At 51.7% G+C, this 69,600-nt stretch overlaps 3 protein-coding genes across 4 annotated transcripts; 2 read left to right on the top strand and 1 right to left on the bottom strand.

The window, feature by feature from the left end:
• The first annotated feature begins 6,681 nt into the window (after nt 1–6,681).
• On the top strand, nt 6,682–34,420 carry UPB1 (beta-ureidopropionase 1). Of its 2 annotated transcripts, XR_004345533.1 has the most exons (11): nt 6,682–6,817; nt 12,453–12,624; nt 14,014–14,101; nt 20,264–20,358; nt 23,530–23,691; nt 25,290–25,459; nt 29,739–29,820; nt 30,735–30,777; nt 31,907–32,061; nt 33,693–33,853; nt 34,019–34,105. XR_004345533.1 is itself a non-coding variant. In XM_032603655.1 (10 exons), exons 1-10 carry the CDS (start codon nt 6,714–6,716, stop codon nt 34,100–34,102), a joined length of 1,155 nt encoding a protein of 384 aa, XP_032459546.1. In that variant the 5' UTR covers nt 6,682–6,713; the 3' UTR covers nt 34,103–34,420. The 2 variants fall into 2 exon arrangements, 1 of the variants encoding a protein (XP_032459546.1); XM_032603655.1 differs by lacking the exon at nt 33,693–33,853 and having other exon boundaries at nt 34,019–34,420.
• Nucleotides 34,421–44,068: 9,648 nt separating this feature from the next.
• On the bottom strand, nt 44,069–56,771 carry GUCD1 (guanylyl cyclase domain containing 1). Its single transcript, XM_032602452.1, is given in 7 exon segments — nt 44,069–46,471; nt 47,145–47,386; nt 49,266–49,357; nt 50,536–50,701; nt 51,552–51,636; nt 56,583–56,723; nt 56,726–56,771. Coding segments are annotated over 7 exon segments (867 nt in total). The 3' UTR covers nt 44,069–46,376.
• SNRPD3 (small nuclear ribonucleoprotein D3 polypeptide) lies at nt 56,426–67,796 on the top strand. Its single transcript, XM_032602453.1, has 4 exons — nt 56,426–57,014; nt 58,407–58,550; nt 65,603–65,795; nt 67,544–67,796. The coding sequence occupies exons 2-4, from the start codon at nt 58,425–58,427 to the stop codon at nt 67,603–67,605; spliced, it is 381 nt and encodes a 126-aa protein (XP_032458344.1). The 5' UTR covers nt 56,426–57,014; nt 58,407–58,424; the 3' UTR covers nt 67,606–67,796.
• The last annotated feature ends 1,804 nt before the right edge of the window (nt 67,797–69,600 follow it).

Genomic DNA, 69,600 nt, shown 5'->3' with positions numbered 1-69,600 from the left:
CCTTACTACGATACTGCACACCCTCCACAATGGATAATTAACACACAGTACAGTCTCTCAGAGCACAAATTCTACTTGGCTTCAGTGCTAAGGATTTTGAGACACCAGTTACCTATAGATGGTAGAGTACCACAAATCTGTTTGGTCTGGCTTAACAAATATCTAATTCTTTCTATACACTTGTTTCACCCCTGGGCTGTACCTGCCTAGTCTCTTAATTCCACTACAGTGTTTCTCCCCTAACTGATCCCCAGATACAACCACTTCCAAGTTGAAATTACTCTTTCCTACCACAAGATAGTTGTTTCATCCTCTGATTCTGGGACCAAAACTCCTGTCACTATTAGGTCCCAGAATCTAGGTCCACACTACTAGCAATAAAAGTGGTCCTTGGACTTCCCTGGTGGCACAGTGGTTAAGAATCTGCCTGCCAATGCAGGGGACATGGGTTCAAGCCCTGGTCCGGGAAGATCCCACATGCCACAGAGCAACTAAGCCCATGCGCCACAACTACTGAGCCTGCGCTCTAGAGCCTGCAAGCCACAACTACTAAAGCCCGCGCACCTAGAGCCCGTGCTCTGCAACAAGAGAAGCCACCACAATGAGAAGCCTGCGCACCACAATGAAGAGTAGCCCCTGCTCACCACAACTAGAGAAAGCCCACACACGGCAACAAAGACCCAATGCAGCCAAAAATAAATAAATTTTTAAAAAATTGGTCCTTTTCCATTAAAACCAACCAAACCAAACAAATACACTACAACAAATACTACTAGTACTACTAGTACTAGTACTACTACTACTACTACTACTACTAATCTTCCCATCACCTGGTTCTTCAGTAAGAGCACTCTTCTTGACTTTCACTTCTTCAGATACCAAACTATCTTGTATTGGTCTATGGTCTGTTTGTGGCTCTTTGGATTTAATATCCCTAAGTTTTTTTTGGTTCATGTTAAAGCAATACATACAAATCATGGACTATCTGGTTCAACTACCCATCTGATGACTGACTTTCTTCTACAACACTCCCACCAAGTGGTCATCAGGACCATACTTGAATACTGAGAACGACTGAGAACTTACTGTCTGCAGAGGCAGCCAATTTCACCTTTGAATCACCTGCTGGAAATAACTGGGGCTGAAATATGCCTCCCTGAGTTTCTATCCATTGACTCCCGCTCCTCTCCTTAGGGCCATATGGAACAAATATAAACCTCTTATACATGGCCCCCTTCAGATATCTGAATAAAGTGACAATATCCTTCCTGAGTTTGTCTGCTTTGTTTTGCTAGTGCCTTCAACAATTTGTTGCTGTTAGATGTTCTCACCAACATCATCTCTTTCTTTTCTGGATGTATTCAAGATCATCTACATGCCTCGTATCTAGCCCAGAGCAAGAAAGATTACAGGTGTGTTCCGGACACTATACCTCTCATAATGCAACCTAAGACTATATCATCTTTTTTGCAGCTACAACACACTGCTGACTCACACTGAGCTTATAATCCGCCAAATACCCCTAAATGCCACACATATTGCTACTAACCCCACTGCATATGTATACAATTGTTTTAGGGAGAGCAGGAAGTGGAGAGGAAGGTTCATTTAAGAAGGTTCATTTACCACATTGAAACTTCATGAAATCTGGGTCCCAAAAACTCAACCTGGGATTTTGCATTCCTAATGATACACCAGCCTGTGCTTACTTAGTTTGCTAGCCCAAATGATTAGACAAACTAGTGATGGGTCATGGACTAGATTTCAGCTTAGGCGAGTCAGCTTTGATTTATTTCATGGCTTCCCTCAGAATGCAGCCTTCTTTAAAATTACTCGTCTTTCAAATGTATGCTATTTATTACCAGAAGAACTGGCGGAAAGAGTATAAATGATTCAATGCAAAGGCATTACCACCACTGGAAAAAATACCCCAAAGATAAGCATCCAGTACATTAAGGATGGTATATTTATGATTTTCCATGGGAATATTATATCTAAATACCTTTTCCCTGATTAAAAATACCTTGTAGAAATAAAGATTTTCAAAGATAATTCCACTTAGCTTATTGGATTAGTTCAAAGAAAGTAGAGTGAGTATTATCCTCATTTATAGATGGAGAAACAGACCCAGAAAGGTCATGACTTGTCCTGGCATAGAACCAGAAGTGAACCCCAAGTCCTTGGATTTCTAGTCCAGTGCAATTCCCACTGTACCCATGGCACTCGATAACACAAGGGTCACCCAGTCCTGGCCTTAAGGCACTAATATCCAAGGAGTTCTCCATTAGCTGTTAGCCACATGTGCTCTACTTGCCCTTGCCATACAGATAAAAAGAGGTCTCAGTGAAAAGATAAAAAGTTGTTACAACACTTAAGAGATGCCAAACTCTAGCAATCATAAAATCATAAAATTTATGAGAATTAGTCCAATACCTTTAACTTTATAGATTAGGAAGAAGAGATATCAAGTAATTTATCTAAAGCTGCAGTTACCTAATACCAAAACCAGGATTAGAACTTATTTATATACCCAATTCAATGTTCTTTGTTATACTATATTGTTTCTCAAAATACATGTAGGCAGCTCTCTGTTACCTATAGCTAGGACATTTCTGAAAATGAAGTCTGATGTATGTTATCTACAACTCAAGAATGTGATGGCTAAAGATCCTGCCAAACTCCCAATCCAAGTGACTATGGGCCAGGAGATAATCAGAGAGGGATGAATCATGACATACTGAACTGGCAACTTCCGAGTAAACAGAGATATGCTATATGAAGTAGCCCCTAAGGGTGGACGTCTTTCCCCCAACAGCAATACTGGTATTGGAACCACTCAAGGACTTGGACTACTTGTGTCCTAGATGACCAGGGTTTAAAGACAGCTGAGAGTCTTACTGAAAGGAAAGGATTATGAATCTGCCACAGCTAAGGGTGGTCTTTTTAAAAAGCAGGCTAAGGGACTTCCCTGGTGGTCCAGTGGGTAAGACTCCATGCTCCCAATGCAGGGGGCGTGGGTTCGATCACAGGTCGGGGAACTAGATCCTGCATGCATGCCGCAACTAAAGAGTTCGCATGCCGCAACTAAAAGGTCCCACATGCCACATCAAGACCTGGCACAGCCAAAATAATTAATTAAAAAAAAAAAGCAGGCTAAATATACAGCTACAAAAGGACCTGGTAAATGACTATATAAACATTTATAAATATTGATGTGGTGTTCAATTTGCTTCAACAATCATTTGTCCAAAGACATGTCATACTTCTATCCTCAAGAAACTTAACAGATTCGATATTATGGAAACACAGAGGTGGGAACTCAAGCAAGCCTGAGGAGCCAGGAAAGGATTTATTGAAGAGGAGACACCTGATGAATCTTAAGGTTTGGGTGAGAATTTTCTAGGTGAAGAAGCCAAGCAAAGAAAGACATAGGCATGAAAAGGTATGGAGGGTTTGTGCAACTAGAAACAGTCTGACAGTGCTGGAGCCCGAAGTATGGGCAGGGAAGAGTTATAGCATGAGATGAGGCCAAATCAGAGGGCCTGATGCCATGCCCTCTAGGACTTCGGCCTACACTAATGAAGTGCCACTGAAGAACAGATCACCCTGAGAACCAAGGCTGAGGAGGAGTTTGAAGTTGGGAGGCAGGAAGACTGATCATGTTGGTTGAAGTAATTTAAATGGTGAGAGCCTGTACACAGATGTATAAGTAGCAATAGGAATGTATACGATGTATCAGATAGGTCATATTCCAGAAAAAATGAGGCCATTGAATGTTTTCTGAGGGGTGGGGTCTCCTGACTTAAATATTTCTCTCAGGGCTTTTTCTCATGTCTGACACTTTCATCATCAGAGGCTCCTTCTGTAGGATCTCCCCCACTAAAATGGAGGTGATCACTGCATTTTATTGTTGCTCAGCTAACATTAAGATGGATTATGAGGGACTTCCCTGGCAGTCCAGTGGTTAAGACTCCACGCTTCCAATGCAGGGGCGCGCGAGTTCAATCTCTGGTCGGGGAACTAAGATCCCACATTGCCACACAGCCAAAAAAAACCAAAAAGAGATGGGCTATGAAAGTTTACTGGGAGTAAAGAAGGCCTTGCAGGGATGGGCAGGATTAGTGATGAGGGGAGAAGCAAGGGACTCAAAGCAAAAACAAGGGACAAAAGTTCAGACTGCTCAAAAGGAGACAATGAAATTCCATGTCACCATTTTGGCTGGGCTGGCCCTGTCCTGCTACAAAATCCATTTTCAGGCAGCTTGAGTGTGTTATTCCAAAACTCTTTCATGTGAGCCACTTAAAGTCTACACAAGGATAATAATATTAACAATAAAATACACTCTAGCAAAGAAAGAAGAACTATGACTTCTGAGCTAAGGAACACCATATAGGGACAAGTTAACCCAGACATTGGACCTTTAGAAAGTTTCCTAGAAATCGGGTCACTTAAGATCTTTTCGCCCTTGACTATAAGTGAAATATTGGCGCCTGTATTTTCATTTCCAGTTAAGTATCATGTTTAACTTGGAAATCTGACAAATACCAAGAACTCCTGCCCCATAGTTCACAGTATTACTGCGAGGATCAAATGGGACAAAAAGAGGCAAAAGCTTTTGTGTGCTGTAAAGCTAAATGAGGTCATAAGCAGTCCCTCTGGTTCATAGGAGAAAAGAGGAAGATGGGGTCTCCATGTCATGGCCCTTGCAAGGACTGCTCACAAACAACGATCATAAAATCGTTCAAATCTTCCAAATGTTGATGAGCGGAGTCCACAGCACCTTAAGTACCTTCCCTAAGGATTAAAATTAACATACATTGTGAATTTAAAAGTAACACCTCGGCCTTCCCTGGTGGCGCAATGGTTAAGAATCCGCCTGCCAATGCAGGGAACATGGGTTCGAGCCCTGGTCTGGGAAGATACCACATGCTGCGGAGCGGCTGGGCCCATGAGCCATGGCCCCTGAGCCTGCGGTCTGGAGCCTGTGCTCCGCAACAGGAGAGGCCACAACAGGGAGAGGCCCGCGTACCGCCAAAAAAAAAAAACAAAAGATGTTAGTTTTAGAGGGACAACTAAGGATAGACATCAGAGGTAAGGAGTAAAGTTAGAAGACTGGCAGCAATTCAAGCAAAAGATGACATACTGCAGGCATGAGGTGGGAGAAGGAAGGATTTTAGCAAAAGTCAGGAGATAAATTTAGCAGAAGTTGATTGCATGGGGGAAAAAAAGAACATGGAGGAGTTGGGGATGACTCCCAAAGGCTTAGCAAATGAGTGGGCAACAAGGCCATTAACTAAACTAGGAAATACCAAACAGAAGACAAGAGCAGGGCGGAAGAAGGGGGGTTCAAATTTCCTCTGAGGCATTTTGAGTCGGCAATGAATCCTCTCCTTTGAGGCCTTAAACGATATCCCCTTCTAAGCCAGAAATCACCCCTTCCTCTGAGCTCCACTGCACCTAGTATACCGTTTCCACACCGAATTATTTAAATCTGCAGTAATTACAAAGTTTGTTCCTACCTTAAATCACAGAGGAAAGGTACTAGGTCTTGCTGCTCTGTGCAATGCCCTTATCTCGGAGCCTCAGACACAGCAAGCCTTCAAAGTCTGCATTCTTGAAATGCGGCTCCATCAGATACTGGAAACTGCCCGTGAACATGCATTAAATCAATGACCCAAACCTGTGCGTGAGACGCTTCTGTAACGTCTCTAAAGCCTTGGGCCCCACAGCACCGACCCTGAGCTCCCTGTGTGTTCATCTTATCTGATGTTTAAACAACCCCGCTCGGCAGCGGGTTTCCGGTCCACAGAGAAGCAACAGAAGCCCCGCGTCTGGGGTATCAAGGCCTGCAGGTGGCTGACCAGGTTGTCCCTGGCAGCGCCTGCCCCGTCGGGCCGGGTGGGCCAGGCTTGGGGGCTCCTCGGGTTCTGGGGGGGCGCCCACCGTGGCCTCTGGGCGGCGGCCCCAACCACCCCCCAGGGGGCCATGAGGACACCTAGCCACCCGCCCGCCCGCCCCGCGCTTGGTGGTATCGGCCCCATGACGGCGTGAGGGTCCCTGGGTGGGGGCACGCGGCCCGACCCCTCAACTCTAGAAACCAGGCCCCGGAAGGCAGTAGTGAGGCCTCCGGCCCGGGGCTCAGCTCGTCCTGTACCTCCGTCTGCGTCCCGGGCGCTGCGCTGGAGCCTGAGGGCTTGACGGGAAGGCCCCGCAACGGTCCGTTCACCTCAGGCCCGCCGCACTCCTGCAGGCCGCATCCTGGCCACTCTCGCCGCCTCTCTGCGTCCTCCGTCCCGACTCTCGGGGCGGGAACCTGAGGTGAGGAGAGCGAGAGACAAGCACGCGGCCCGGGCACCTGAGCGAGGGCCTCCGAGGGCGGCTGGCGGACGGTCAGTCAGGCAGCCAGGCCAGCGGGAGCCACAGCGCTGACGCGCGAGACTCCTGCGTCCCTTGTGGACGGGGCGTGGCCGGCGCGTGCCGAAGGAGGCGGGAAGGGCAAGGGGCGGTGCCACCCGCGACGTCCTGGGGCGCTGATTGGAGGCGCGCTGCTGCTGTGTGAGGAGGGGGCGTGTCCCCACGTGAGCTCTCGGGTGCCGAGGACGCTGGAGTAGAGGGGATGGCGCGTGTGCGCTCCTGGCTGTCCGCCTGCTCCTCTTCCTGGGGGCAAAGGCCGTCGGGCAGTTTGCGTCTAAAGAAACGTGCAGAGTTCAGCCATGGCCGGGGCTGGATTTGAGTCGCTGGAGCGGTGCTTGGAGAAGCATCTACCACTCGCAGACCTGCAGGAGGTCAAACGCATTCTCTATGGCAAAGAGACCAGGTGTGCGGCCTAGACTGGGAAGGTGGGGGATCTTGGGGCCAGCGGGTGTGGGTCTGGGGGACCAGGCAGAGTGCTTCAGAATCGGAAGGGCTCTACAAGGGCGGTGGTGAAGTACTGAATTGGTGAGCTGAGACCCTAGGAGGTCTAGATGTGACAGCTCTGGGAGCTCAGAGTTGCACAACCGAGAGTGAACTTTACAAGCCTAGAGGGAAAGGATGGTTTTTACTCTTTGTGCTTTCTCTGTGGCCACCCAGCTCTCTTTCCCAGCTTCCAGTGACCAGCTTCTTCCCCAGAGCCAGGCCTGTCCTCTAGGTGTCTGTCTAGGTCATTACCTCCTGTCAGAGCCCCCACCTCCTCCTTCCTGCAGTGACCCAGCCTCTGGCGGACCCTTGGAGGGAGAGGCCTCTGAATCTGGTTGGCGAAGGAACTTTTCCCACTGGCAAGCCACAGGAGTTAGTTCCCATGCTCAGAGCAAATTTTTTCCACTCCCAGCCAGCTATGTGCATCACTAGGACTTTCTGAGGGCAGTGCACTGCTGGACGCTGGGCATACAGAGCTGGAAGACACTTCCCCTTCCACTCTTGTTTCTCTTCAGTCCACTTTTCTCAAAGCAACCAGAAGATGTAAATCATATCCTGCTTAAAACTCTATCAAGGATTCCCACGGCCCTTAGAATGTAATGCAACTCCTGACTAAACGTCCTTCCACTTTCTTGCCCATTTGTGGGCTCCCCCAATCCAGCCAGACTGCGCACTCCCTGCCCTTATGGCAGTGACCTTGAGGCAGGAACCTGATCAGCTCCCCTGAAACTGGAGGGTGTTGATTGGATCAGAGATTCCCAGCCACCAGCTGATGAGGAGTTCCTGCAGGGAGGCCAGACCTCAGAGTCTCAGGTGTTTTCATAGCTAGTGGATGGTAAAGGTAGAACAGCTGCCTTTCGGGGTGGGCATGGTACAGAACTTTGTCCAAAAGGGCTCTTAGTACCCAAAGAGGGGTGCCCGGGACTTCAAGGCCCCTCCAGTGTGCTCATGCTGGATTACTGCTTCCCACCGCATGTGTAAAGGCTTGTCATGGGGGAAGCCTCTTAGAATTGAGGCTCCTAAAGAAGGTGTCCTGAAGCAGGGGGTGTCTCAGGGTGTTTAAGGGTGAGGTGGGCATGTTCCCCTGGGAAAAGACAGAGCTCGTGGGTGTCAGGGAGAGTCTTAGGAAAATAGAAATAAGTTTCCCATGTAGGGGACTGGCTGGGACCCATTCTAGAGCTCAGAGTAAGGACTGCCTTGTAAAAGGGACTTTGTATGCACATTTGGATCGCTCCAGGGTGGGGAGGGATTGGAATGGGAGGTAAAATGGGAGCCAAATTCCATTAGTCTGTGACCACCAGGCCTCTTCCTGGGGCTTGGCTCACAATAACTGAGTAAGTGGTTCCCCTTTTCCATTCTTTCTCCTTTTCCCTTTTCTTGGTTCTGTTCCACCCAGAACTGAGCCCCTTCCAAGCTTCACCTCTAGGGTATAAACCTTTGTACTTGTGATTGAGTGGAATTTGGCTATGAACAGGCTGCAAAGTGAAGATAGAAAATTAGTCATTTAGGGACTTCCCTGGTGGTGCAGTGGTTAAGAATCTGCCTGCCAATGCAGGGGACATGGGTTCGAGCCCTGGTCTGGGAAGATCCCACATGCCGCAGAGCAACTAAGCCTGTGTGCCACAACTACTGAGCCTGCACTCTAGAGCCCATGAGCCACAACTACTGAGCCTGCACTCTAGAGCCCATGAGCCACAACTACTGAGCCCACATGCCTAGATCCAGTGCTCCGCAACAAGAGAAGCCACCACAATGAGAAGCGCATGCAATGCAACGAAGAGCAGCCCCCACTCACAGCAACTAGAGCAGGCCCGTGCGTAGCAACAGACCCAACGCAGCCACAAATAAATAAATAAATTTATTAAAAAGAAAAGAAAAGAAAATTAGTCATTTAAAAATTCTTCTGTTCACTTCTTATGGCCTGTCTCGGGCATGGCTGCCTCTATGAATGCCTGGTGGACCTGAATCCTCAGCCCCTCCCCTGGACTCCCCCTTTGCTCCACACAAGCAGCTTCCCACCCCAATAATTGCTGCGCCCAGCACAAAGATGATGCTTAGTAAATGTTTGCTAAGTGAATGAGCTAAATGGGCCTTTGCCTGTGCTAGACAGATGAAATCCCCAGAGAACATCAACTCTCAGTTTTAAGACAGCCAGAACCAAGAAACATTTATTCATTCAACAAACATTTATTGTTTATTTTTGTCTTGGGCACTAGAGGTACAAGGATGGGTTAGCCACAGTTCCTACTCTCGAGGGACTTTCTGTCTTTTGATGGTTGTCCTACATCATGGTTCTGAAGACCAGAAGTACAAAATCAAGGTGTTGGCAGGAATAGTCTTCCAAAGGTTCTGGGGGAGAATCCTTCCATGCCTTTTCTAGTTTCTGTGGCTTCTGGCGTTCCTTGGCTTGTGGCAGCATCACTCCAGTCTCTGCTTCTGTCTTCACTTGGTCTTTTCTCCCTGTGTCTCTTCTCTGGGCGTTTCTCAGCCCATCACTGGATTTAGGGCTCACCCGGGTAATACAGGATGATCTTATCTTGAGATCCTTAACTACATCCACAAAGACTCTTTTTCCAAATAAGGTCCCATTCACAGGTTCTGAGCATTAGGACGTTGGACATATCTTTTGGAGGGGCCACAGGTCAGCCCACTACAGAGATTCTGCAGAGGTGGGCATCAGGGTGGAGGGAGGCTGGGTTTGGGATTGTCCTAGAGATGGTCATTCCAGGTGGAGGAGTGGGTGCAGAGTAGGAATCTGGGGGTCCCAGTGTTAAAGGGGCAGAGGAGGTGGAGATTTTGTGGTAGACTCTAGAGGTAAGGATGCGGGGGGGACCCTAGGGCCAGTATCAAGGATGCTGATTGGGACAGGGCCAGAGTGTCAGATGGCTCAAGGAGGTCTGTAAGGATGGGGACAGCAGGGAGTCCACTGGCTTTAGCAACCAGTAGGCTGGTGGTTCCAGAACAAGAGAAGCCTGTGTAGAGCACGCTTTCCCTTTTTTCTTTTTTTCTGGTTTTTTAATGGGAGAGACTCAAACAGCTGTCATGGTGAATGTGGCAGGTTTGCAGGAGACAGGGAGAGATGTCCAAAGTGGGTATATCGTTAAGTGGAAAAGGCATGAAGGGACTTCCCTGGTGATCCAGTGGTTAAGACTCTGTGCTTTCAATGCAGTGGGGCACAGATTCGATCCCTGGTCAGGGACCTAAGATCCCACATGCTGCTTGGCGCGGCCAAAAAAAAAAAATAAAGGCAGAGTAGAACATACAGAAGGACACCTTTGTATGTGTAACACACGCGCATATCAAAAATATTGGAAAGATACATAAGACATTGTTAAGGGGGTTGTCTCTAGGTTCTGAGATGGAGGGGAACTCATTTTACATTTTCTACTGTTTGATTTTTTTTCCCCCCATGAGCATGTGTTTCTTTTGTAACAAAACTCTGGTTTAATTATTTAAAACGCTGATGGTAAAGAGCCATTAGAGGGGAAAGAGAAGTTCCAGAAGCGAGAGCTTGCCAAGGAAGCTGGGGCTGGGCTCCCTTGGGCAAGGTCTGCCTTGACCTCGCTGGAAAAGGGGGTGCCCCGGGGAAAGGCCAGGGGATGTGTGGAGCCAGGACAGGAAGTGATGGGCTTTCCTCCTTGAAGTTGTAGGTGAGGCCCCCAGGGTGGGGGCCTTAGTATCAGGATGAGGGGCAGAGGGGCAAGAGCCAACTATGGGGACCAAGGGAGGGTTGGGGGCAGCACTGAGCCCCCTTTGCGAGGTTGTGGCCCATTTGCTGGTCTCCACCACGGCTGGTCGGTGCCATGCCACATCCTTGAGCCAAGCCTTTGGTGGACACAGCACATGGTTAGAGAATGGGGCTCGAGGGCCAGTTGGGTTCTCCAGGATGAAGCAGGCAGGATTGGGTGAAGGAATGCCAGGGTAACTGGAGGGCGGGGAAACCTTCAGGTAGTGGCCAGACAGTGGGGGGTGCTGGGGAGAGGTAGAGCCCAGAAGGTAGTGGAGGCCTGGCCTGCATGGCCTAGGGGACGGGTGTCTGCAGGGAGCTATGGGCAGGGATGGGAATGGAGGCAGGGAGGTCGAGCATCGTGGAATGACGGGGCTGAGTGTTGAAGGTAGAAACGTGGGGAGAGCTGACAGCTGCAGTCAGTGGGTGGGGAGAGTTAGCCAGAGGATGAAGGACCCCTTCCAGGTGATGGTTACAGCTGGGCTTGCAAACCTGAAGCGAGCTTTTCCACCTGATGTCTTCCTGGTTGACAGTGCAGGCTGAGGACGGCCTACCAGGACCACTCCCAAGGGCAGCCGGCCCCCAGGCCCTCCTTCTTGTCCTGGCCACCATGGTGACTTGTCCGGGGGAGTGGGGGCGTCCGCCTGCAGGTGGGGGACTGTCTCTGAGGCAGTCATGGCAACAGGAGGCGCAGTGTGGGCACTGCTGCTATTTCTAACCTGCTGAAGCACACGGAACCCTGACTAGTTGAAAAGCAGGCTGATTGTCAGGGGTGGAACCCAACTCGGAGCTGTCAAGGCCATCACAGGGAAACTGCCTGGCAGGGGGCGGTGGCAGGGGGCTCAGGCTGACAGGGCTGTGATTTTGAAAGGAATGTCTTTAAGAAAGTGGTTTAAAGTAGGAGAGAAATATTATTAGATAATGGTTGTCAGGTTATTTTTTGATGCATTCTCTGGGTATTTCATAACCACCGTGCCCCTAGGTGGTAAGGCCTTCCTGGCTGGGGGTCCTGTCCCATGCCCCTGCGGGTTTCACCCCTGGGCCAGGCACAAAACGGGCCATGTGGCCCATGGTCACTTTGGTGGGAGGTTTTATAAATAATCCACTTGCTTCTGTTAATAAATCACAAACAGGGATGAGCCCTTCAGCCTTTGGTCTGGACATCTGGGCCCCGCCACGCTCACCCAGCATCGGGCAAGGAGCTGTTCTCTCCCCTGGCGGGAAGCAGGACAGGATGGGGTGGGGGTGTCACCAAAGACTTGTAATCCTTAGTGGCAAATGGCCACGGGACCCTCCGTCCTGCTGTCGTCCTGGCCTCTCTTCCTAACCGGCTCCCAGCCTCCTTCTCGACAGCTCCTTTGTTTCATCACGACCTGCCGCAGCCCCCAGGCTCAGCACGGTCCTCTGACTCTAGTCCACAGACATTTTTGGGAATCTGTTCCCTCTCTCCTGTGCTGCCTGCTGAGATTTCAATTGCCGCCACCACCACCACCACCACCACCACCACCACCCCCGATTTCAGCAGCTCCAGCATCAACCTCGTGACTAGTTTCCCTGCTGCCCCCTCCCCACTGCCCTCCTCCGCCCAGCCTGACCATGCTGTTCCCAGCTCCAGTCTCCCCAGGGAAGCCCGTTCTCCACCCACCGGGCCCAATTCTCCAGCCCCGCCTCAGCTTCCCACATGTGGCCGAGGCCCTGGCCCTGGCCGGCTGCTGGGCCTTCTTGCCGGGACGCTCCCACCTCTTCTGTGTCTGAGGAGTGACTCTGGAGGGTCATTAAATGCAGCAGACCTCAGGCAGATCATGTCCCCTCTTTCCTGCCTGTTTAGGAAGCTCGACCTGCCCAGCAGGGCTTTTGAAGCCGCCTCCAAAAGGGACTTTGAGCTGCAGGGCTATGCCTTTCAGGCTCTGACGGAGCAGCAGAGGAGGCCCCGGACCCTGCGCATGGGGCTTGTTCAGAACAGAACCCCCCTCCCCGCGGACACCCCTGTGGTGAAACAGGTTTGGCCTCTTTTGACTGTAAATACATAAACGGGCAGCGGGCCGCTCTGTGTTTTGAACTTGATCTTGTCCCCGGATGGTTGCCCAGCGGCTCTGCCCTGGCCCCCACTTCCTTCCAGCCGTGTCTCTTGCTTTTCTTTCTCTTCTGGCTCCTACCCTTTCTCTGCCTTCCTCTCACTCCTCACTGTTCTGTCCGCCTTCCTCTCACTCCTCACTATTCTGTCCACCTTCCTTTCCACTTCCTCTCCTGTGATCGAGCTGAAGTTCCGTTTACCAGTTGGGAGGGTGCCCCTGTGACTCACGCGCTCTCCGTGGAACTGCCTCTCGGGCTCCTGCCGGCACACGCCAGTCAGGACCCATCTGTCCACCGTGTGTCCCTCTGCCTGGATCCTAAGATCCCCAGACATTGGTCAGATTGTGAATATGTCTCCTCAGCCCAGGTTGTCAGGTCATCGGGGGGCAGGGATGCTGTCATCACCACCCCCCAGAGCCTAGAAGCACGCTTGGCACCCAGCAGTCATCCGCGGGGCCCCGTGCACGCAGTCCCTCGAGGGAGACCGAGCGTCCATCAGGAAGCATTTGTGGTCTCTGGGTTTTCAGCCTGGTTCCTCTGGTCTGTCTTTGAACAAACACTTCTGAATGTCTCCTGGGAGCCAGACGTCATGCTGAGCACGGAGGACTTGAGGACACTGCTCCCAAGGAGCTCGTGGGGTCATGGGAGTGTCAGTGGAGGAATGTGACAGCACAGTGGGAACAGCGCCACCATAGGGACACACGCAGGCTGGGGAGAATGCAGGTACCCCAATTCTCGGCCCCTTGCTGGAAGAGCTACCCCTCTGTGGGCAACACGTGATGTGGATAACACATCCAGGGAATTTTGGGTGGGGAAAGGGAGCACATTCTGGCAGAGGGCACAGCTGGGAAAGGCGAGTCATTGGAAGACACCATACATATGGGAGAACAGAAGTGGCAGGACAAAGCGTCCCCGAAGCTGTGGATGCAGGAAGTCATAAGTGGACTGGGTCCTGGGGGGTAGGGGGCAAGGGAGCAGTTAACCCAGGGGATGGTTGTGGTGTGTGGTGGGCCCACGGAGTGTGGCCCCTCTCGCATTGAGCACTCACATCCTCACGTCCTCCTCTTAGCAACCCCCGAGGTGGGTAGCGTTCTCCCCATTCTCCAGTCAAGGAAACCGAGGCTTAGCGAGGCAGCATTGAGTGTGTGTGGGACCCCAGAGCCTCTGCACCGCCACCTTTGACTGCAGAATTGGACCCAAGGACAGTCCAACATACCAGAACCTCCCACCTTCCTCGTCCTCTTGCAGCCGGCCACGTGGGTGTTGAGTTCTAAAGATGGTCTCAACCAACTAATCCTCGCTGTTTAAATTGCCAGGTCACTGCCCTGCACAGACGCATCGAGGCCATCGTAGAGGTGGCTGCCATGTGTGGAGTCAACATCATCTGTTTCCAGGAAGCATGGAGTAAGTCTCTCTCGGGGTGCTTTCTCTGCTGCCTTCAGTGCTGTCTTATCTCCACGTCGCCAAGAGTGTCTGCTGCTTGATTTCTTAAAATCTCCTTTCTTTTCTCATCCATAGAAAGGTTCTTTGTCAACAACACCAGCAGCCCCAGAACCCCAGCCTTCCTCCTCCTCGCGTGCCTCAGTCTCTCGTCTGAGCCTCAGCCTGCCTCCCAAACTTGAATCCGTTTACTCCTTCCTCTCACCTCCTTACCTCTGCCCTGATCCAAGGCATGTCAGCATCTCCTCAGCTTCTGTAATCGCCTCCAGCTGGTCTTCTCCACTCTGGCCCCTTCTAACTGGCTGCCCACACCTTCTAGGAAAGATCTGTATGAAAACTCTGCACTGCATCATCTGTTCCTCCCCATCTCTGCCGGGCTCTGCCCTGACCTTCTGATACTTTACTCCCCTCCCCCGAGGCCACTGCGCCCACTGTTCCCTCCACCCAGAGCCAGAGCTGGAGCTGGAGCATTCCTCTCCCCTGGCCTGTAACCCTGCTCGACCTTTGGATCTCAGCTTAGAGCCTGCCTCCCTGTGTAAAGCTGCATCCCTATTAAATACTCCTGCTACCTTGTACCTCTTTATTTTATTTTTAGTCATAGTTATACACATTCATGGTTTAGATTCAAATGGGTCTACAAGGTCTGTTACCAAAAAATAGCTATCCTTTTCCCCAGAGGCAGCTACTTCTTCTCTGAGCTGGTTCTTTTGGAATTTACCTTTGCTTGTGTTGCTGCTTCCTAATTTTTCAGTTTTGCATCAGTTATTGACTTCCCATGATGGAAGGAGACAGTGTAGTCCTTTGCCCTCTCCTGCCCCCTCTACACACATGTACCCTTCCTGGTCTGTCCCCAGTCCATTTGCTACCAAGATTCAAAGGAAATCGCTTTGATTTCTTTCCCTGAATAGCTTTCTGTTTTCCCTGCAGTTTGCTTTGTTTTCTACATGCTTACCACAAAGTCTACCCCAAACTTTCTGCTGGTTTCCTAAATCCCCCTAAGAGGTTTAGACACATGAAGTAGTCTATCGGTTTCATCTCCTCACAGGAATCTGTCACAGAGCCTTCTGGCTGCTCTGCTCTGAATTGGTTTCCCCCTCTCTGCCATCCCAGGACTCCCTTAACCATCATCCAGGGGGGGTCCCTCTGCCTTGCTCTTGTGTTTCTCCTATCTCACAGCTTCCTCTTTCTTGCTTTTCCCCCTCATTTTTGTTGAGTAGACCGTTTGAGACCTTGCACATCTGAAAATATTGCTGGATAGTATGGTTGGGTATAGAATTCTGGGTTAGAAACAATTTTCCTTCAAAAGTTTGAACACTTTGCTCCATGTCTTCTGGCTTTGGGTGTTGTTGACTAGTCTAAGACTATTTTGATTTATGCCCCATTGTATATGGACTGTTTTTCTCTAGAAGGTTGTAGGATCTCTTCTTCTCCAGTACTTTGAAATTTCATAATGATGTGCCATGGAGTGTATCTATTTTAATCCATCCTTCTAGACACTTCAGTGAGTTCTAACAGTCTAGAAACTTGAGTCTTTCGGATCTAGGAGATGTTCTTAGATTGTTTCATTCGTGATTTTCTCCCCTTTCTTCTCTCCTCTTTTTTTGATACTCCTTGCTGTTAGGATGTTGGAACTCGACTGGATCCCTCATTTTCTTTTGTATTTGTGCCTATTTTTCATCTCTTTGTCTTTTTGTTCAATTTTCTGGTAGATTTTATCTAATTTGTCATTCAGCCTTCTAGTTTTTTGTTTTTGCTGTCATATTTTGAATTTATGAGAGTTCTTTTGGTCTGAAATTTTCTATTTTATCACATTCTGTTCTCGTTTTATAGTTACAATATCTTCTCTTATCTCTAAGGATATTAAGTAATATTTTTTTTTCTCCCTGCGTGGTTCCTAGTTACTCCAAGTTGGTCTCCCCGCTGCTGCCCCAATTACTTATATTTTAAGAATTGGAGATTAAAAAGCTGATTGCAAGCTCTGAGTTTGTGGGAGGGGCTTCTCCACTGAGTTTCATTATAGGATGACCGGATTTAGCTGTTTGTTAGGAAATCGCCTATGGTAGTATCTTTGGGTCATTCTTTTCAGGCTGGTCAGATTCCCCAGAGAAAATTCATCTAATCTCCTGCCAAGAGGAAAGGACAGGAGTCCAGTATGCTTATGTTTAGTTAATCCCTTTGTTTTTATCACTCCACTCACCTTTGTCCTGGGTTCCCCAAGGCCAGAGACCCTCTGTTTAACTGTCTCTAGAGAGTGAGCCTCTAGCTGGGGTGGGAGAGGCTCAACCCAGCCTCTTGGAGTGGAGAAGGGATCTAACTGCTTCTTAAGTAGACTTTTGACCATCCTACTTATTTGTTGCCCTCCCTGCGTCCCCACCTTCAGAGCTGCATGGTGCCTCTGGCTCCTGAGCTTTCAAGGGGTCTATGATGGAGAGTGGGGTGCTTCCTGGCCTCCTCCACTGTGGAGGGGACTCGGTGTTCTCAGATTCACTAAGATATCTCCCACCTCCCTCGGCTCTCCAGCCTCCCATGTTTTGTTGGTTTTGTCCCTGGCTCATGCCCCATCCCTGTGGGTTTATACCTGTACACAAAAAACCCTTTACTCTCATTTGGTGGGGTTTCAGGAAAGAGCAAAGGAGTGTGTCCCATCTGCCACCTGTACCCAGAAGTTCATCACGTTCTTCACATTTCTCGTTACATGTATACTCTTGTGTGATGCTTTTGATTTGTCTGCCTCTTCCATTAGACTGTAAGCTCCATGTGATCAGTGCCTCGGTGGTGTTTATTTTTCCCACCCCAATCCCCACCTCTATTTTTTTAACATTAAAAAACTTTAATTGTAAAATATGCATACTATTACTATTGGTAAGTGTACAATTCAGCGACATTAAATACATTTGCAAAATTATGTAACTGTCATCGCCATCTATACCCAGACCTTTTCATCATCTCCAGCCAAAACTCTGTACTCCCCTTCCTCTTCCATCCCTGATAACCTCTGTTCTACTTTCTGTCTCTATGAATTTGACTACTCTAGGGGCCTCATGTAAGTGGAATCCTACAGTATTTGGCCTTTTGTGTCTGGCGTATTTCACTGAGCATCATGGTTTCAAGGTCCGTCTGTGTTGTTGCATGTGTCAGAGTGTCCTTCCTTTTTATGGCTGAATAATATTCCATTGTTTGGATGGACCACATTCTGTTTATTCTTTCCCCTACCCAGATTTTATCTTTAGTGGCTTGAATAATCCTTGGTACATGACAGACACTAAAAAATATTAGATGGTTTAACCAACTTCTCTTTCTTGGATCTGGAAAACTCCTGCACATCCATCAAGGCCTAGCGTGGACACTCCCTCCTTTGGGGGGGCCCTGGGGACTCCCCTACACAGGTTCCCTTTCAGCTCCCGTCTTGGCTGGCAGCTCCTGAGGGCAGGGCCCGGTCCAAGTCTGAGCCTGCCTCATGGAGTGTTGGTTCAGTGAATGTGGAACCCCCTTCCCCTCTAATTTGGAAACTGTAGTAGGAACTTCACAGCCGACCTCCCCCAACCTCCCTTCCACATGCTTCTTTTGAAAGTTTGTTTACGTTACAGCAGTTGTGAAAACAGGAAAAGAAGCCATTAAAATGGAAATGGAGAAATTTGGAGAGCTTAGCAAGCTGAAATGAAATCGGAAAGGGAGGTTTTATTCTCTTGGGGCATTTGAGTCTCTCCTAATGCTCTGAAAGCTGAGAGTAAACAACGGTCATTAAGGATTGTTCTTTGTTATCAACAGCTTTCTTGTTGGCTTCCTTAAAATAGCTCATCCATCTTCACCCATGGCGCCTGGGGAATCTTGATCCTGGTGCCAGGGCCCCCTGGGCTGGTGCTGGCAGAGCCTGCTGCCCACTTAGCTGCCTCCATGGGCTACCGCCCTGGCAGCTGAGATGGTGGTGGTGCCATCATAGCACCAGGCTTCCAGGGACTGGAAGGAATCTGGAGGCTGATGCTTCTCTTCTCTGTGAAATGAGGAGTCACACCAACTTCGCAGGGGTATTGGGGACATGCTGCCTATTACCAGGCCTGGCACTGTGCTGGGCACATGGCCCATGTTTGGAAAAGGTTGGTTGCAATTATTACCCCCAAACAGGCCACACAACCCATGCAGCGGCCAGGTAGTCCTCGCCAGCCACATCACACAGCTTCCTACAAACCTTCCCTGCATTCTGAGTTTCAGAGTGACCGGAACTCTGGAAACATCCGTTAGGCTAATCCTCCTAAAAGAAATGGACTTGGGTTATTGGGAGGAGGAAGATCTAAAGAGTACAGTCATCCCTCGGTAACTACAGAGATTGGTTCCAGGACCCCAAACCCTGCAGAGACCAAAATCCAGGGATGCTCAGGTCCTTTATATAAAATAGTGTAGTATTTGCATGTTACTTACGCACATCCTCCCATATACTTTAAATCTTTAAATCATCTGGAGGTTACTTGTAATACATGATACAGTGTAAATGCCAATTAAATAGTTGCCCGTGTGTGGCAAATTCAAGTTCTGCTTTTCGGAACTTTGTGGAATTTTTTTTTTCAAATATTTTCCGCCTGCTGTTGGGGGAACCCGCAGATGCAGAGGGCCAACTCTATGTGGAATTGGTCCAAACAAGGAACTCAGTACTCCAGATCAAGAAGAAAAAGACAAACAGCTCAGCAGGAAGTGGACAAAGGGTACGGACAAGATCATCTGGAGGATGAATCCAGAAAGGCCAGCAGCCATGTGGCCAGGTGCTCCACCTCACTGGTGACATGGGAAACGCATATCTAATCCCAATGAGATCCCAGCTCACAGCATTAGACTGGCGGGTGTGGATGCACGTGGCCGAGGCTGTGGAGCAGTGGGACACACTCAGCCAGAGGTCCCTGGTGCCTACCCCCATCGCAGCCCCCTCCACCCCACAAAGGAAACTGCCCTTGAGAATCTGGTGTGCATGGCGTTCTTTGAATTGTTACTGCGTGTATATGTACCTGCTTTTTTTTTTAAGCAAACAAAAATCAGTGAGTTAATGAAATTTCCTATTGAATTAGCCCCCTAGATGGTGGCATCTAGCCAGAGGTCACAGAAATAATGCTTTTATCCTTGGGGAGTGCTCAGCCTACCCAGTGGTTCCCAAACTTCTGATGGTGTCATTAAATGAATGGCTTTTCTTGTTCCTGAGCAAGCCTCAGTCCCTGGGAGGATGAACATTCCTATGGTGATGCGTGAGGGTCCCAGTGCCATCCTCAGTGGCCCTCTGACGCTGTCCCCAAGGAGCCTTGGTTGTGCTCTTAACCAACCAGCATATTGGCCAGCAGCTCGGGATCTGCTGGTTGGGAACAGTTTCTGGCTGTACCTTTGGCAAAAAAATTTTAACATATATATGTACTGTTAAAATTGTGGTAAAATAGGCATAACGTAAAATTTACCGTTTTAACCGCTTTCAAATGCACAGTTCTGTAGCATTAAGTACATTCACATTATTGTGTAACCATCACCACCATCCATCTCCAGAACCTTTGCATCTTCCCAAACTGACACTCTGTCCCCCTTAAACATCTCCCCATTCTCCCCTCCCCCAGCCCCTGGCACCGACCATCTACTTTCTGTCTCTGTGAACATGCCTATACTAGGTCCCCCATGTAAGTGGAACCATATAGCACTTGTCCTTCTGTGTCTGGCTTATTTCAGTGTGCATAATGTCTTCAAGGTTCACCCATGTTGTAGCAAGTGTCAAACTTTCCTTCCTTTTTAAGGCTGAATAATATTCCATCTAACGGATGAACTACATTTTGTTAATCCATTTGTCCACTGATGGACATTTAGGTCATTTCCATCTTTTGGCTGTTGTGAATCATGCTGCTGTGAACGTGGGTGTGCGAGTATCTGTTCAGATTTCTGTTGCAAGTGTTTTTAAGACCATAGGAAGGACATTTGTCCTTGCCTCTTATTCTGCCATGAAGCCTAAAGGGGAGGCGTCCCCACAGCCAGAGATGGGCTTCAGAAGGCAGGCCAAGGCTCTTGGGGCTGGGGTCTCCTGTGGAAACCCTCCCCCACCAGGCCAAGGACCCCCCTCAGAGGCCATGAGCTTGGATGTGATTCTGACCTTTCTCCTCTCCACAGCTATGCCCTTTGCTTTTTGTACGAGAGAGAAGCTTCCATGGACGGAATTTGCCGAGTCAGCAGAGGACGGGCCCACCACCAAGTTCTGTCAAGAGGTAGGATGTTAACCTACCTTTAACTGTCAACTAACCTCTGGCAGCAGCCAAACACGGGCAGGTCACAAAGAGAGGCCGCAGCTGCCAGGGGTGGCCCTTCTCCGTGGAAAACGCACCCATTTGGCTCTTGCTTTGCCAGGTGAGAATAGATAAGACTATTTACTGCCCCTGCCCCCCTTTTTTTAGTGTACTTTCTTTTTTTTTTTAATAAATTTATTTATTTATGTATTTATTTATTTATTTTTGGCACTGTTGGGTCTTTGTTGCTGCGCGCAGAATTTTTCTAGTTGTGGCGAGCAGGGGCGACTCTTCGTTGCGGTGCATGGGCTTCTCATTGTGGTGGCTTCTCTTGTTGCAGAGAACAGGCTCTAGGAACCTGGGCTTCAGTAGTTGTGGCTCGTGGGCTCTAGAGCGCAGGCTCAGTAGTTGTGGCACACGGGCTTAGTTGCTCTGCGGCATGTGGGATCTTCCCAGACCAGGGCTTGAACCCATGTCCCCTGCACTGGCAAGCGGACTCTTAACCACTGCATCACCAGGGAAGTCCCTAGTGTACTTTCACTTAAAATCAGAGTTTCAGAGCCAGAAGGGCCCTTAATGGCTTTTTAAGTGAGGGGGCTGCAGCCCACGGAGGGGGTCCTGGAGATGACTCCCGTAGTCGGGTCTGCAGCTGGCAAGTGTGGCACTGGCACTCGGGGACTGAGGTTAAGGTCGAGTCTGTGTCCACAGCTCTGCTACCCCACTTGCTGTTCGCCTGAGTTATGGAAGCATCTCTGCATGGCCCATCTCATCAGTGTAAAAACTGGGCTTCCTTTTTCTTTATTAAAACCTCATAATACATGTTCTGTGATCCCATTTATATGAAATGTCCCGGGTAGGCAAATGCTTGGAGGCAGAAAGCAGATTAGTGGTTGCCAGGGGCTGGGTGGGGAGAGGGGATGGGGAGTGACTGCTCAGGGGGACAGGGTTTCCACTTGGGGTGTGGAAAATGTTCTAAAATTAGCTTGTGGTGTTGGTTGCACAACTCTGAATGTACTGAAAACCACTGAATGTCACACTTTGAAAGAATGGACTTTATGCTCCGTGAATTGTATCTTAATAAAGCGGTCATCCAGAAAACCCCAAGGATATTCCAAGAGGTTACAAATGGTGACTTATGCGCATTCTCACCTCGAAAAAAATAGCTCCTTTCATTTCTCCAATGTCCCATTTCAGACTTCCTACATATACTTAGGGGATTTTGGAACTGTAATCATGGTGACTCTATCAATACTGAGTTGTGATTCCTAACATCCCTGTTCTCAGGCTGTAGGGAAAATTCTCTCCGCCACCAGATTGTTGATTCTGTGCTACGAGGCAGGAAGCGATGGCAGATGGCGTGCCTGAACCAGGGTGGGAGGAAGGAAGAGCAAAGGGAGGATGGGGATGAGCTGGTCCCAGGGGACCCCTGTCTGCATCGAGGGCCCCGGGACCACAGCTGCCCCCACGTGGCTCATAGCATCCCCTTCTGCCCGCCGTGCCATCCCCCTGTTCTGTCATTAAGGTCAGAAGTAGCAACGGGCTGGTAAGAGCTGATGACAAATGACCAGCTGGGGCTGCTCATCCTGGTCACCAGATCCTGAACTTCTTATTTGAGACAAAAGGCATTTGGTGTCAAGAGTTATGTTTGGTTTGGTTCTGGGTTTTTTTAGACATACGATTTATTTTATTTTATTTATTTATTTTGGCTGTGCCACATGGCATGTGGGATCCTAGTTCCCCAGCCAGGGATCAAACCCACACCCCCTGCCATGGAAGCGCAGAGTCTTAACCACTGGACCGCCAGGGAAATCCCTTTTCTCTTTGTTATTATGGTAAAAAACACGTAACATAAAATTAATCATCGTAACCATTTTTAAGTGTGCAGGTCAGTCATGTGAAGTATCTTCACAGCGCTGTGAAGCAAACCTCTAGAACTTTGTCATCTTGTAAATCTGAAACCCTCCACCCCCAGCTGCTGGTGCCTGACGTTCCACTTTGTTTCTGTGAATTTGCCTAGCTTAGATGCCTCACATGAGTGCACTCCTGCAGTGTTTGTCCTTTCGCGCCATTTCACTTGGCATAACGTCATCAGGTTCATCCATGTCAGGGATGACAGCCATGTCATCCATAGGCCAGGATTTCCTTCCTTTTTAAGGCTGAATAATACTCCATTGCATGTATACACCACGATTTATTTATGCTTGTGTTGCTTCCACCTTTTGGCTGTTGTGAATAGCGCTGCTCAGAACATCGGTGTGAAAATCTACTTTCCTGCGCGGTTGCTGCTCCTACGGTAACTGTGTTTAACTCCGCCAGGAACGCGGCATCATTTACATTCCCACTGGCGGTTTATGAAGGTTCCTGTTTCCCCACATCTTGTCAACGCTTGTTACCTTCTTTTTTGTTTTGTCTTGTTACTGCCTCTGGATCTGAAGGTCTATGGGAAGTGGCTTTTAAGTCTTGCTTTTATTTTATTTGTACTGTAGGGTCTGTGATCTTTGTATAGGGCTCACAGCATTGGAAAAAGACTTAGCTCTCTGTGCACCCTTTAGAATTAGGAAATCAGCCTTATCCACACTAAAAAGGTCCCCGGGGCTATTTTCAATATTTCAGAAATCCTGATACAACCCATACACCCTCTCATTAGGGTTGCTAGGCTAATTGAAATTTCAAGTGATTTAATTCTGACTAGAATTATTTAAGTTTAGACTCCTTAAGAATAGAGAATGCATTTCACCTATTAGCAGACACGTGGCATATAGTAAATGGTAAAGTGTATGAATAAATAGTTATTATTCTCACTTGTATCAGAAAGAGAAAAAAGACTAATTTCAGTTATTTTGGGTATATACCCAGAAGTGGCATTATGGGGTCATACGGTAGTTCTGTTTTTAATTTTTGAGGAATTGCCATACTTTTTTCCACAGCGGCTGCACCGTTTTTACACTCCCACCAACAGTGCACAAGGACGATGCTGGTTCCTATTTAGCTAAGCTTGGGCGTCAGGACAACGCTGACATTTAGTCTTCAAAGAACAGATGCAGGGAGAGCTCAGAACCCCGTCTAACTATCTAGGGGGACCATTAGATTCTTCCATAAAAACGTATTAACACTTGATTTGAAAATAGGACTGTGCCGTGCTCCTTTTTCCAGCTGGCGAGGAAGCATGACATGGTGGTGGTGTCCCCCATCCTGGAGCGAGACACGGAGCATGGGGACATCTTGTGGAACACAGCTGTGGTGATCTCCAACTCTGGAGCCGTCCTGGGCAAGACGAGGAAAAATCACATCCCCAGAGTGGGCGACTTCAATGAGGTGAGCTGCCCCTCGGATGACCAGCGCAGCTGCAGCACGGTGTGGCAGCAGCGCTGGGGGCCTTCCTGCACTGCACTGCATCACACAGGTGGATGGGATGCAGTGGGATTCCCGGTGAGTCCCAAACGCCTTTAGCGCAGAGGACTATTTTTTAAAAAATGTAACCTGATTTGGCTTCCTGGAATTTTTCTTTGAAGTAAGTCATATACAAATTAAAACCAAAATCAATAGTGCACAAGCGTGAAATGATTCCCGTGGCCCCTTTCAGGCCCTGAGCTCCTCGTCCGTCACAGTCTAGTTCTTGTTTGGTGGGGAGAGGTCCTTGTCCATGGCTCCCATGGGGTCTGAGTCAGCCACGTCCACGTGTCAGGTGACAGCGAGGAATGTGTGTCTGTGCACAGGTGTGTTAGCTGGGGCTTGGTGCCCATAATCAGGCTGTAAGTCAGGGGAGCTGTTCTGGTCAGTTAATGCCCATCATGGGTGTGTAGGTGGAGGGAGGTGGATGTTTGAAGGAGGGAAATGAACTCCACCTAATGCCTAAGATATGAAGTCTGAACTTGATCTGCAGTAAGTACAGTTGTTCAGGATGTGATATCCCCATCCTTCGCCGCCCTCCCTGATTGTGGGGGTCCCAGCCACTCTCAGGCTGGTCAGGCAGACGAGGAAGGATGTGCAGAGCTAGCCAAGGCCCTCTGGGGAGAAAGAAGAAGCCAGCATTGCCCAGTGACAGCTGGAGGCGAGGGCGGGAAGACGTGCCCCTCACCTGTTTACCCTGGGATTAATCTTTAGCTCCCCACAGATAGTGACGGGCTTGTCTCAACACACAAGGATCTGCTCTGGCGTCCACCCTGTGTGCACATCCTGGTTGCTGCCCGACTCTGACGAATTTTGAAATTAATGGGAGGAGGCAGAAGGCAGGAAGCAGATCTGTGTGAGACCCTGACCAGCACCCCAAGGGGGCAGGCGGAGAGGCAGGGTTGGCAGGACTGTGTCCCACCTGCCTGCCACACAGGGACGTCCTTGACCCCAGGCAGAGTGCCCAGGGAGCTTTGTGGAGAAGAGCACTTTCAGAGTGGGATTCTGGTCTCATATTGGCCTTCGTTAGCCGGGCAGGTCCTGTGTCCCCTGGGCTACGCTGTTCCCCCCAAGCAGGGTAAGAGCTGCTCTGGACGAGCCCCCGTCCCTTCAGCTCTAACCTTCTTATGGGAACAGGTGGTTGGTGAGGACATTGACCAACTTGTGTTAACACTGACCACACACCTCAGCTTCTAGTTGTACCATGATTGAAACCTCACCAAGTTTATCTTTGAAATACTGTGGGAAGTTGCTTTGGGGGCTTTTTAACATCCCACAAAAGAAATTGTGGGTAAGTGCTCAAGCCACGGTGATTTCCCCTTGGGTCAGCTTGTTGTTATTGTGTCTGGGTTTTCAGATTTTGGGTTTTTTTTTTAAGTGCATTGAAATTTTGGAACTTAAGGTAGAGTCATACCAGGAGCATCCCTTTTGGAGTATGGGTGACATTTCATTTTTCTGTCAAGTCTAAGGAAAGGGAAACTTGACAGCTCAGAGGCATCCATACATGACCCTTTGTCTTCCAGTCCACATACTACATGGAGGGAAACCTGGGCCACCCCGTGTTCCAGACTCAGTTCGGGAGGATCGCCGTGAACATATGCTACGGGCGGCACCACCCCCTCAACTGGCTCATGTATAGCATCAACGGTGCTGAGGTCATCTTCAACCCCTCGGCCACCATCGGAGTGCTCAGGTCACTTGGCACAAGGGACTTGGGAGGGTTCTGGGGGCAGGCTGCAGGGCGCGGAGGCAGGTTTGGGAAACAGCAGGCAGGTGCGACCACCAGGTCATCTGAATCCTGGGATGGTGCCAACTTTTCTGTGAAAAAATACTGCAAGTGTCAATTACGATCCCTCCTAAAGAGCTGTGCTGTACTGTAAAATACCATCCTTGGCTATGATGGTGTCTCAGGTAATAATAATCTCCCCCATCGCTGACAGAATTCAGAAAAGCTCCCCTTCTAAGGGGTCTGGAGCATCGGAGGTACGTGGCCAGCTTCAGCTCCCCCTCCTGTCACAGCTGTGCTCCTGGGGGGTTGGGAGGTGGGGTGACGAATGAGGAGTCCTAAGTCTCCTGTCTGCAGAGTCTGGAGCACGGAGGGCAGACACCCAGACGAGAGATCCGGAGCAGACGATCGGTCGGAGCTGAGAGGGTCCTTAAGACATCAGTCAGGTGGCTCTGAAACCTGTGTTTAGCCAACCAAGTGTTTCCTTCTGATGACACAGAACCCGTGTTTGGGTGTTAACCTCACCCCTGAGTAGATAAAGCTGTTGTGACCAGGGTAGAGGGTGGGCCTGGCACCCCTGAGCTCCTGGGCAAGCCCTGGGCCCCTCACTGAATAAGAGCAGGCGGCTGAGATGACCCAGCACGACTGCGCTTCCGCTGCTTCTCTCTCCCCAAAGGCTGAGCTTCTGGATGGTTTCCAGCTTTGCATCATCAACAAGTACCAAAGCTCTAGGAATTTGTGTGCAAATACCTCTCTCCCCAGCTCACTTCCTCCAAAGCAGCATTGCTGGGTCGGGAGGTACTGGCTTTCACTCTCTGTCAGCAGGACAGGGTAGGGAGGGGGAGTCCCAGTCCCCACGTGGGGTCAGCTGGGGGAGTTCTGGGGGGCAGCCTTGCGTTCCCTGTCAGCCCACCCCTGTCATTCTTGTCCTCGCTCTCCATGAAATTTCCGTCTAATTTCTTCTAAAAGTCAGGATGTGACATTCACTTTACCTTTCTCTTGAGCGTGATGCCCCCTCCACAGCGTGACTTCCCTCAGTGTTCTGATCTGCACAGCAGGTCCCTCACAGAACGCAGACCCCCCTCTGCTACCCCAGACCTGCCGCCCCATCCATGCACCCCATCTTGTCTAAGTCTAGGGGGACACTGTCGGGCAGAAGGGGACACTCGAGTCTTGGATCTCCCCTCAGAGAATCTCTGGGGGCCTCCTGGCAGCATGGCCACTATGACAACATCCGTTGGCAGTTGCGACAAAGGGCGATTCCTGGTCGTCGGGCCACCAAGCCTGGGCAGAACCTCTGGGCCCTAGAGCAGCCCCTCCTGCTGGCCATGTGTAAGACATCCAGCAAGCTCCATCTCCCCAAAGGGGTCCCTGGTGGATCCTGAAGCCAGTGCCCCACCGGGTACAGCTGCTGTCAGGCTGGGCCGGGCACAGCTGTGGCCTGGAATCAGATGGTCACCTCTCCAACCAAGCGCCCCCAGGCTTTTATCAGCCCCAATTAAGCAAACAGAAGCACCTCAACGTAATACACACATGTCCTTGGCTTATTAAGTTATCGATCTTCCTTCCTTGGCCAACAGCGGTCCAACTGGTGCCCTCCAAGGATGTGGTTCTGCTGGCAGTTAAAACTCTGACAGGTCTTTCAGAAGCAGCATGTCTCACAAGTTCCCGCAGTGTCCACACCTTGACCAGATAATTCTAGTCTGAGAACCTTAGCCTGAGGATGCATCTGAGAGAGGAGGGGAAGGCTGCCTGCCTGAAGATGCTCATGGCAGCGTGACTGATTACAAGAAAAGCTGGAAGGGAGAGAGAGGTCAGGGTCAGGTCAATGCCAGCCCATCTTTTCCATGGGTTATCGTACAGCCACTAAAACAAATCTTCATGGAGGTACTGCAGCATCATGATGAAAGCCTGTGAGCAAAAATGTTTCCAGGCTGGGATCAGAACTCTGCAAAGACTGAGGATGGTCGTAGAGCGTGGGAAAATTAGAGCAGGTGGTTCACTAGGATGGTGCAACTCTGAGTTTCTTAAAATACTGAATGATTATTTGTAGAATTGATGGCAAGCACGATGCCAGGCAGATCCCCACCAGCTGTGCACAAGCATCGGCTCACAGCTTCTGGAAGCATCCATCCCCTTCTCCGGCATCTCCCACCTCCTGTATCAGAGCCCCCCAGACACACACACACGTGCACATGCACAGATTGGAAGGGTATCCTCATTTGTGGGTCCCACAGTTCCAAGCACCCAGTGGAGGCAAAATGCTTTATTTTTTTCTTTGCGACATGCGGGCCTCTCACTGCGGTGGCCTCTCCCGTTGCGGAGCACAGGCTCCGGACGCGCAGCCTCAGCGGCCATGGCTCACGGGCCCAGCTGCTCCGCGGCAAGTGGGATTCTCCCGGACCGGGGCACGAACCCGTGTCCCCTGCATTGGCAGGTGGACTCTCAACCACTGCGCCACCAGGGAAGCCCCGGCAAAGTGCTTTTTGATGAACTGAGTCATCCTGACAAACCGTGCAGCCCGTGTGGTCAAGGATTTCTACCACGTATGTGTGTTAATAGGAAAGCCGCCATCCCCACCCCTCGATGCCTTTCCCCTTCCCACTGTGATTAATTTTAGGGGCTTGTGTACACCGCGCTGGGAAAGTGGCAGATGTCCCCATACCCCCCACGATTCCCGCATGCCCCGGCTCTCACGAACCTCCGGCTTCCTTTCCCTTGCTTGTTTTGTTTGTTTGTTTGTTTGTTGCGGTACACGGGCCTCTCACTGCTGTGGCCCCTCCCGTCGCGGAGCACAGGCTCCGGACGTGCAGGCTCTGAATGCGCAGGCCCAGCGGCCATGGCTCACGGGCCCAGCCGCTCCGTAGCTCGCGGGATCCTCCTGGACCGGGGCATGAACCCGCGTCCCCTGCATCGGCAGGCGGACTCCCAACCACTGCGCCACCAGGGAAGCCCCCCCTTGCTTGTTTTGAGAGCCTCCGTTTTATTGCCAGCTGTGGTTTTGAGTCCTGCACTCCGCACCCTCCCTGGAGAACTGCAAGAGCGATGTTTTATGGCACTCGCTCTGCAACTGTCTGTTTAATTCCCGAAAATGTCATTGACGGGTGTGTTTCTGTAAAAATCCTTTCTTAAAAGTTTTGTCAGCTCGGCTTAGCAGCTGGAGGGGGGAGAAAAGCGGCAAAATGAGTCCCCTCAATCAAGCCTGTGATTTTTTTTCTTCCAGACTCATGAATCCTCCTGAGAATTAGGCTTGTGACAAGCACCCACCCACCCCTTCCACCTACTCTGTGGTTTAAACCAGGTGCATGCTGACAGGAAGGAAGATTCCAGGGCATCCCGCTCCCAGTCACTCAGCGTTTCTAAGTGGGCATTACATCTGTCAGTTCAGAATCCTAATCGCCTTGCTGCTCAGACAGATAGTTAGTGACAAGGGGGCCCACTGAATCCCGCGGCACATTTTCTTTGGTAGGCTGGGGAAGGACCTGTCTGGTTGGGGCGAAGTTTCCCACCCTGTTCCCACTTTGCAGGTGCTGGACTGAGGGAAGCCTGCAGCTCAGCTGTGCCTGTGGGATGACTCCTTCCCGGGCCCGTAGGAGAACCAGGGGGCCGAGGCTGCGAGACTCAGGGTTCAGAAGAGGGAGATGGGGGGCACTGGGAAATGGGAGCCAGCACAGGGAGGCGATGCCCACCTACAACCTAAATTCCTTTCAGGTGTACTCTGTTTGCTAGGCCTGAAATCTCCCCCTGTAGAGACTGCTTTGCAAGGCAGCACAGCAGGGTAGGGATTGGGGGACACGTTATACACACGCCACCAGGGCCCCAGCTCCCTTCTGACATTTACCAGCCTGGGAGGTGGGTTCCTGACCCCCACCTGGGAGGAGGGAACGAGTGAGAAGCAGCAGTTAAGGGGTTCCTGCCACACAGCCTCCCACCCCCACCCCGCCCCCAGAAGCTTCATCTGCATGGTCTCTGAGGAAGTTTCAGAAAAGGAAACTGAGTCAGGGTGAGGCTTTGATCCAGGGCTGCTTCTGCTGCGTTGGGCCCTCTCCAAAAGGCCGCTTTGGCTTGAGCCGGGGACGAGCTGGCCTGTTTGTGGGTTTGGGGTCACCCACAGATGCAGTGAGTCTCCTGGCCATCTCCACTGCAGGCCTGGAAGGCTGGCACCCGGGCTGCAGCTCGGGACCGAGCATCCTCTGAGTCTGGCTGGGAAGTCGGCAACCTGGTTCTTCTCCTTCCGCTCTCACAGTGAGTCCCTGTGGCCAATCGAGGCCAGAAACGCAGCCATCGCCAATCACTGCTTCACCTGCGCCATCAACCGGGTAGGCGAGGTAAGTGCCCGAGGCCTGGCCTCCAGAGAGCCCTCCTGCAGCTGCTGCGGAACCTGCCTGCCAGCGGGGCCCAGCCTCTTCAGAGCAGCAAAAGCCACAAGGGAAAGAACTGCTGTTGCTGTGGCCTTGCTGGGGACACCTGTTGTTACACCTCCTCTCTGCATGCAGGCACACCCCACATGCTAGGGTCCCAGCAGGGGGCAGACTGGCTTCTGTCACTTTGAAAGAAAGCACTGTCCCTCCCCTGTTTTTGTCTGTTTTGTCTTTAGCTGAAACCATTTTGAAAGGCTCTCACCTCAGTACCACCAAGTACCCAATTTCTCCCCACCCACCCTTGACCTCATGCACCAAAGGATTCTGACTACAAACGCCATGTATTTATTGCAAAACACATCCTCTTCCTCATTCTTATTAATCAGTTGTCAAACTCTAATCAGAGCATCTGATCAGTCTGAGAGAACACTAAGTCGGTCTAATTTCTGACAACGTAAAGAAACTCGGTGTTTTAATTAGCCCACGTATCCCTGTCCCTGCTGGATACGCAGTTTCCATTAGGCTTCTGGAAGATATTGAGAGCCACGAGCAGACACCCCCCCCACTGCTGCCTTCGCAGACCCCAGGCTGGACTTTATGACTCCAGCAGGCGAGCCTCAGACGCCCTCCACGGCCCTGGGAACCACTCTCTGCAATGACTTTCTCTTCTCCCAGCAGATGGCAAAATCCGGGTCTTCCCCTGGCTAGTCAGATGCCCCGCTGGCCGCCTGCTGGCCTGGGGCTGGGACTCAGCAGGGACTGGTTAAGTTCAGGCTGGTCCACATCACTCTAACTCCTAACTCCCTCACCCCAGCCTGACGTTGATGAACAACCCAGCAGCGCCCCCTATAGGTGTGTCTTACCTTGGTTTTATTTCCCAGGAGTTCTTTCCGAACGAGTTCACCTCTGGGGATGGCAAGAAAGGTATGTCCCGTGACTTTCCGTGGGACTGCATATGAGGGGTGGGCCTCACTGTTCCTTCCCCATCTGCCGCTTCCGGGCAGGGTCTACCCCACAGACTGTGTCTGCACAGCTGTGTTCCCATGTGGATCGGCATTCCTGGGCCTGTGACCACCTCATTCCCCGGATGAGGATGGAGTAGAGATCGGCTCAGACTCCATCCCTCCCCTGGGACTAGGGTGAAGATGGACTGAGGTGTGGGGGAGCCCTTTGTGAGCTCCCTGAAATAGGGGTGCATCATCCACCCCACAGACCTCACTCCCCCCTCCCTTTGTCCTCGTCCACACCCCTCACTCCCCAGCTGTACAAATGCCCCAGAGCCCAGCATGGCTGCCTTGGGTTCCTAGAATCCACAGATTGTTTTGATCTGAGGGCAGGTCTCACCTCACCTCTGCTAGGAATCTGCCACCACCCCACCGCCTCACCTCTGTAGCCTGGAATGTGGGAGGGGGGCTGCCCCCTCACCGAGGAGGTGTCTGAACTCGCTCATGGTTCCCGCCCTGGGAAGCAGGGGGTGCTGAGGGGGTCTGTCTCCCAGAAAAGCATTTCCTGAAAGGGCTCCACATCCCCCGCAACGTGAGGCCTTGGAGACCTCATGAGTCTCTAGTCTCACTTAGCTCCCTGCAGGAAAGTGAGGCCAGCTGGGCCCTGCACTGCGCCCACATGCTCCCTACACACCTTCAGGGTGGCTGTTACCCTGCTTTACTGGTGAGGGGACCGAGGTGTGGAGGGAGGGTGAGGGTGACAGCTGGCACGGCTGGCGAGGGCAGAGCTGCCAGCTCACCGTGCGGAGCCACCACAGGAAGCCCTGAAGAGCCATGCAACTCCCTTGGGCTATGGTGGCTGATGCTGGAGCCGGAAGCCAATACCTCTACTAGGGTGACCTGTAAAAGGTTCCTGGGGCAGAGGTGAGGGCTCTGAGGGTGACATGCAGTCACTTGCTGGGCCTCCAGGCACAAGGAGGGAGGCAGGTCCACTGGGAAGGGAGGTGGGGAACCCTTTGTCCTGGGAGTCTCTTGGTGCACCCGTCCCCCTGCCGAGTCCACCCATGTCTGCCTGAGCTCACCGGGGCCTTGCCTTTGCTCCTTCACAGCTCACCGGGACTTCGGCTACTTTTATGGCTCAAGCTACGTGGCGGCCCCTGATGGCAGCCGGACCCCCGGGCTCTCCCGCAACCGGGATGGGCTGCTGGTCACCGAGCTCGACCTCAACCTCTGCCGGCAGGTGAATGACATCTGGGGCTTCAAGGTGGGTTCTGAGTCCCCTGCTTCTCTGCGTGGGCCCGTCCTGCCCCCAGCCCTGGGAACCGCGGCTGCTGTGGGCCTCAGGGACAGCACGTGAGGCTATGAGTTGAGCAGAAGGCCTGGTGTCTGCCTCCTTGAAGGCCAGGGCCAGTGCTCAGGGGAGGAACCACTGGGTCAAACTATGCCCAGGCAGCTGGCCTCAATAAATTCCCTGCTCATCTGATTTAGATTCTGGGCACCTTCAAGCAAATTAATCTCAATTTCATTTGTCCAGAGAATAGAGTGGATTGGCCTCGCTAATCCTTTTTTCCTTTCCAGGCATTTGCACTTATCACAAGGTAAATGTGGATGTCTGGCTCTGCCTGTGGCCATGCCCCAAGTCTAGGCCTTGACAATGGAGGGAAGTGGGTCAAGCAGAGAAATGGGATCCAGGCCTGGCTCTGCCACTGCCTTGCAAGCCCCTTCTGCTCCCAGCCTCAGTACTCCCATTTGTAAAACAAGAGGCTGAACTCGAAGGCCCCAGGTGGCCTTGGAGACCAATACCCTGTGACACCACAGAGTATAAGTGCCCACCTCCTGGGGTAGGGTGCTTGCAGCCTGGGACCCCCCCCCAAAATATGGCATCTCATCAAGGACACAGATGGAGTTTGCTGTGTTAGTGTCTAGCAGTATTTCCACCAACTCTGTGCCCACTTATAAGAAAATCATCAGATGTAGAGAACAAACATATGCACACCAAGGTGGGAAAGAGGCGGGGGGGTGGGCGGGGGCGGGGGTGGGATGAATTGGGAGATTGGGATTGACATATATACACTAATATGTATAAAATAGATAACTAATAAGAATATACTGTATAAAAAAATTAAATTAAAAAAAAAAGAAAATCATACACACAAATGAACATCGCATTGTCAGGACGGAATGACTTTGCCCAGCATGTCTGGAAGGGACCAGGACTTCGGATCCAGCCAGATGTGGGCTTTAGGCCTGACTCCCCTGTTTATGTGAGGGTGGGTCCTTGGGCATGTTTCCTGAGTCCCAAGTTCTCATTGGACAGAGAAGGCACTGCCCACATGAAAGTCTCCTGGCCTATCTCTCCTCCTCCGGAAGCTTAGGTTAATGCAGGATTCCACACAAATTAGAAGTTGGAACCAATAAACAGAATGGTTTCTCATTAGTAACTTTTTATTTTATTTATTTATTTTTTTTGCGGTACACGGGCCTCTCACTGTTGTGGCCTCTCCTGTTGCGGAGCACAGGCTCCGGACACGCAGGCTCAGTGGCCATGGCTCACGGGTCCAGCCGCTCCGCGGCATGTGGGATCTTCCCGAACCGGGGCAAGAACCCACGTCCCCTGCATCGGCACGCGGACTCTCAACCACTGCGCCACCAGGGAAGCCCTCATTAGTAACTTTTTGAAAGCAGAAGCCTTCCCAAGCTATGGTGATGGGCATGAGTTCCCGTCAAGGCTTTGGAAAGGAGGGAGGGAGGGAATGCTGGGGTGTGAGCACCCTGGGTGGGCTTTCCGGCCCCACCCCCAGCCTCTGTCTGTGTCCACGATGAGATGCCATGTGGAATGGATGGGCCTCCAGACCCAGGGGACCAGGGTGCAAATCCCGGCAACTCCACTCCTAGCTCGTGACCGGGAGCAGGTCAAGCCTTCCTCCCTCCTGACTTGGAGCCACCACACCTTCTGGCCGAAGATCACAGAGGTCTTTCAGCAGGAGGGGCTAGGGGGTGTGAGTCATCACCGGCATCCGTGATCTTCGCCACAGCCCCGGAATCGTTGCCAAAAGGTTACATGGGGGTTGTGCCTCTATATTATACCCTGAGACTGTCCTGTCAGCCAGCCTTCCTAACGCATTTCTGTCCCATGGCTGCCCTCCAGTGGCAGCAGGTGGTGGCGAGCGAATGAGGGCGGTTATGAATCGGGAACCTCTAAGTCTGTGTTTCGCTTTCAGATGACAGGCAGATACGAGATGTACGCACGGGAGCTTGCCGAAGCTGTCCAACCCAACTACAGCCCCAAGATTGTGAAAGAGTAACAGGCTTCAGCCGCTGCCCGCCAAGGAGGGCACCTCTGCCCACAGCAGATCAGCCAGGGCTCTGGGCTCTAGTGTCCAAATTCTCCCTGCTTGATGCCCTGACAGCACTGCTGCCCAGATTGGTTTTAAAGTGCCTGGGTGGGGAGGGTCGAATGAGTACCAGGTTTCCTTCTGTGGTGATGAAAATGTTTTGGGACTGGATAGAGGTGATGGCTATACAACATTGTGAATGTACCAAATCCACTGAATTGTTCACTTTGAAATGATTAAACTTTGTTGAGTGAATTTTAGAAATTCAATTAAAGACAATCCCAGGGACTTCCCTGGTTGTCCTGTGGCTAAGACTCCCAATGCAGGGGGCCCGGGTTCAATCCCTGGTCAGGGAACTAGATCCCACATGCATGCTGCAACTAAAAAGATCCCGTGTGCCACACACAACGAAGACCCGGCACAGCCAAAATAAATAAATAAATAAATATTTTAAAAATAAATAAAGACATTCCCAGGCACCCATTGTGCAGGTTGGTTTGAAGTTACACAGGTGGGAGGCCCCAGTCCTGAGTTTCTCAGCTTCTCCGTTTAGACTGGCAGCAATTCGAGGGTCAGCGTGGGAGTGTATGCACTAGAGGGAGGTGAGGCTGACCAGAGTCACTGAGGCGCCTGGTGGCTGCGGGCAGGGGGAAAGTCACTGGAAGAGTCATCTTGGCTATAGTCTCCACTTATTCAATCAGACGCTAATCTGGGTGTTGCTGTGAAGGTATTTAGTTAATGTGATTAAAGCCCATAGCCAGTTAACCAAGCAAGTGAGATTATCCTAGATAATCTGGGTAGGCCTGATTTAATCCGTCAAAAGGCCCTGAGAGCAGGGCTGAGGTTCCCGGATGAGGAAGAGATTCAGGGATTCGCGTGTGTACAGCAGCCTCAGCCCAGGCCCAAGCATTCCAGTCTGCCCTTCCTGACAGCCTGCTCTCCACATTTCAGGCTTGCCCATCCAGACCCCACAGTCACTGAAATCAATTCCTTGCAATGAATTCCTTAATATGTGTCGTACCATTTCTGCTTCTTTTTTTTTTTTTTGGCCATGCCTCACAGCTTGCGGGATCTTAGTTCCCTGACCAGGGACTGAACCCACGCCCTCGGCAGTGAAAGCTCAGAATCCTAACCACTGGACCACCAGGGAATTCCCGTGTTTCTCTTTCCTTGGTGGACCCCAACTGATATAGGTTCTGGTACTGGAACTGTTTCTATAGGAACAGAATCTCAAGGATGAGCCTTCTGTGTTGGTTCTAGGATTCCTGGAATTCTTCTCTAATTCGATTGGATTTAAAGGCACTGATGAGCTGTGAACTGGACCTGGGCAATTGGAGGCTCTTACCCTCTTCCGTGTCCTTGGAATGTCCATTCTGCCCACAGTTCCTACATTAGGAGTGACATCAGTGATGCAGCCTTGAGAGAGTGGTGTGTTATTGAGCCCATCTGGACCGTATTTAGTGACTGAACCCCATTAAGGCGTCTGTGTAAACTCTTAAGATTCTGACAGGCAGGTGGCAGAGATCTACTCATCTTGCAGTCGCCCAAGACAAGCTTCCTATGTAAGTCCTTTTATTAAAACTGCCACCTGCCAATCTGGAGTGGCTGCTTCTTTCTTTGGTCTCTTGCCCTCCGAGAGCAGGGGCCAGTTTTAAATTTCACCTGGGGAACTCCTGAGGTTGCGAACCAACATAATTGTATGCCAACAAATTGGATACCCTAGATGAAATGGACAAATACCTAGAAATACAAAACCTATCAAGTCTGAGTCACAGGAGCTTCCCTGGTGGCACAGTTGTTAAGAATCCACCTGCCAATGCAGTGGAAATGGGTTCAAGCCCTGATTAGGGAAGATCCCACATGCCACGGAGCAACTAAGCTCGTGTGCCACAACTGCTGAGACTGCGTGCCACAACTACTGAAGTCCACACGACTAGAGCCCGTGCTCTGCAACAAAAGAATCCGCCGCAATGAGAAGCCCGCGCACCCCCACTCACCGCAACTAGAGAAAGCCCACGCACAGCAATGAAGACCCAATGCAGCCAAAAATAAATAAAATAAATAAATTTATTAAAAAAAAGACTGAGTCACAAAGAAATAGAAAATCTGAATAGACCTATAACTAGTAAGGAGACTGAAGGAGTAATCAAAACCCTCGCAACGAAAAGAAAAGCCTGGGACCTGAAGGCTTCAGTGATGAGTTCTACCAAACATTCAAAGAAGAACACCAATTCTCACATTTTTGCAAAAAACGGAAGAGGAGGGAGCACTTCTTAACTCATTCTGTAAGGCCAACATTACCCTGACACCCAAGCCAGACAAAGATGCTACAAGAAAACAAAACTACAGACCAATATCCCTTTGAATATTGATGCAAATACCCTCAACAAAATACTAGCAAACTGAAATCAGCAGCATGTTAAAAGGATTATACACCTTGACCAAGTGGGATTCATTCCCAGAATGCAAGGATGGTCCAAAATACAAAAATCAATGTAATATGCCACATTAAAATCTCAGATGATCAACTTAATTGATGTAGGAAGAGCATTTCACAAAATTGAAAACGCTTTCATGATTAAAAAAAACACTCAACATAACTTGGAATAAAACACTCAACACGGAATAGAAGTAAACTACGTAACAGAGACCACATATGAAAAACCCACAGTTAACATCATGCATAGTTAATGGTGAAAGACTCGATGCCCACTTTTTGCACTTCTATTCAACGTAGTGTTGGAAGTTATAGCCAGAGCAATTAAATAAATAAATAAGCATATCCCAATTTGAAAGAAGTAAAATCATGTTTGTAGATGACATCCTGTATGTAGAAAACCCTAAAGATTTCATACCAAAAGAGTATTAGAAAAAAAATGTATTAGAACTAATAAATGAATTTAGCAAAGCAACAAGACACAAAAGCAACACACAAAAATCCATTGTATTTCTATACACTAAACAATTTGAAAAGGAAATTAAGAAAACAATTCCACTTAGAATAGCATCTGAAAGAAATACTTAGGAATTAACCAAGGAGGTGAAAGACTTCTACAATGAAAACTACAGGGAATTCCCTGGTGGTCCAGTGGTTAGGACTCGGCGCTTTCACTGCCGAAGGCGCAGGTTCAATCCCTGGTTGGGTAACTGAGATCCCACAAGCCATGCAATGCGGCCAAAAAAAAAAAAAATTAGTAGTATTTACCTAATAGATTTGTTATGAGGATGTAAAGCACTCAGAATAGTCTGGCACTTTGTAAGAGCTCAATAAATGCTAGTTATTATTTAAAAAAACCAACAACACCCATTGACACCCTGGTCACACGCCTCAGTCCACGACGAGTCATGGGCCCTGGAATGCAGATGTCTGCATGGTGCAGGCTGAGGGCTTCGCTTCTGCTCTTGTTTCTCCTGTCCCCAGCTCCAGGCGCACAGCAGGCCCCTGGGGAAATTCTGTAGAGCAAAGGAAGGCACGCTGGTTCAGCTGGGACCCTGGGCAGAGGATCTCATGGCTGGGAACTGTGGTATTCAGAAGAGAAATCGGCTTTTTTCTTCGGATTGTAGTGAGCAAATATTTTATAGAAAATTTAGAAGATAAGGAAAAATACAGAGAAGGGAGGAAAAACTCATCTCTAGTCCTCCAACCCAGAGATAGATCATAGCTAACATTTTGGCATATTTCTTTCCAGTCCTATTTTATGGACTATGCCTATTTTAACATAATTGGGATCATAATGTCCACATAATTTTGTGGTGTTCCCTTCTGTTTCTCAATGTAATGTGAAAATTTTCCTTCACCATAAAAAAAAAAAATTGTTTTTAAACATTTTACTGGCTGCATAGTGTTCGACATGTGGATGGCCCCCTATTTAATTATTCCCCTACATTAGACATTGAGGTATGTATGTATGTATTTATTCATTGCTGTTACAAATGATGCTGGTATGAATACTTTCATGGCTAAATTAGTCTTATTTCTATTGTTTTCTTTAGGATAGGTCCCAAGAAATGGAATTCACTGTGTTGAAAAGCATGAACGTCTTGTCGAGAGCTGGGAAGAATCTGACATCTTACCCTACGTGCAAGCTGATGAGTTAGCTGACCTCAGTTTCATGGATGCTCCGCAAAAGATACAACACTCCTGGATCAGAGACAAAGGACTTCGTTACAACAATAGCAGCAGCCAGAGGACCAGCATTTTCTTGCAGGAGTTCCCTGAGCCCCAATTCCCACAAGACAACACAAAGAGGGCCAAGTGACTCCTACACACACAGTGAGTTGCATGAAGGAGAGAAAGGGAAAAAGAGAGATGAGAGCTTAGAGAATCTGACTCTTTTATACTGGACGGTAAAGTATGTCTGCTCCTTGTTCTAAAGACAGACGCTGCCCCTCTCTACCAAGGTCGCAAGAACACCTGTACTTTGCTCTGGAGGGAGAACTATATCTTACAAGGCTGTTGGCTCGGCAGACATCCTTGAAAAATAGTCTGGGACAAAGGCATTCATGGCTTTAGCTCGCAAGTCATGCAAAAATTTGAGAAATGTGAGAGACCCACAACGATAACTTCCAAAAATGTCCACCCCTCATTTCTACACCATCTTGACTTCTGGCAACATCCCCATGAGTGTACCACGCCAACAGTTGCTCTCATTAATCTGATCGAGAGAAGCTGGACTAAATCAATTCAGTTTGTCTCTCGGCATTTAATTAATTTCACCCACAGCACTTCAAGGAGCAGAATGAGTCCCACCTGCAGTATTAACCTCAATCCCACCTCCCACACCCGCCCCCCACCCCTGGGTCCTCGACCCAACAGGCTGGACAAATCCCATAAACCATCAAGGTCTATCTTAGAAAAAGTCAGATGGCTTTCTCAAATACTGACCTCTCCACTTAACCTAGGTCATTAATCCAAGAATGGCAGGTATTGCCCAGTCGTCGCTTTGGCCCACAAGGAAGAAGCCTAGGCAAGTTTATCATTCGTACCCACTCTGGCCAGTAAGTTGACACTGACCTGAATGACTTCCAGGGCCAAGGTGGTATCACTGGTCACTTTAGCTACAGTCAGGGACAAATTGTGCATCACTGTTTCTAATCAGTGAGTACCATCACAGGGATAACTACTCACAGAGTCCACCTAAATAATGGGTCAGTTATCGGTCCAGCAAGCTCCCCAGGGTAACTCAGGATAGCCTCATTTCAGTGAGGTCTCCACAGTTGTCTGTGGGCTACCCAACCTACTGGTAGTATTTGTTTAAACACTTGAAGGGGGAATTCCCTGGCGGTCCAGTGGTTAGGACTCTGTGCACTCAATGCCTAGGGCCCAGGTTCGATCCCTGGTCAGGGAACTAAGATCCTGCAAGCCACGGCGCAGTCAAAACAAAACAAAACAAAACAAACAAACACTTGAAGGTCTGTTATAACCACCATAAAGATGCAAGACACTGTTCAGGGAGGTTGGTGAATTCATGCATGGCGTCCACACAAGTACAGTCATCAGGGCACACGTGGTGCCCCTAGAAAGAAAGTGTTATTTACAAGTGTTGGGGTCCCCCAAGAAGGACCTCCATCCGTCAAGACAGAGGTTGATAATGCCTCTAGTGTGGCCTCCTGGCCAGCTGGTAGGCCTTTGGGTTCCCAGTTGAGTTTGAATAATTGAGTCTGGTCCTTGTGTTTGGAAGTACTGCCTGAGGGCAGTCATCCAATCTATTCTGTTTGCCCATGCCGCCAGCTGGGTGGCATTCTTCTTCCCCACAGGGTGACTGAGTGAGTTCTATGGGAATGGGGGTTGGGAAGGCATCTGGTGGTACTGCAGGAGTTTTTCCTGGAAGATACAGGAGCAAACCACATCCCCTGCATTTCCAATGGACTTCTGGTGAGGTTAACAGGAATCACACTGTAGTCAAAACCATCTGGTCAGGAAGAGGGCAAACCCTGTTACATTTAAGGTGCTTGCAGAAGTTTGGGAGAACTGCACCAGGGCATTTTTTTGGAAGGCTCCAGAGGCAATTATGAAAGGCAAAGATCATTCGTGATTAATGCCTCTCTCTACCTATCTCCTGGGATCTAAGGTGTTTCCTACCTAGGGGCCAGAGTTGCTGCTCCCCCTCCAAAATCAGCATAGCTAAACTCCAGTAGCTAAAATGTCACCTGTTAAATTTTTTTCCCCAGTTTTCTCCTTCTCAGACCAAAACCTTTTGTTTGGAAGGGTCAGGTACAAGAAGAAAAGGACATTTTTATAAAATGCAGAGAGACCCAATATATTCCCCACTTTGTTCCGCATGGGCCGCCGTAGAGGTTCTCCTCGAGCAATGTACTCACCCAAGTGGTTGCGGTCCTTGTGATCTAAGACCATGCCAGTCCATCAAGAGAATCAAAATGGCTGAACCAGAATCAAGTTTGAATCCCTAGGCCCCCTTTTGGCTTGGCTTTCACCTAGAAAATGTGCCAAGCAGGCCAGCCCAGAGCTGCTCTCAGGGGAAAGAAAGAAGCAAGGTGTCCAGGAATAGTCAAGTCTGAATCCCCAAATTTCAAAATAGGTCCTTATGACCTTCTTACCACTTTCATCCAGATGTCCCCAGGAAGTGGCTTTTCTAGGGACAGGTGCGTTCAATGACCAAAATGCTTTACAAAAGTGTGTGGACCAGGAGGCAGTGAGGGAAGTAGAGCCAGAAACCTTTTTGTGTTGATTTTTGAGGAGGCATTCCGGTGTTGAATGCTTCCAGATCCCTGTGGTTGGATGGCAGGGAGTGTGGAGGGTCCACAGCATATCTTGACTTCTGCTCATTGTTGATTAGCTTTTGTGATGAAAGGTACACCTTGTCAGACTGCAAATGGCCCCAAAAGCCAAAAACACCACACAGATTAGTTTCAAGGGCCACAACGGTGTGCCCAGAGTTGGCTGATTGGAACGGAACAGCAACTCCATAACCCTAAAAAGTGTCAACCGTGATGAGTCACCATGAATAGCCCCGAGAGCAGGTGGGAGGTATGACGGAGTCGGAGGTGTGCCGCCTGGGCAAGGTGGGCAAGGTGACCTCCTTCCCTGCAAGAGAAATGGGCCAGCCCTTGGCAGGAATCACAACTCCAGCATGCAGTGGTGGCCTCCACATCAGAAACCATTTTTCCTTTGCACCAGGTCCAAGGTGGTGGGTGTGTTGTCATACCCAGCCCAGTGATGAATCCAGGTGGCAATCAGGTGGCACAGGGGTGCAATCACCAGCCTTATCCCAATTGGTCGCATCAGAGAACAGGCTTGGGCATCCACATGAGTGATCTAGACAGTTTGAAGTTTGTGGGGTGGCAGACCCAACAACAGCCCAAGAGCCAGTAAAAACACATCAGGGTTTACCAAGTGGAGGATGGGCCTAGTGCATGAGAATGGCCTGGGATTCTCGCACTGAGCAGAGGACTCACATCCATTTCTGGTTCTGGGCCGTGCTGCTGAGGGTAAACAGCAGAGCAGCCAGTGGACACCACTGGATTTCAGCTTAGTCGACCCATTGGTGAATAAGACCCAGGCATTTGGGGGAACTTGAGGTCACCATAGAGCCAGTGGCTTTGCTTTGGTAGAAGGAGTTGGGGATGTAAGTCCCCCTGGAGGATCAGCTGCCAGTTTTTTCAGGTAAAGCTGAGGTGTCCCTCGGGCCAGGGGAAATCCATGATGTGGGTCCCTGGATACTGCAGCTGGGGCAGGTTGGACGGAGGTGAGTCAGAGGAGAACAGGATCTGTGCTCCTCCAGAGTGTTGGGGCCACACGCCAGGCTTCCTACCTGGAGACAGGACCCCCGGGACCAGTGCAGCCCAGCTCTGGCTCCAGAACTCAGAGTTCACTTCCTGGCTGTGCTGGCACGGCTCACTCCTGCAGGGCCACTGGTCTGCTTCTGACCGTGACCTGGGCCAAGGGTTGGGAAAGCAGCAATGATGGGTTTGGGTCAAGCTCTGTCCATAACTCTTTGAACGATGACCTCGGGCCAGTCACTCCCCTCTCTGGGCTGCAGTCTCCCCACTGGACTAGACCAGTGGTTACCCAAGGATGGGCATGTTTCACAGAATACCAGTGTTCCACAGAAACAAACTCTGTGGCAAAGCAGTTTGGGGAAACCCTAAATGAATGGGGTCACCCTGCCGCAGGATTATAGAGTCTTTTCTACACATCCTAAATCTCCGGGCGGGGCTGCAGCATACGGTGTTTGCCAAGCTGATCTGACCAAGGCACCCCGTCATATAGAACTTCTCACCGTTAGTATTCTGAAGGGCGTGGCTCAGGACACGCTAGAGAGGATTGTCTCCGGAACGTTCCCAGCTCTGGTCTATGGGACCTCTAGTGATCCTTGCCTCCTGGTGTTCACGCTTGCTCTCCTGCTCTCGTGCTCTTGTTCTCTCCCTCCCTCCTTCCCTCCCTCCCTCTTATTACCTCCTGTCATGTCATGAGGATGCCCAGGCAGCCTGTGACCAGCAGCCCTATGAGTGAGCTTGGAAGCAGATGCTTCAGCCCCAGTCCAGCCTTGAGGCAATTGCAGCCCTGCCCAACAGCTTGAGAGACCCTCATGTAACCCCATGAGCGACCCTGGGCAAAAGGCGCCAGCTTACCTGCACCCAAACCTCTGGTTTGGTCTGGCCCCTTGGCTCCCAGTGGGGCCCTTCCCAGAAGTCCTCAGCCTGTCCCCCACCATGCCCCCAATCCACATGCTCTGGACAACGTACTCCACCCAGGACTCACCATGCCCCGCCCCCCCCTTTGGTCCCTCCTGCTTCAATGCCTCCCTCATTGTCATTTTCCTCCCATAATTGTATTCAGGGGCCACTCAGAGGCCCCAAACCAATCTCTCCCATGCCTGTCCCGACCCATGATATGTCCATTCAGGATGGGCTCCTTCTCCCCGGATGGGCAGGGCTCACGCTCAAGTGCAGGGGGGTGCGCTCCCTGCCAGGGCTCACATGCTATTGGCTACACTCATAGGAGACCTGCCCTGCTGCCTGGCACACTAGCTGGGCACACTGACCTCAGGTGGTCAGCTCCCTGACTGAAGCTGTGTCCAGAGGGCTGTTCTCCAGTTTAGAGACCTCTGTCTCCACAATGTGGGGCTTGGGGAGGGGCCGAGCAGCAGTCAGCCAGCATGAGAGCATCGGCCGGAGACCAGGACCTACAGGCTCCGGCTCCATCAGCTCTCTGTAGGATCTGGGGCAGGTCTGAGGATGCCAGATAAGGCAGGATTTCCAAACACTTCCTTTTTCTGTATTTTTTTTTTTAACATTTATTTATTTATTTATGGCTGCGTTGGGTCTTGGTTGCTGCACGCGGGCTTTCTCTAGTTGCGGCGAGCGAGGGCTACTCCTTGTTGCGGTGCACGGGCTTCTCACCGCGGTGGCTTCTCTTGTTGAGGAGCACGGGCTCTAGGCACGCGGGCTCAGTAGTTGTGGTGCACAGGCTTAGTTGCTCCGCAGTATGTGGGATCCTCCTGGACCAGGGATCGAACCCATCTCCCCTGCATTGGCAGGCGGATTCTTAACCACTGTGCCACCAGGGAAGTCCTTTTCTGTAGATTCTTATCAAGCAAAATGCCAGGAGTCCAGTAGCCAGCAGATAAGGATTCAGGGTGCAAGGAGGGCTGTAGCCCTGCCCTCTGCACCCCCCATGCCCTCCTGTGGGCCCCACTGTCCCCCCATTCCTCCCCCGCCCTCCCAGGTCCTCCTCCTGCCCACAGCTATGCATCATCCAGGCCCTCTCCAAGACCCATGGTCAAAGTCGAGCTGAGCTCCGAGGCTCTTCCACCTCCAGCACCGCTTGTGTGCGCCTCCACAGGCACTGGAAGGGATGCAAGTCTGAGAAGCAGGAAGCTATTCCAGTCCCAGCTAAACCCGCTGTGGCAGGTTGAGGGCTCAGGTTCCCATGCACTGGTGCTGAGAACCCGGGGAGAAGACAAGAATCACTCATTTCGCAGTGAGGATAACGTTTACTGAGAATGGCTCATTACAAACAAAATATATGTATAAAATCTCTGTAATGCAAAAGATCCCTTTTGTCCCCAGGTGACTGGAGTGAACAGAGCCAACTGTCCAGCGTGGCCCCCTGTGTGTGGCCAGGGGGTTGTGGTGCCACGTGCTGTAGGCAGAGTTCCTGATGTCTGGGCTCTATCTCCAGCCCCATTTTCATGATTTGTGCGGGAACACGACACAATGAGGTTTGTGTCCTGCCTCCATGACCCTCCCCAGGCAGGTGGCACCACCCCAGGGGCAGGCAGCTCTTGTGAATCTTCCAGACAGGTGACCCCTAACCTGTGCTTGCCCTGAGAAGCCCTCCTCCAAGCCCAGGGATTGAGTGTCTCTGACGGACAGAGGTGCCATGACCGCTCTTTGTGGAGGCTGCTCTCTGTGCCAGCCTCACTCACAGGGAGCCATCCTGAAAGCTTCACTTCCTCTGTTTCCCTTGACACATATGTCCTCACCAGTGTTACCCGGACCCCTCCTGAGCACACCCAAACCCAAAGCCACCACGCGTGGTACTCCTGGGCATCGGACAGCGTTCCCTGGGATCTTGGGCCACCCAGCATTAAGGCAACAGACACGAGGCCAGTCTGCAGGCAGCACTAGTCTCTGAAACCCAGGGTGGCTGCCCAGCCAACGCCTCCCTCTTGGTCAAGGCCGTCTGGTGTTGAGAAACAATGTGGTTAGGTGGTCTGACAGCCCTTGTCAGCAGAGCCCACCCCTGCCCCTCAGAGTAGCCATGGCTCCATGGGGGCAGACGCGGAGCATGGCCATGGTCGGCAGTCTGAGGGAGGGGCAGCAGCTGCCCCACATCATGCCTTGGGCACCGGAAGACCGAGATGCAGGGTGCTGCAGTGGTGTGGCTGTTGGGGCATCCCCACACCACTAGCCAGGGGCAACCCGAGGTGTGGGTGTCCCCAGCCCTTTTGGGAATGATCCATTGTCCTTATTTTTCAGGTGCAGACCCCGGTTCAAGACCCAGCTCCACCACTCTCCTGGGCCAGATTCTGTCCGTATGGTGAGAGGCCCCTTTGAAAGAGAACTTGGGCTGGCTTACCTGTCCTGTGAAGAGAGGTGTCAGTGGTTCCAAAGTACCTACAATCTCACTATTATTGTCTTACTTGAGGTTGAGTCTCACCCCCATAAAGTGAAAACTTAAATCTCAAAAACACCACCCACCCCCTCTCAAAAAAAAAAAAGAAAGAAAAAGAAAACAGCTCTAGTCCATGCTATGGTGCCGTGCTGTGTGATCCTGGGTAGGTAACACCCCTCCTGTCAGACAGAAGAGACCCAAAGTTCTGTGCAAAAGGTCCTGATGTGAACACCAGGGTGGGTGGTGGAGGGTCACAGTACCCCCCCCCCCCGACCCAGCCACTGATCAGCCACGCAGGCCCAGGGCCCCAGCAACCAACCCTGCGAAACTTGGGGTTCCCCGCCCTCAGACGCAAGCCCCGTTGCCTGCCTAGTCAGGAAGCCTCGTGGGTGTGAGCATCTTTGGGGCCCAGGCAGCTATTCCTGGCCCTCGGGGTCAGGCATTGTGAGCACTGCTGGCCAGCAGGAGCCAGGGTCCCACCTGCAGCCCAGGTTTCCACCCCAAGGAGATGGAGTACCTGGAGGGCCGCAGGGGCCTCAGAGTCATTTCTGCCCGAGGTCCAGCCCTCCCCAGGGGCCAGAAGCCTTGCAATCAGCTGCAGGAACTGGTCCCACTGGGAGGTGGGAGGGGGTGGCGGCATCCACCAAAGGGCCCAGGGGGGTCTGCAGTACTTCCAGGTCCCTGCAAGGCTGGAGCAGTCCCAGCCCCCGGGGCCCAGGCCAGCTACACAGTCTCCAACCAAACAGACAAGCAACATCTCTCTTCAGGGCTCATTCACCAGGTCTGTGGGGAGATGGGCTCAGGCTTCTCCCTCTGCCCTGGGTCTGGCTCACAGGCAACAAGGGCACCCGTAGGGGTGGATGTCCCCTGAGCACAGCTGGAGTCAGCCTCGGGGTCCTGGGGGAGGCTCCACTCAGATGCTCTGGGGATGACCCAGCAACCAGCAGGAGTGCAGGGTAAGTGGCATGACGGCTCAGCGCTGGTGGATTAAGCAGGTGGGACTCAGCCTCCTAGAACTCCCTGGGGTTTGGTCACATGAGCCGGAGCCACAGTTCCACATCTGAGCCCTGGCAGCCCCAGACCTGGGCCAGGGCCTCCTGAGTGGGCCCAGCTGGGGCAGGGCAGGGTGGGGTCCAAGGGCCTGGGCACACCAGGCTCCTGCTGTCAGCTGTCCAAGTAGACAAAGAGGATGTCCTCGTCCGTGCCGTAGCTGGTTCTGGCCTCCTCGAAGTTACTGATGCTGGTGCTGCACATTCCTGCTGGGGCACGAGGGGCAGAGCAGGGTGAGCGGGTGAGGCGAGCACCTGCCTGACTAGTGCCCAGGGAAGCCGCATCCCACATGCCTGGCTGCCCCTCCCTGCTCAGGAAGCCCTCCTTGCCCATTGCAGCCTTTGTGAGCTTGTTCTCTGACCTTTCCCTAGTTCAGCAGATGGAGAAAGTGAGGCCCAGAGAGGGGAGGAAACACGCGCGAGGTCACACGGGACAAGTCTGTGTGAGTCAGGATGGTCCTTCCCCATCCCCAGAGCCATGGGAGCCCTGGGGGTTCTGGAGCCAGAGCTGGGGCCGGGGCTGGGCAGACTTTCCTTTCTGACAAGTGTGCTGGCTGTCCTCGGAGGGCTGGCCTGGGGGAGATGGAAACTGCGGCCTGTGCAGCTGAGACAGCGGGGTGGGCCCCGGGAGGTGGCAGGGGGCTGGCGCAGTGGGAGGGAGAGAGGGCTGGCCTGTGATGACGGGGGTATGGAGTCTGGCACAGCCCCAAGTTGTGGCTGGTTTCCTGCATGGCCAGAGGGGTGGCAAGGATGAGGGAGTCCAGGGGGAGGAGGGGCTCTGGGGAGAAGGCACTGAGGTAGGTCTTGGCCACACCAGGTTGAATGGGAGGAGACGTGGGGGCCAGGGGCCGCCCTGCCCACTGTTGCCGCCTGCCACACTTACGGTCAGCATAGGCCGGGTTGTTGTAGAAGATGCAGCCAGTGGCCCGGTTGTAGCCGCGCAGCACGATGAAATGGCCCTGGTAGTCGGGGGTGCGGCAAAAGCAGCGGTGGCCACTGGGGGCAAAGCAGCAGTACTTGACGGGGCTGGAGCAGAGGTCGCAGTGCAGCACCCCCGAGTTCACCAGCACGATGGCCACGTGGCCCTGTGCCAGGTGGGCCTGGATGTCCTGCACGCTCACTGTGCTGTGGGCAGGAGGAGGGTCAGCTGGCGCCGCTGGGCCCCGTTCCCCGTCTCTCAAGTGGACCCCCACTTGGACCCCTGTCCTGTCCTGTGTCACAAAGCTTGGGGACATGGCTCATGTCTGCCCTGAGCTCCTTGCAGGTGGGAATGTCCTGCTTTGTTACGGTGGCCCAGGCTCAGATGGGGGCCAAGCATGGGACCAGGGTTGGAGGGCTCTGAGTGTGCCCAGGACAGGCTGGACCCATCAGGCCCTTCACAGGGTGACAGTTCAGCTCCAGACAGACCCCCATCAGGGGCCACTGGAGCAGCACCCCACCTCTTGACCTCGTTAGTGAATTCTTTTGTACAAGCACCCCCTGCCTTGGTCTTTTACCCTAAATGATGCATGATTAATGTAAACTGTTGGTTTAATTTGCTTCCCAAAATCTGAGTCAAGCATGCCTTCACCAGTTTCAAAACCAAGTGTTTCTCTGAAAGGGTTATTTTTCTTTTTCTCTAAGGTTCCTCGTGGCAGAAGGGGCTGCCCAGGAAGGACTGGTCAGCAGCATGTTGAGGGAAACCCTCAGTTCAGCCAGCTGCTCCAGACTCTTAGGCACAGCCCCCCTCCAATGCCCCCAGAAGGAAGCAAGTCCAAGTAAGACCCAGAGGGGAGAAGGGCTGCAAGGGTCCTCTGCGCCTGGGGCCCCACCATCTTCACGGGGGGACGCTCACCCACTCCGGGCCCTCCATCCTTACAAGCTCCTCAGGAGCACACATTAGCACCTCATGGCCTGGCCCAACTCCAGCCACGCTGAGTCACAGGACCGTCTGGTCTGTTGCTTTGGCCCAGGGAAACATGCCCTTTTTCCATTTGGTCTTTGAAATGAAACAGCTGGCTGAGTTGCCAACGGTATGTACCAGAGTGGGATTTCAGCTACCGGGAAAAGCAGGGGCTGGGCTGGAAGGAAAAGGGCAGACTCCATGGGACCCCGGGGGTGCAAGTCCCAGGTTCGAATCACAGCACGGCTGAGTTGGGGTGGCCATGGTGGCTCACACTGTTTTTCCCATCAGTTTCCTCACCTGTGGGACGGGGACAGCCCCAGCTCTCCACTCAACAAGGAAGCACCTGTCAAGTGCCACTAAGCACACATCGGCTGCCTCTCCCTCCAACATGTGCTCACGGGGCCCGAGGATGTGTGGAGACATTTTCCCTGTTTCCCAGTGGGCTTTCGTGTGCCTAGGTTACGTTACAATGAAAACAGAAATCTGGGGGGAATGGGAGACCCAAGGGAGGTCTGGGGGACCCAGCCCAGGTCTGAGCCAGCAGGCCTGGGCGCATTACCTACAGGGAGCCCAGGGAAAGAAATGGTTCGCATCTGGCCAAGTTGCTCGTGGGGTCTCCTGAGTCCTGCCCCCATGTGTAGATTGAGAAGGGGGATCCACATAAGGTCAAGCAGCCCGTGGGGGAGATCTGGCAGCCAGGCCTCCTTAGACAGTGTCACCCTGGGGTCCCTGTCACCCTCCGTCACCGTGCCAGCATGCTCCCCAGGCCGTCACCCCTTTATTAGGGTCCCTGTGTTCTGTCCCATGCCACCATTCTGTGAGCAGCCCGAGGGCTGGCTGGAGTCTGTCTTGCTCACCTGTCCCTCCATCCCCCACTCAGGATCTACCCCAGGCCAGAGTTTTGTGTATAGTAGGTCATGTAGCCCCACTTGTCCCTATTTTATGTATGGAAAAACTAAGGCCTGGGGAGGGGGGGGCAAGTCAGTCAGTGCCCAGGGCCAGCTGGGTAGGAAACCCCAGTTCTGCCTGACTCCCCAGCCTTTCCTGAGGCCTCCCCCCAACCTGCAAGTCTGTGGGTGAGCAGGTGCACAAGGAAGGGCAGGGGTGGGGTGGACTCACCACTTCTCCACCAGCACCTTGCAGGCCTTCGCTTGTGCGAACAGCTGGTTCACCCGGGTCTCCTCTGTGTCGAAGTGCTTCCTGTAGAAGGACTGAAGAGAGAAGGGCAGTTGGAGAGGCCACTGCCCTCACCCCACTTGGATGAAGTAAACAGCACCTTCTGGAGTTAGCAGAGGAGCCCAGCCTGCAGGGGGACAGCACAGGCAGCATGCCTGGGTGGAAGGCTGTGTCTGTCCCAAGCGGGCAGGGCGGCTGCCGGGAGTGCAGGACCACACAGAGAATGAGGAGGATGCTCAGGAGATGGGTGGGCAGCAGGCTCAGGCTGGCACCCTGAGGAAGGTTAGCCGCCCCTGGGCTGTGTACCCTGATGGGCAGGAGTCTGGAGTAAATGAGCAAACGGGCTGGCTGAGGCCCCTGGATATCTAGCCACCACTCAGCTCAGCCAGTATATGTTAGCAAGGAACAATCTCTGTTTGGTGCAGGGGTCTTAAGGGGGCCAGAGCCCCTGTGGGGGAGGCAGAAAATACCCTGCTCTCAGGCCCTTTCCTCTGCCTCGCGGCCACGCTGACCAAGCCAGATCTGTCAGCCTTCTTCCCCTGGCCTAGAAGGTTCAAAGGAGAGTTAGGTTGACGGGCACTGGCCACCGTGCGACAACCCTCTTGCCAGCGAGGCCAGTAGCGACTCTTCTCTGCCAAAGTTTGGAGCATGGGCCGTGATCCACCCTGCGGGAGGCAGGTGAGACCAGCTCTAGCTGTGCAGGGTGGGAAAATGCACTGGGGTATGGGAAAGGCTATGCTGGCATTCTTTTTAAAAAGAAAAATAAAAGAAACGAAAGACAGTATATTGTTTTTTCTTCCAGAACACCAATGACCCAACTTGGAGCCAGCTGTCCCCATGAGAAGGAAGAAAATCAGTGAGTGATGGTAGAGGAGGACAGTGTGTGCTCTGAGGCCTGGCCCGGCTCATGCTGGGACACAGGGAAGGACACAGGAAGGTCACCCGGACGCTCCTCTGTGCATCGTCAGGTGCTGTCGAAGGCAGGCGGCGGGTGTCTGTGGTGGGGGTGTCAGGAGGGACCCGGCTCACCACTGGGGTCCTCTGAGCAGCTGGACCCAAGGTGATCTGGTCCGACAGCTCACAAGTCCTGCCCTTAGCGCGTCTGCCTTGGTTCCCTGGTCTCTGCACACCGGGTGCTCACCTGGGTGTCCAGGTCTGGACCACACCCTCTTCTGATCACCACATCTGGTGAAGGCCAGTGGCCGGTGCTCACCTGGTTCTTGTAGCCCTTGTCCACGCCCAGGGTCTGGGTGCAGAAGCGATGCCTCACGCCAAAGTGGCGCATCAGGTAGGCCAGGTCGATGGTCCAGATGCTCCTGGTCAGTCGCAGCTCCTGCAGGGCACTTTCGAATTCACTGTCGTCCAGCTGGCCCAAGTAGCTGTGGGCAGATGGGCTGCTGAGGTCAGGGAAGCTGGCCCGGGTCACCCTCTACCCGAGGGCCTGCGAGCCACTGTCTGAGTTCCCGTGCCCCCATAAGGCTCTGTCCTTTGTCATGAACTCCTACGTCCTGCCCACACACTGCCGGGCACAACCCGAGGCTGCTGGGGGCACTGCACCGGCCACGGAGTCCAGGGCCTGGATTCTGCGTCTGACCTCTCTTGCTGGCTGTGACTTTGGTCAAGTCTTGCCATCCTCTCTGGCCTCGCCAGCTTCATCTCTAGGACCATCTAAGTGCTTGGACCACATCAGTGGTTTTCTAAGTTTTAGGCACAGAATCCTTTTCTTGAACCCTATCTTGCCTGGAATTCCAGGAGGTAAAATGGGTAAGGGAGAGGCTGCCCTGGCGTTCTAGGCTGCTGCCTGAAAACTCTGTGACAAGGAGATGGCTATGGTCCCTCCGTGCCCCAGTGGTCAAGGTTCTTGTGATATTCACGCAGCCTCAGCTCAGCGGTCAGCTCCCTAGTGACTCAGTCTCCCAAGAGTCCAAAGCCAGGAGTGGGGAGGACACCACATCTCAATCATGGGGTCACCCTGTGGGCCAGGCCCGGGCACCTGGGACTTCCTGGCCATTCCAGAGCCCTGGCATTCTCAGGACGCAGACCAGGAAGTCCTGGTCCACCATTGCTTGCTTTTGCAGGTGGGATGGAGCCTGGATGGAAGCTGGGCCTCCCACAAGCCCCAACAGAGGAGAGCCACATGGACGATGAATCCCACCCAGGTCTCTCCCTGTGTGCCCCCCCGCAAGAGCAGGTGCTGTGGACTGGGAGGGCTAAGGCCTGCCCACTCACCGCAGCACCATCCTGGAGCAGGCCAGGCCGCAGTCCCAGTGGTAGAGCTGCTGGATAATGGGCACGGGCAGCTGCACAAAGTCCCCTGCAGGGAAACACACGGAGGTCACAGACCCTGGTGTAGGGCCCACCACTGCCACTCCCACCATAATCAGCTGCTGCTCAGATCCTGCAGGGGCCGTTCAGGGACCAGTGCACAGCCTTACAAAAGGCCCCCCAGTCCATTCTCCTCACCACGGCAGTGATCTCCCCGAAATGCCAGTCAGAGCAGGCCAGCCCTACACAAAACCCTCCAGTGGGCTAGCCCCCATACCTCCCAGGACAAGGCCTTCATGGCTGCTGCTCCGGCACCCTCTGCTTCCTCGCCTCCCCGCATCCTCACCAGCTAACTCCTGTCCATGGACGTCACTTCTCCATGACGACCCCTGTTGTGCCTGGCCCCCGACTCCGTGCATTCCCAGCCCCACAGGCCCCTCTCCAGAGCCCTCTCTGTGGTGGGCGCTCCGAGGAGGCAGGGACAGGGCGGCAGCCGGGAGGCACTCAGCAGATATTCATGTCTGAATTCCTGAGGCCCCTGACTCCACAGCCCCCAGGGCTACAAGGAGGGGACAGTCACGTGTCTGCATGTGGAACGCTACTCTGGGCGGAGCAGAAAGGGCCCGACCTAGGCATTCTGGCATTCCAGCCCTGGCTCTGCCACTGCCCGGCTGTGGGCTAGGCCACTGACTCCCTCATGCTGGACAGAGTCTGGCCATCTCTAAAGTAAGGACTTTGGTCTGATTCAGTTGTTCAATCAACAAATAATTCCCAAGAGCCTAGTAAGTGCCTGGCATGTGAACCAGAGATGGTCGTGAGTGACACAGACAGGTCCCTGCCCTGGTGGACAGCAAAAACAAGCAGCATAGGAGAAAAACAAGGGGCCAGGATAGGGGAAGTGGGGGGGGGGTGTGCCTTAGAGAGGAGAGCCAGGGAGCGCCAGGCAGGGCTGGGGCAGGCAAGCCGGCACGCGGCCTGCAGGACCCTCCTGCCCTGGGATCCTGTGAATCTGGACAGAGCTTAGAGTCTAAAGAACTGGAAGGATTTCTCTCCGGCTGTGAGCACTCTGTTCACTTAGGACGGCCTTTCAGCCCATGTGGTTTCCCTGCCTCAGGGGTCTCCGGGGGACTCTCCTGAACCCACGACTGGTCTGTGCAGAGCTGCCCTGGCCTCCTCCGCGTGCACCAACCAGGAGGGCCACCCATGAATCCTGGAGTCTGTCCTGGCCTTTCAACCTGCTGGTCTTGTCCAGGCAGCCTCTTGCCTGGAGTGGGTCCCAAGCTCCTACTCCCCATGTCTAAACACTCCCCAGTCTCAAGGCCTGGCTCAGATGCCAGCACTTTTGGGGCCTTCCCTGATGCCAGGCTGGCCGTGCCCCTTCCCTAATCTGCACTCTGCCAGGCCAGAGTTCATGCTTTGGCTCACAGGAGGAGACGCTCGCATCGAGCTCATCTGTGCCCTGCTGGGCTGTCACGCATTCCCAGGAGGCAGGGACCTGTGACTGCTCCTTCGCTGCATTGTACTATCCTCTCTCCTCCTATGCCTCACCTGCGGGGCCCTTGGAAGGCAGGATGGCATGGGTGAGTGCAGGCCACCAGCTGGGTGAGTCACATGGCCTCTCGGTGCCCGCTCCTTTCTCACAGACGCCAGCCCGCAGGGTGCTGTGGGCACTTGGGGCAAGAATGTGTGCGAAGCCCTTCACAGGCGCTGCCGTGAGTCCTGATCTCCATCCAGCTGGGGCCTGGCACACTGAGACCAGGCAGGCTCAGGCTTTGCTCCCTCCTTCTCCGACCCCAGGAGGCTCTAAAAGGAACCCAGGCCATGACTAGAGGCCTTCTAATAGTCCCCTCCACCCACTGCCATGGATTCAACCCCCAGGGCTCCATCCTGCCTGACTTCTGCCTGTCCTCTGCCCCAATTTCTACCCCCAGCCCCTCTCCTGTTTCTGTACACAGCATCTGGAGGGATCCCTTCCAGTCTCCCATTGCTCTTAGAATAACGTTCTTATCTCTTACTAAGGCCTGTAGGGCCCACCTCACTCGCTTCACCTTGGCCCTCACCCCAAGACCTTTATATGTGCAGCTCTGGAACTCTCTTACCCTCAGTACTCAAGTCTTCCCCTTTTTGTCATTCAGGTCCCAGCTCAAAGTCTCCTCCCATGAGAGGCATTTTCTGACTGTACCTTTGGGAGAAGGGGCTCTTCTTCACAGTATTCCCCTGTTTCCTTCACAGTACTTAGCAAAAGTAACAAAAACAAGAAAAATAAAATAAAGGTATCCTGTCTCCCCACTAGGCTGTAAGCTTCCTAAGGGCAGAGAATGTGCTAATCTTGTTCACTGTTATTCCCAGTGCCTAATGTCTGATGCTTAGTAGTAAATCAAACCTTTGCTGGAAAAAAAAACGAACTTATTAAGCACCACTGTGTGCCAGACTCTGGGGACATTACAGGTAACTGAGATCAAGCCCTGCCCTCCAGGTGTTCACATCCTAAAGTAATCCCCCAACGGGCTGAGTGGAGGGAGAAGCCTATGCAGTGTGCTGTCCCCTTGTGGTGGGTGCCTCCCTCTTCAAGAACCCCTCACTGTGGCTTTAAACGGCCTTTTCGTTTTTCTCTACATGGGCTGTTTACTCCCCAGCCTCTGCTCTTGCATATCCCTTAGTCCGAAAGGTGGTCTCCCATCCAAATGCTCTGGTCTCTTTCCCTCCCTGAGGCCCTTTATATGGAGGATTGGAGGTGGTGTGTAACTTCCCCACTGGACAGACTGGTAATTCCTCAGTGGCAGGCAGACAACATCTGCCTCCTCCCAACCCTCAGACCACAGCAGGCACACAGACATGCTTGAATCGCGAATGAAAGGAGTTTTTTTTCAAAAAGACCTTATACTTCGAGATACCCAGGCCCACGTGTCACCACAATACTCCCCTTTCCCCCAGGCTTCCAGACTGTGCCCCTCTGTTCACAGCTCCCTCCTTGCTCTGTGGCCTGGGCTCTGACACTGGCTAGCTGGGCCATCTTTGGCCAGGCTTTGACTCTTCCTGTGCCTCCCCTATGCCTAAGCTGTAAACATCGCAGAGGTCGGCGGCTCTCTAGGGCCCTCGGGAACTCTGCTGCCCCCTTCTCTTCTTGCCTTGATCTCTAACTCTTTTATCCTTACCCCACCCCCAATGTGGCTAAATGTCCCCACATGGCCATCCTGAATCCCGGCACAAGCAGGTCAGCCAAGAGGGACCCAGAGATACTCCTGTGGGGGGTGATAAGAGTAGGCGAGGCCTTCCAAGCCCAAAGCTGCTGCCAGATGTTGATGCCTGGAGCCAAGGGACTGTCCCACCTGAGAGCTAGGGTCTGCCTGGAAGGTGCTGGCCTGGCTTCAGTCGGCAGCTGTTGCCAAGGAAGGAAGACAGTTCACTGGCCCTGAATACTTAACCCCTCTCGGCCTCAGTCTGCTCATCTGCAGATGACATTGGCAACCGACTTTGTCATCATGAGCATTAACGAGGCTCTGCATGTAAACAACTCAGCACAGTGCCTGCCCACAGAAAGCTCCCTGTAAACGTGAGTCACCACACCACAGAGGCTCAGCAAAGGCAAGTGTCTGGTCCAAGATCACAGAGTTAGGTAACTGGAGGAGTAGGCAGGCAAATCCCAGGGTAGCCCTGGGCCCTACTCCTTGCTGCAATCACAGTGTCCCACTAATGCCTTAGGGTTGGGGTCTCCTGTGCTCCTGACCTCTCCAGTGTATTGGCACTTCACTTTAGAGTTTACCAGCCCTTTCTCTTTCTCATCAACCCTGTGCCTTAAGCAGAGCAGGAATCACTGCTTTCCCCCTCCCCCACTTAGAAAAGCAAATTGAGGCCCGCCGCACGGAACGGGTCAGTCTGTGTTTCCGCCCCAAAGGAACTCAGGCCACCTGGGGCAGAGGAACTAGAGAGTGAAGAACTGTAGCAAGACAACACGCTGAGTCTGAAAGGCCAGGGGAAGGCCCTCCCCCATTGCTCTGTACTCCCAGCCAGTTCCCAGCCCTTCTAGGCCTTAACTACCCGAGGGGACAGGATCTTCCAAGCCCCAGGAGGACTTTTCGCTTCTGGGGAAGGTGCCGCTCCTGACTCTCAACGGGGACCCTCCCACCATGACCGCAATCAGAGCTGCCTGGGGTCCCAGCCCAGAGAGTATCAGGAAACCCCAACTAACCGGGGCTGGCGGTGGGGTGGCCAAGGCGGAGTGCACACCTGGCCAGGTTTCGCTCAAAGCTCTACAGCCCGGGCCGCGGCGGCCGTCGGTCCAAGGTCGCGCGGCCGGACCCTGCCCCGCGCTAGGGCGGTGTCCCCCCCTGTTCCCCGGAGTGAGAGCTGAGCCCTCGAGGAGCACTGACCGGGTTCGAGCGGCGGCCCCGCTGCCTCCGCCTCCGTCCTCATGACGCGGGCGGCGGGGGGCTCCCATGGCCCCGGCCCGGAGCCGGCTGCAGCTTCGGCTTTGACTGGGGCTGGAGCGGGACCCGTGCGCGCCGGGTTCCTGGGCAGCCACCGCCAGCACCAGCGCGCTGGGGTGAAGGGGAGGCAGCGGCTGGGCCGCCCCAAGCCCCGCCCTGGCCCTTCCAGGCCGCGGCCCGCCCCGCCCCGACTCCTACGCCTCTAGGCCCCAGGGCTCGGGATCTCAGCTCGTCCGGTCGCTAGCGGTCCCGGCTCCCGGGAGCCCCGCCCCTGGCCTCCCGGGCCTCGCACCCCTTCCCCGCCCGGCTCCCCGGAAGCTCCGCCCAGGCCCGGGCGTTCCGCGAACGCGGGCTCCCCAGAGGCTCCTTCCCAAGCAAGCTCCGCCTCTGCCCGGCCTGCTCCTCCGCCAGCCTCGGGCCGAGGCAGAGCGCGGGGCTCCGGGAGACCAAGCCCCACTCCGACCCCCTGGAGGGATGGTCACAGGCCGCCCCCGCTCCGCTCCGCCCCTGTTTCCCTATTCCTATCCCCCTATGGTGGGATACTCGCCTCGCTCTGGGCGCCCCTTACCTGGCGCTGCCGGGTTCTCAAGGTTAGATTGTGAGGGCAGGTCTTGACCCTCGGCCCCACCGCCTCTCGCCCCCGATGCCCACCTTGCCGTCCAGCCCGTCGCTGGCGTGGGGTGCTTGGAAACGCGACCCCCTTCTGCCCTTGCCGGCCCGAGGGTCGATGTTTCCGGCGGCACCTGGGTCCGGTCATCAGCCCTCTCTTCCGGGCCCGGAACGATTATACCAGAGCCCAAGTTTCCCAGCCGGCAGGGTGAGGAGAAAGCAGAGGCGAGACCGCGCCCGCCACTAGGAAAAGGAAGGGGGCGGGCCCTGCGCGAAGCATTTTGGGAACGCGTGGTATTCTGGGAGCGCGGGACCCGCCATTCACTCGCTTCACGCCTTCGCAGTCTCAAGAGTCACCTCCGCACCAGAAAGGAAGAGGAGACCGGAACCGGTGAGGAGAGGCCGGGGGCGGGCGAGGGTAGGCCGAGGTACCTGCGAGGAGCCGGGGACTGGAGGAGGACGCGCTGCCGGGAAGCTTTGCGGAGCTCGGGGAGGGAGAAGAGCGGGAAGCCCGGCCACCGAAACATGAGCGTCGCCTCACTAGCGCCTGGGAGTGATTTCGTTAGCTTTTCCCCAAAGTACACGCTCTTCAGTTTCTGTACCTCTCCAGGCCAGTGTTTTTTGAATCATTCAGGTAATGGTCTTGAGATCATTTCTGACTGATTGCCTCCTTCCCCCAAATCCTACCTGGGTGATCCTTTTCAAAGCCCTTTGCATCTCAGCCTCCATCTCCCTTTCAGACACTGGTCCCCTCATGCTTTCTACACCGTTACACAAGTTTCTATCAAGTTTCCCTGCTTCTAAATCGTGTTCGATTCATTTTGTAAGTGCGGATGCTTTTCCATCGGATAATTCCTATACTAACGTGGTTCCCCCCACTGCGTTCAGCATAAAATCCACACTCCTAAGGCTCCGCACCAGGGGAGCCTGTATTTCCCAATCTCTCCTGTTCCTTTTCCTCTCTTGACCACACAAGATGTGCCCATCTTGGAACAGAAAAAGTCCACTGCTTTTCCCTTTCAATTAGGTCAAGTCGGGCTCTTGCCCCGATTATGTTTTTCCTCCAAGATAAGCATTTCCTGCTTGTAGCACATTGTCACTTTGTGAACACTTTGCTATTTTCTCTTTAGCCTTGATGGTGAAGTAAGTGGAGGGTCAGAGAGCACTTAATGGGTTGAATTAAATGCACTGCCTCTTCTCGATTTGCCTGGATCTTTTGGTCTGTATCTGCACTGCTTAGTGCCCACTGCATTGGGCTCTTGAAACGTGGCTAATGTAACTGAGGGACTGAATTTTCTATTTTAATTTTATTTCACTTTAATTGAGTTTAATTTCAGTAGCTGCATGCAGACAGTGGCTACTGCCTTGGACAGCTCAGGTCTGTGTCATAGGTTCTCCAAGAGTTGTTACCTACAACTGAGGGTTGACAAATATACATGCATTTCAACCTTCTCTTCTCCAACACACAGTATTGGGGAACACATAGTTATTTGATGAAAAGTAAGCGATCTACAGTGGGAGGAACTTTTCATTCCCTTTCATTAGCTTTCCCTTTAGCCCCCCTGTTCCTCCCCACCCACATCTTGCATGTGTTTGCCAGATAGGTCCTTCAAGCTAGGGGTTAAGCTACTTTTTTCTGTAAAAAAATAATAATAATAATAACAAACGCACCTTTGGCATCTTGTCTAAGTTTTGTGTAGTTTCAGGCCTTGAGAGCGTGGTGTTTGCCACATGCGTTCTTGGGCTCTGAAAGGTGAACTAACTGTTGTCTCTCTCACTGTAGAACTCTCTTCCTGCCGAGATGTCTATTGGCGTGCCGATTAAAGTCCTGCATGAGGCTGAGGGTCACATCGTGACATGTGAGACGAACACTGGTGAGGTGTATCGAGGGAAGCTCATTGAAGCAGAGGACAACATGAACTGCCAGGTATCCTGCTTTGCACTTGAGACTGTGGGGGAAGCTTGAGCCTGTGCCTTGGAGGACAGAAAGATGGTGGTTGGGGGTCTTTTTGAAGTTCTCATTCAGCAGTTATTTACCGAGTGCCTAATGTGTGCCAGGCACTGCTACAGGTACTGGGGATGTGAGTATAAATAAGAGCCATTCGGAAGTTTGGAATATTTAACTTTGTTCTTTGTGTCTCCCAATCCCATAATCATTTTCTCCCATATTTTGGGGACCTGTTTAAGAAAAGTGACACTACCTTCAAGAGGACCATTGGGTTCGGGGCCACTGTTCATTTACCCCATATGTTTGCATAGTGCTTTGCAGTTAGCAGAATCTTCCGCTCACATATTGTGTTTATTGCCATTTTTCTTGGGAGAGGCATCTCATTTGATTGCATTTATAGCAACTATCTTGTGAGGTAAGCAGGTTTGGTGATAGTTTCATCATCCATAAGATAGGAAGAATAGGGGACTTCCCTGGTGGTCCAGTAGTAAAGAATCCACCTTACAATGCAGGGAATGTGGGTTCGATCCCTGGTCAGGGAACTAAGATCCCACGTGCCATGGGGCAACTAAGCCTGAGCGCTACAACTACTGAGCTCGCATGTCTAAACTAGAGCCCATGTGCCGAAAACTACAGAGCTCACGTGCTCTGGAACCCGTGCGCCACAACTAGAGAGAGAAAAGCCACAACGAAAGATCCCGCATGCCGCAACTAAGAACCAATGCAGCCAGAGATAAATTAAATAAATAAATAATAAACCTTAAAAATGAAAGATAGGAAGAATAAGATTAAAGGACTCATCTACTGAACGTCACTCTGTTAATAAATGTTGGAGCCACTTCTTGATGTGGTGCCCTTCCCATGGCACAGCATTGCTTTTTGTTAATAGTCAGGTGGATTTGTATGGCATCACTTTACAAAGTGTAACATAATTTCTCCTTAAGAGCTTGGACTTTGGAATCAGATGTGGCTTTGAATTCTGATTGACCTTGGGCATGTTAATCACCTCAGTTTTCTCGTCTGTAAAATGAGAACAGAATTAGTTCTGCAAGAGATTGACTGGGAAAGCTAACAATAAAGGGTAAAGGAGAGGGAGCAGGAGAGCTTTCAGTCTGGGGTGCTGGTCTGACACAGAGGGGAAAGGAAGGAGGGTTGAGTAGGAATGTATCTCTGAGGAAGTCTCAGCCAGGCAAAGGAAGGTTTCTCATTGGAAGAGTCTAGCATGGGGCACAGGTGGCCTGGCGCTATACCCCCACTGTGGTCAGTCATTGGCTGGCAGCTTGACAAGAGTGGCTTCAGGGTGAATGCTGTGGTGGATCCCAGTCCGAGCAGTGCACTCCTAAGACCGCCACTGGGGTAATACCCCCACCCCAGGGCTGTTCTGAAGATCAGATGAGAGAGAGAGAGAGAGAAAGAGAGAGAGAGATGGAGATGTGTGTGTGAGAGAGATGGAGATGTGTGTGTGTGTGTGTGTGTGTGTGTGTGTGTGTCAGGCAACTAGCTCAGCGCCTTGCACATTGTAAATGTCAACATATGGTACCTGTTGATATTTTCTAGGTGAGAAAACTGAAGGTCAGAGAGGTGAGGTGACTTACCCAAGGTCATATTGCAGGACAGCTGTCCTAAGTATCCATTGTTTCACAGGGTTCATTGGTTTATTTGTGATTTCTCTGTAGGTGTGAGCATCCTCTTCCTGCCAGGTTGACCAGCTGGGGGTTCCCTCGTGTTTGGGGAAATAGACGTCTGTCGACTGCAGGTTTCTCTCCTCGGTGTTAACGCCACAGAGGTGGGTGGGTGGCCTCTCTGCAGGTCTGGTGGGGCCAGGCTTCCTTTGCCTTCATGAGGTATGGCTGTCATAGGTCCAGTCCTCTGGCTGAAGGCATCCTCATCCATTTTAAGGTGCTTCAGTTTGGTGAGTAGAATGCAAGACTAGGATAGGGAATCTTTGTCTGTTTATTCAGCTGTTTATTTGGATAGCTTTCTGAGTTTGCAGAGCTTCAGACTTCCCATCTATAACGTGAAGGAAAGGTGTCTGACCGGGTGCCCTTGGTGTTCTCTCTAATGGTAGCCAGTGTGAAGTAAAGCACACAGACCCTGTGATGGATCTGGAATCATTGCAGCCTGCCACCTGGTGTGACTTGTCGTGAGCTTTGGACCTCCCTCACCCTCTGTTCCCTCCTTTCTAAATCAGGGATAAAAATAGCACCTCAGCCTCAGGACTGTAGTGCAGAATAAATGAGCCGTTGCATGTCAGACAGTGGGGGCCTGCCACCTCCTTCCACCTGTGTTAATCTGCTAGGGCTGCCATAACAGAGTCCTATGCTGGGTGGCTTAAACAACAGAAATTTATTCTCAGGGTTCTGGAGGCTAGAAGTTCGAGATCAAGGTGTTGCAAGGTTGGTTCTTCTGAGGGCCGTGAGGGAAGGATCTATTCCAAGCCTCTCTCCTTGGCTTATAGATGGCTGTCTTCTTCCTTTTTCTTCATGTGGTCTTCCCTCTGTGTGTGTCCGTATCATAATCTCTTCTTATAAGGACATAAGTCATATTGGACTAGGGCCCAGTTACCTCTGTAAAGATCCAGTCTTGAAATACAGTCACATTGGTGGGGGCTAAGACTTCAATATATGAATTTGGGGGGTGGGTACAATTCAGCCTGTTACCCTGCCCGTGCCAAGATTCGAGGCCTCACGGGGTATAGCGATACCTGGCGCGTTGGATAGACCCCAGCAGGCTGTGGCGGAGCTGAGCCCACTGTGATGAGCACCCAGCACAGTTGACTCACGTGTGCCCGGGCTGGGAGGCCGATGGTGCCTGCTGTTCTCCTTTCTTCCTAGTCCCAGTAAGTCTGCCCTTTGGGGATGAGAGTGTCCTCTTGGCTCTCTCTCTGCCTGTTCTTTGCTAGAGGGCAGCTGGAGTTCAGTGTTTGCCATTTGATGTTGGGTTCTAATAACATTTTCTATTATAAAAATGGTGTGGGGGACTTCCCTGGTGGCGCAGTGGTTAGGAATCTGCCTGCCAATGCAGGGGACACGGGTTCGAGCCCTGGTCCAGGAAGATCCCATATGCCCCAGAACACCTAAGCCCACGTGCCACAACTACTGAGCCTGTGCTCTAGAGCCTGCGAGCCACAACTACTGAGCCCGTGTGCCTAGAGCCCGTAACAAGAGAAGCCACCGCAATGAGAAGCCCATGCACCGCAACGAAGAGTAGCCCCCTCTCACCGCAACTAGAGAAAGCCCGCACGCAGCGACGAAGACCCAATGCAGCCAAAAAATAAATAAATAAAATTTAAAACAAAAAAAGGTTTTTGAGGAAGACCAAAGTGAATAGTTGTTTTTTCGTGGGAAATTATATGTGATTAAATTTTAAAAAATATTTTTCTTACCTTAAAATGACAATCATGTGTTAAGCTTGTGATCATAAAGCACAGTAAATGTTACTTTTTAAAAAGAGAGTAAGGGCCAAATCCAAAATTTCATTATCTTTAAAGTGACGTAATTCCTAGACGTTTTGGTGGGGGAAAAGTGATAGTTAATAGATTCTGCAGAAATGATGCTTTAGGGGCTTTGGCATGATCACCCCGTCAGTGACAGGACTATTTGAACTGTTCTTGGCTGTGGCATAATGGTCTGTGGAAAAATCTACCTAGATGTTTCTTCTGAGCTATTTGAGAGTGGATTGCAGTCATCATACTCCTTTATTGCATAATATGTTGTGTATATCTGTGTATATTTCCTCTTACTGTATCCATAGTACAGTTATTAATTCAAGAACTCCAAGATTGAGTCAGTACTTTAACCTGCAGTGTATCCAGTTTCTACAGGTGCACAGTGTGTCCTTTATGGCCGTGTAGTCCTCTCTGCCTCCTGGGTTTAGTTGTCAACTCATTTGATGCTTCTTTAGTCTGGGACGGTTCCTCCAAGTTTGTTTTTCACACCATTGATGATTTTGAAGACTGGAGGCCAGTTATTTTGTTAGAATGTCCCTTGATTGGGGTTTCTCTGATGCTTCTTCCTAATTAGATTTGGGTTATACTTTTATGGGCTGTTATTGTGTGATTTTTGTCTCCCCAGAGGGTCAGTCAGGCCTAAACACCTGTTTGCCCCTTGTTTGCAATGTTAACCTTGATCTTTTGGTTAAGGTGTTATGTGGTCTCTCCACTGTACGTTCCTTTTCCTTTTGTAGTAACTAATGAGAATTTTGTGGGGAGGTTCTTTAAGTAAATACCTTGTGAGCATTCTGTTCCTCATTATTGTCCCATTCCTCAGCCCCATTTAGCTTCCCGTGAAGATTCTTGCTTGAATCTTTTTACTATTACGGTTGCAAAGAATAATTTTTGTTTTTCCTCCATCATTCTTTCTGTATTTATTGGGTCTGCTGTATGGAAGTGCCTTCCCTTACCCCCCATTTATCCATTCATTTACTATCAGTATAGGCTCATACTGTCAATATGTTTTGTTAAGGGTGTTAACAATCCATTGCTGTCAATGTTTATTTTGATGTTCCAGTTATCCCAGATTTGACCAGTAGGAGCCTCTCAAGCTGACTCCTGTGCCCTTTGGTGTGTCCTGGTCATTTTGGGGGAGCACATCCCTACCTTCTGGTATAAGTTGCTTGTTAACAGGCTCATCTTTTACCTTCCCTAACCCAGCTCTGGAATCAGCCATTTCTTCAGGAGCCTTGCTTTCTTTTAGGTTGGGAGTAGAATTTAGAAACCAAACTCTAAATTCTACTGGGTGCTGTTAAGTATTTTGAAGTCTTAGTTTAACTTGTCAAACTAGGACCTGTCTCCAAACGGCTGTGTGCTTAATAGTGCCAGAAGGTTCTGTCATTGCATGCACATTCTGTGCCAGATACTATGCTGGGGTTTTACATACAATAGGTCCTTGAATCATCACAGGACCTCTCTGAGGACAAGCTTCCAGATGCCCAGGGTGACCAAGCATGGAAGGAGCCAATCTAAACCCAAGTGTCTGACTCCCAAGTCTGTGAACTTGGCAACAGTCTCTAAAATGAGGCCTAGAGTAAACCTGTTGGATCCCATTGCCTCTGAAAGCATCAAGCTCTCAGTTCTGACTGTCAGATTCCAGACAGGAAAGTGAGGGTGGTGGGACAGGGAGAGGGTGAACATCTGCTGGCTGCTCGCCATGTGCCCCGCAGCTGGGATGCTGTGACCGACTGTCCTTGGCCACCCAGCACTCTCCACCCCGGCCCCAGACATGTGGGTAATGAGTCCAGAGACGGTCTGTACTAAGATCTTCTCTCCCCGAAGTGTCATTGCAGTTGGGCACCTGGCTTATGCCATCTGTGTTTCATTGTGGCTGTTTGGGAGAGTTGAATGGATGGGGTGTTCCTGCCTGACTTTCATTTAAACCGAGTTCACACAAGTTGCTGCCTTTAGCTCATGATGCGAGCGCAGCTCGGGCTTGTTGACAAGCTGTGTACCCGGCGGAGGGATACACGGCGCGGCCATTTCTCTGCTAGTGCCGTGGAGAGAGCGCGAGAGCAGTGGCCCGCCTGGTTCCTAGGCTGTAATAGGACTAGGGATGCTGGGCTCTTTCTTGCTTCAGCCCAGGTGGACACGTGCCATTCGTGAAAGCACTCAGTGTAAGTGTTGTTGATCTTCCGTAACAGCCTCTGTCAGGGATTCTCAGAGAGGTTTGGGGAGGGAGTGAGATGTACCAGGATGTGCTGGAGGGGAGGCGGCTTGGCAGCTGCAGGGCAGCCTTAGAGCGTGTTTGATCTTTCTGCTGGGCGCTTGTGCAGAGGCCACGGGGGCCAGTTAACACTTGAAGAAAAGAGCAAGTCAGGCTGAGGTGACAACAAGCAGCAGAAATTGGGGAGCCAGCACACCTCTCTCCCATGTGGACTTGACCCATTCTGAATAAATTGTAGTCCTTTTCCATCCAGAAGGCTGGTAAAATAAGCTGCTTTATCTGATAAACGTGGTGCCTGTTGAGATTGGCACTGGCAGGTTTGTGTCATGTTCCCACGCCCGGCCAGTATCCTGGCTGGATTCTCCTCTAAGCCCCCCTTCATCCCCCACCCCCCATCCCATGGTTGACGCATTCATCTGTCTGAAGTGCCACCCTAGCCCTGTCTGCCCTGCCTCTATCCACAAACTTGCATGGCCCCATAGTCTCTGAGGTGACGACCCTGCCCTCAGTCCCAGTTCTTCTGCTCTATGTCCTGTCTGGTCTTTGTGTGAACTCTCGCCTCACACCTGTCCTGTATTCTGAGCCATTCGTGCAGGCACTGCCACCCCCACTTCTCAGTCCCTGTCACCCAAGCCAGAGGGGCTCTGTCTCACTTACTCGAGTGTGTCCCCTGGGAGGTCAGGGACCGCATCTGGTGCACGCTCGTAACCCTCATGGCGCCTTTGCAGTCCATGTGCTGGGCAGATACGGGAGGGGACACGGGTTGGACAAGCAATTCTAAGCCATTTCAGTTAGTTTATCACGTGCTGGTGGGAGAGTGAGGATGGCAGAGTTGGGGCTCTGGGGGCCAGTCCAGGCGTTTGAATCAGGAGTCCCTGCCTTCTGGCTGTTGGACCTTGGACAAGTGCCTTAGTTTTTTTATCTTAAAAAATGGGAAATCTCGGGCTTCCCTGGTGGCGCAATGGTTGAGAGTCCGCCTGCCGATGCAGGGGACACGGGTTCATGCCCCAGTCCGGGAAGATCCCACATGCTGCGGAGCGGCTGGGCCTGTGAGCCATGGCCACTGAGGCTGCACATCTGGAGCCTGTGCTCCGCAACGGGAGAGGCCACAACAGTGAGAGGCCCGCGTACCACAAAAAAAAAAAAAAAAAAAAATGGGGGGTGGGGAATCTCATACTGTTAGGACCATCTCTGTGAATTGCTGAGCACAGTCCCTGGCACACGCAATAGGCCCTCTGGAGTTCCCCCAGCTTTACTTAGTGATGTGAGTTTCTGCATTTCTGGACTCCCCTCCTTGCCAAGGCTTGTCTTCACATACCCTGCTCTCCACTGGTGCTGTTGGCCTTTACTCATGAGCCGGTGGTTCCCTTCCAGATGTCCAACATCACAGTCACATACAGAGATGGCCGAGTGGCACAGCTGGAGCAGGTGTACATCCGTGGCAGCAAGATCCGCTTTCTGATTTTGCCTGACATGCTGAAAAACGCACCCATGTTAAAGAGCATGAAAAATAAAAACCAAGGCTCGGGGGCCGGTCGGGGAAAGGCTGCTATTCTGAAGGCCCAAGGTAGGTGCTCCTCGTGCACTGGTTGTGACATGTGGGTGTGTCGTGTACCTTTTAGAAATGCCCTGTTATTGCTGGGGCATGGGGGTGGACCTGACCTGAGCCATCTCCATACCCACTGCCACCCCTTTTCCCTGCAGTCTTGGGGGATCCAAGTGCCCTGCCTTCTCTGTCTGCCTCACCTGATCCCATTCACAGGAGCTATGCAAACTCCAAAGTGGCTCCTTAGAAAGAAGATGGGAACTTAAATGAACGAGTAGATAAGTCTCCTATAATGACTCTTTAGGAGGCCCTTTGTTTTCAGAAATTCTGGGGTGTCTGGGGGAAGCTTGCCCTGGCCTAGTTTGCTGACTAGAGGCACTGTGGTGTTGATTAGCTGACTCCTAAAGCAATGGGATAATAGTTCCTCTTGAGGCTGGGAATGTCTACTGATACGCAATATAAATAAGGGAAATGCGGGGGTGGGGGGATCCACTTTCAGATAAGTAAGCAGTTTTGAGCCATCTTTACCCATTAAAGGGGGCTGACTTCATTTTCAAAACTTCTTACATTTGAAAATAAGTCCTTCCTTTACCACTTTCCAAAAGTGGGACTAGCCTTTTCCCAGTGACTTGGTCTGACCTCTTTTCTTGGTTAGCCCAACCAGAGTTTTGTATGTGGGTCCTGAAAAGTTCTGCCATGTTGATTAGCTAAGAAAGCAAATGCAGTCGCTAGGAACCGTCTTAGTATTTATTGGTAAAAGGCTTTACAGTGCAGGAAAGTCGTCAGCGTCTCTGTCAGTATCTTTAGCTGCAGTACATATGTTGAGTTTAAAGACGCAGTAGAGTAACCCTTTAAAATGCCCTCCAGAAAAACTGATCAGAGAATCTCCTTGCCCTTCCTGGAAGAGAGATAGTTGTGGGGAGATGGGACCAAAGCTCTGGACCTTTGTCCTGGAGAAGGAGCTATTTTCAGAAGTTCCAGCTTTGTGCTACAGCTGCTGTTCTCTCTGCTTCCTCAAGGAGGGCTGCCCTCGTTGTCACTGTGTAACGATACCATCTTCTCTAGCAAAGGGAGGAGCCCAGTGGCCGTGCACTAGAAGGCACTTGGCAGTGAGTCTGCCTCGGCCCGCTGACCTCTGCCTGAGCCACTGTGCCTCTGCCAGCCCCAGGCTCTGTAAGAGGAGAGGGGTGAGGCTCCAGTTAGTAGCCGTCAGGATATTGTCACCTGTTCTTCAAAGCCACTGGTCTCCTAGAACCTTTGGGTCACAGAGAACAGCAATCTTTATGTGGGGAGTGGTTTTGGTTTTTTCCCCCCATTCCAAAATATTTCACACCTGCAGAATAGCTCGAAGAATAATAAAACCCCTCACCCAGATTTAATAGATATTAACATCTGTTTGTTTCAGAATTTTAAGTGTGAATTAAATGGATCTGTCATGTTTTATTAGCTCACCCTGGGCCAGCTCTGAGAAGTCACCTTTTCTATGGTTCCCATACTGGGTCCCCAAACCACCTTTGCCACAAGGCCTTGCCTCTGGTGGGGAACAGTGCTGGGCTGGAAGGCAGGAGTCGAGGGCTCTCCAGCTCTGATGCCAGGCACCTGCCCCTCCCAGGGTCTCTGTTTACCCCGTGAAATGTGACGGGGTGAGCGTGGTGCTGGACGGGGTGGCCTTTCAGGCCCCTTCCTGGGCCATGTCCTAGGGCTCTGGCTGCTCTATGATATGAGTCCTTACTGACCTGACCTTGTCCTTTCTCTTCCCCACCTTGCAGTGGCCGCAAGAGGGAGAGGACGTGGAATGGGACGTGGAAACATCTTCCAGAAACGAAGATAAATTTATCTTGGACAGAACTTTGCCCTTATTTTTTTCTTTTAGGTTATCTGGGTCAGGAGGGGTGTGCGTATGTATATGTCCTAGGTTATCTTTTGACATCTTTTTCTTTAGATCTGGGTAAATGTTAAACTAAATAATTGTGGTGGGTTTTTCTCTTTTTGAGAATATAAGGACTGTGTGTTCATTTTGTAGTTTTGTGTGTGTGTGTGTGTGTGTGTTTGCTTTGGCAGCAGGTTAAACTTTCACACCCTGGGAGATGTCCTGCTTTTTTCCAGTTTGAAGTAGCATAGTTACTGATAAGAGCATAAGCTGCTGTTCCAGGCCAGTTGCTGGTTAAGCCCTTGGAACAACTCTGAGGGTGCACAGGTTGCCTCGTTTGTCGGCACGGACGTTCATGGAGCACTTTGTTCAGGCAGCCTTTGTGGGCGCACCATCAGCTCAGCTTGAACAACACAACACACGTGGTCATGGTCTGTGAAAAAAACCTAATACTGTGACCTTGTAGCCTGGAAACCCCAGTGACTCAGCATTTAGCAAAAGTAATCCAATAGTAAAAGGTAATTCAGGGCTTCTCTGGTGGCACAGTGGTTATGAATCCGCCTGCCAACGCAGGGGACACGGGTTCCATCCCTGGTCCAGAAAGATCCCACATGCCGCGGAGCAACTAAGCCCGTGCCACAACTACTGAACCTGCGCTCTAGAGTCTGTGTGCCACAACTACTGAAGTCTGCGCGGCTAGAGCCCGTGCTCGTCAACAAGAGAAGCCACCACAATTAGAAGCCTGTGCACCACAAAGAAGAGAAGCCCCCGCTTGCCGCAACTAAAGAAAGCCTGCGCACAGCAATGAAGACCCAACACAACCAAAACCAAATTAATTAATTAACTTAAAAAAATGATCCTGATGTGTCAGGACTTTAAAAAAAAGGGGGAGGGGGCTTCCCTGGTGGCACAGTGGTTAAGAACCCACCTGTCAATGCAGGGGACGTGGGTTCGAGCCCCAGTCCGGGAAGATCCCACATGCCACAGAGCAACTAAGCCCGTGCGCCACAACTACTGAGCCTGCACTCTAGAGCCCATGCTCCACAATAAGAGAAGCCCCCGCAATGAGAAGCCCGCACACCGCAACGAAGGGTAGCCCCCACTCGCCGCAACTAGAGAAAGCCCGCGCACAGCAACAAAGACCCAATGCAGCCAAAAATAAATTAAATTAAAAAAAAAAAAAAAAAAAACTAAAAATAGCACTACCATATGATCTAGCAATCCCACTGCTGGGCATACACCCTGAGAAAAACATAATTTAAAAAGATACATATATTGCAAAGTTCATTGCAGCAGTATTTACAATAGCCATGACATGGAAGCAACCTAAATGTCCATCAGCAGATGAATCGATAAAGAAGATGTGGTACATATATACAACGGAGTATTAGCCATAAAAAGGAATGAAACTGGGTCATTTATAGTGATGTGGATGAACCTAGAGTCTGTCATACAGATTGAAGAAAGAGAAAAAAAATATATCGTTCATTAACGCATACATATGGAATCTAGAAAAATGGTACTGATGAACCTATTTGCAGGGTAGGAAAAGAGACGCAGACATTGTTCCGCGAGCGGGGGCCACTCTTCATCACGGTGTGTGGGCTTCTTATTGCAGTGGCTTCTCCTGTTGCAGAGCACGGTCTCCAGGCACGCAGACTTCAGTAGTTGTGGCTCGCGGGCTCTAGAGCACAGGCTCAGTAGCTGTGGCGCACGGGCTTAGTCGTTCCACAGCATGTGGGATCTTCCTGGACCAGGGCTCGAACCCGTGTCCCCTGTGTTGGCAGGCAGATTCCCAACCACTGCACCACCAGGGAAGCCCCTATTTTTAGTTTTTTAAGGAACCTCCATACTATTCTCCATAGTGGCTGTATCAATTTACATTCCCACCAACAGTGCAAGAGGGTTCCCTTTTCTCCACAACCTCTCCAGCATTTATTGTTTATAGATTTTTTT

Source organism: Phocoena sinus, chromosome 14 (assembly GCF_008692025.1).
Source record: "Phocoena sinus isolate mPhoSin1 chromosome 14, mPhoSin1.pri, whole genome shotgun sequence".
Classification (NCBI taxonomy): Eukaryota; Metazoa; Chordata; class Mammalia; order Artiodactyla; family Phocoenidae; genus Phocoena; species Phocoena sinus.
The sequence above is the reverse complement of the archived record's forward strand: the minus strand, read 5'-3'. Positions and strand labels throughout refer to the sequence as shown.

What these genes read in the sequence shown, in the direction of transcription:
- SNRPD3 (XM_032602453.1), top strand. Translation starts at nt 58,425, where the DNA reads ATGTCTATTGGCGTGCCGATTAAAGTCCTGCATGAGGCTGAGGGTCAC. An exon ending in AGGACAACATGAACTGCCAG is followed by an intron (nt 58,551 to 65,602) that starts GTATCCTGCTTT and finishes GTTCCCTTCCAG; the next exon opens with ATGTCCAACATCACAGTCAC. An exon ending in TGCTATTCTGAAGGCCCAAG is followed by an intron (nt 65,796 to 67,543) that starts GTAGGTGCTCCT and finishes CCCACCTTGCAG; the next exon opens with TGGCCGCAAGAGGGAGAGGA.
- UPB1 (XM_032603655.1), top strand. Translation starts at nt 6,714, where the DNA reads ATGGCCGGGGCTGGATTTGAGTCGCTGGAGCGGTGCTTGGAGAAGCAT. An exon ending in GCCACCATCGGAGTGCTCAG is followed by an intron (nt 25,460 to 29,738) that starts GTCACTTGGCAC and finishes CCGCTCTCACAG; the next exon opens with TGAGTCCCTGTGGCCAATCG. An exon ending in CTCTGGGGATGGCAAGAAAG is followed by an intron (nt 30,778 to 31,906) that starts GTATGTCCCGTG and finishes GCTCCTTCACAG; the next exon opens with CTCACCGGGACTTCGGCTAC.